The 60,948-nt window shown below is 44.6% G+C and overlaps 2 long non-coding RNA genes across 3 annotated transcripts; both read right to left on the bottom strand.

Moving 5' to 3' along the window:
- Positions 1-1,809: 1,809 nt before the first annotated feature.
- LOC135907045 (uncharacterized) lies at positions 1,810-6,606 on the bottom strand. 2 transcript variants are annotated; one of them, XR_010565874.2, is made up of 3 exons: positions 6,365-6,606; positions 4,257-4,384; positions 1,810-2,208 (listed from the first exon to the last, which is right to left on the bottom strand). It is a non-coding gene; the product is annotated as an uncharacterized lncRNA (long non-coding RNA). The 2 variants fall into 2 exon arrangements; XR_010565873.2 differs by lacking the exon at positions 6,365-6,606 and adding an exon at positions 5,355-5,756.
- A 7,964-nt stretch (positions 6,607-14,570) lies between these two features.
- Positions 14,571-28,069, bottom strand: LOC135907046 (uncharacterized). Its single transcript, XR_010565875.2, has 4 exons — positions 27,867-28,069; positions 26,291-26,332; positions 23,784-23,988; positions 14,571-20,252 (listed from the first exon to the last, which is right to left on the bottom strand). It is a non-coding gene; the product is annotated as an uncharacterized lncRNA (long non-coding RNA).
- Positions 28,070-60,948: the final 32,879 nt, after the last annotated feature.

Raw genomic sequence — 60,948 nt, 5'->3', positions numbered from 1 at the left:
TATGCCAGGAGCCTTATTGCTAATTTTCTATTTCCAACAAGATTACTTGAGCACAAAAAATACGTAGAATTTTTTAGCGCCTACATAGTTTGTCCTCTTTTGTGAAATGAGAGTTCTCTGGGCTAAAGGTGCTGTGTAGCGGTTTTTCTAACTACAATACCAGTTTCTATAAATTTTTGTTTTGTAACTCTAAGGCACTGGTACATATACAATATGTAGTTTGAAAATAGGTTCTTTGCTTACTATAAATCAAAAGAGTGCATATTCCACATCTACTAGTGCCTGGGTGCAAAGTGCAGCAGGAGGCCTGATAAAAACAAACCACTGTTGATTAAACGATTTTGCTGAGCACAAAATGTGGACAGTGTTTTAAAATACATAGTAAATTTCTAAATTATTTGCACTTAGATGCAGTAATTCAAGATTAAGGCATGCTATAGCATGTGAGCATGCAAATTAGCAAATATGGTTTAATAAATTAGCCATACTCTGGTTACTAAAAGAACACAGGCATAGGCAGTCATGCAAAAGTTCAAGTTAAATATCACACTGTTAACATTTGCCAGCAAATGGTCATATCAAACATTATAATTATACTGAACAAGGGTAGTTCCTTGGGATAGTTTGCAATTAATGAGATAAAATTACGTACAGCTTGAATGACAAGAACTGCGAGAGATGACAGACTGCGCTGACTTCAAACAATATTTAATTACGTTGCCACATCGAGTATATTTGCACAAAAGCGGGCATGCGCAGAATATGAGTCACAAGGGGTGTCTAACAGCAAGTGACTGTACTAAGAACATCGTCCTTTGAAAAAAATAAACATTAGAATTTCTATCTGTTGAGATACAAGACTTCACTAGGGGTCAGCACGATAGAGGGGTCACTAACGCACACACTAACCAGTTTTCTAGTGAAATCTGCTTCTATAGTTTCCTGGATGACCTGTCTCACTAAAGCTTCCGTACCTTCAAAGAGGGGCATGCAGCCGCAGTCCCAGCAATGGATGCCGAAGTGGCCTTGAACAGTGTTATGGACGTTGTTATCGTGCTCTCCTAAATGATTGTTTAGGCGCCTGCCTGTCTGTCCAACAAAGTCAAATGAGATATTGTGAAGCTTTGCCTCCTTAACAGCCTCAATAAATCTTGCTCACAAGAGATGCAACATAGTGTTGCTGCACAGGCTGATTGCCTTTCTTGGGTTGGCTACCCTTTGGCCTTAATTTCAGCCATAGCGGAACAGCTTCTGAAGCGCACAAAACATGATGAGCACGCCCGGTCAAGGAACCAGCCGGTTGAAAGACACAGGTTTGCAGTGCTACCGTATGTTCATGATGTCTCCCATAGGCTAAAAAAGATTAGGGGACCTGCAGAAATCACAGTCCTTTTCTCAGCCCCGGAAAAGCTGGCAAGGCTCTGTAAGTGTGTAAACGCGCCTAAATCACGTCAGAGTTGTTGCTCTGCCGAGCACAGAAAACGTTTTGCGATGTGTGCAATGAATGTGGTTTCCCAAATTCCCATTTTGAGGCAGTAAATATATTGGACAGATAGGCATGCGCCTAAATGATCGTTTAAGAGAGCACTATAACAACGTCCATAACACTGTTCAAGGCCACTTGGGCATTCATTGCCGGGACTGCGGCTGCATGCCCCTCTTTAAGATACCGAAGTTTTAGCGAGACACAGCTCACCCGGTAAATTATTGAAGCTGATTTCACCAGAAAACTGGGTAGTGTGTGCGTTAGTGCCCCCTCTATCACGCTGACCCCTAGTGCAGTCTTGTATCTAAACAGATAGAAATTGTGATGTTTTTTTTTTCAAGTGACCATGTTCTTTTTACAATGACTTGCTGTTAGAACACCCCTTGTGTCTGGCTTTCATTTTCTGCGCATGACCCCTCTGTGTATACACATACGATGTGGCAACGCAATAAAATATTGTTGAAAGTCAGTGGAGTGTGTCTCTCGCAGTCCTTGTCCTTCACGCTGTACGTCATTTTTTATACTGAATAGCCAATATTGATTCAAAATTAGAAAAATATAGTACACATCTGAGCTGCAAAAATGCAAGTGATGCAGCAAATGGCCTTTAGCTTTCCAAAAGAAAAAGAAATGTTCACGGTTAACCACGAGGTGCAGGGACTCCATTCTCTGAGCATCTTGACCAATAAATGCAGCGCATGGCATTGCTGGAATCTTGCAGCCTGCATTAGCAAAATAAGAAGAGAATCATGAGAATTCAGTCCGTGCAATTACACATGTACTTTGCGGAAAATTTGATAAAGCCACAAGCTCCTCAAAGTAACAAACTTAATGTGACTGGGCAGAATGCACCGCTCAGGCAACTGGGCAAGACAAGTGAAAGGTAGGAGAAGTTTCTATTTTGCAAATTAAGGAATTGCATGTTACTGTGAATGCTAAACCACTGTGTCATTGTGCACACAAGGCACATACAGCAGCAAAAACATAAATTTACAGTAGCCTTTTCACCATAGAAAATAAGAGTGAATAAAGTTTAAAGACTACCAATGACATCTCCCAACAACAGACATTTGTCCAAGAGTGTGTATGTTACCTTAATACAAAATTGACATTATGAAATCTGCAATATATCTGCATTACACTTTATAAGTACTGCAGGTGAGAAGCTTACGGGATATTGCACATTAAGAGTGAAATGCACAAGGCATTAAAAAATGACTGTTTTTACACAACATTATTACACTAGGAGACAAAGAGAACTGTTTTACAGAGAGTGCACACAAAATGAAAATGAGGGAATCCCCACTGGCATTCTCATTTGCCCTGCAATACATGCATCCAGCCCAACAATATCCAACTCTCCAATGCGGTTTATTAGACACTTTCTGAATCCTAAAATTTATCGTGTATTTCTTATTTACTAATTTAGTAAGAATGGGCATTTTGGCATATTTTCCTCGAAAACTTAGCATGTGTTGTCAACTATTTTTCTTAGAGCACGCCCCCTTCTTTCAATGGGTTAGCTTGGCAATGCACTGACAAGTAGTATTCCCTTATTTAAGCTTATGATCCTTCCTCATGCTCCCACTTCATGCTCTAAACTGTGATGCCACTCCGATGCAGCTTATGTTAATCTGTGACTATTTACATGGTCCTTCTTTCTGTAGCCTCTCAACTAGAGCCTGAAATTTCTTGTCTCCTAGAACAATCTTCTTTCTTGCCCAAAACATATTGCACGGTTACCCCTCATAGGGGGGAGGGTACTGTATATGAGTTTTCACATATTCAATGAACCTCAGAGACAACCATTTCTCATCCTGTGTTGCTACTATCCGCATGAGTCACAATGGTTGTAAATTGGCTACCTGCCCTCTCTCGCTTAAAAGTACATTTTGCATGTGAAAAATAACCACAAGCATCACATTTCATTGAATGAGTGCTCCTGTGCATGTTTTTTTTCCGTCTGTAATGGCTAAGTTCAACATGGTCAAGTTGTTTGAAAACTGTCTAGCCTCAACCAATACTTTGTGTAGTTTCAAAATTATGATACATTCATTTTTCAAAACTTGTCCCAAATTAAGCATGAGACATTTTCATGATGCAAATGAGGTAAGGTTGTGCTCAGAGACTATGATAGGCCTGCTATATCCTGCAAAACTATGTGAAATGAAATATGCTTGCAATTTTCGTGAGCAGCTATCTCAGTATAATTAGGCACATTACCTGCGGAAACGTTTTTTTAACGCTCCCGAGAGGTCCTGGTTTCTTGTAATTTCTTCAAATCCCGTGCAATCTAGATTGCAACCCGGTGCATTTTGATTTTGATATTGTATTCAAAATAAAAACAGCTGAAATTTTAAGGTTTTGATAATTGTATGGGAATAAATTAAAGGTAGAAGAGTGTAATGCAATGAGCAAATAACAAGCTCATTGCAGAGAGTAAACAAATATTCCTTTCCTGCAAATAAATTGGTAGCAGGAAGGTCATACGAAATTAGCAGTTAATGCACAATAAAGAATATGATGCTACAATGCCCCGGCATTCTGTGAATATTCTTGCACAAAGAAAATCCTCATTATGAAAGACCATCAAGAAAATGCAAATGTATACTTTGGATCAGCAGTCATACCTGCAGTATGCACTGTACCATCAGCAATATTTACAACCACCGACAACTGCACATCATATCAAGCTTAGGCGGCCAAGGAGCCCGAGTTTTAAATTATAACTTGACTTATTATATTACACTACACAACTATATCTACTTACAATGTTGTCTTCTCAACCGCTTTCAAGAAGACGTTAACCATCTGTCTGAAGGCGAAAGCAAGTGGCTTGCTCTTGATGGGGGGCGCCAAGGCTGGGCATTGTGAAATCGCTGCTACCATCTGCATGACCTGCGAGAAACAACGCTCTAAGTACAAGATAAACAAATGCTATTAGAGCAAAAGACAAGATCATTGGCAATGAGCCTCGTTTTGGTTTGCACGAGAAAAGCCAAGAATATGGACTTTGTGCTGCTTACTGAAGAAGCAAGCCTCCTTCCAGATGTTGCAGTCATGCATTAAGATTGTCACACAGCTGCATGCTTGTATGCTGCTGTCGCCAGTACGCCAGTATGCTTTGAAGTTTATTATTTCAAGTTAAATTGATTATTGTGTTTTCTTCCAATTCTTGGCAAACAGACCAGCAATGAAATAGCTCACACACATACTCCCTTTTGAGGAGAGAATTCACACACACGCACGCATGCATGGGCGCACACACACACGCGCACACACACACACACGCACACATGCTTCTACCACATGAGCAGCTTCCTGTGCTTGACACACATACATTTTTTTATCCTGTGTCACTCCTACTGCTAAGGCATAAAAAATCCTTTGTGTTACCAACCACAAACTCCTCAACCTACACCTCCAGCTTAAACACTTTCTCGAGAGCCAGGGCAAGCCTTCTAGCTTCCCCAGTGCTCCAAACTGTAGTTACGAATTTCAATAGGGCTATAGGCGACAGCTCTTGAAGGGCATGCAAATTACCCGGAGACCTAAAGCTTATATATGATACCTCTAAAGCACAACACTTCAAATTTTCAATATTCATTAAAGCTCCTGAAGACAATTGCTATATACGTAGAACGTCTCGAATAACCTGCCGCTAACAATTTCAGCGGTTGTCTGCATCAAAAGAAATGTGGGCTAATGGGAAATCCACGTCTTTAAGATCGGAATTATTGTAATGGCGAAACACACTACCAGATTTCCTAATCATTTATTTATGCTCTGGATGTAACGTTCCTTTCACAATAAAAAACAAGGATATCGATTCATTAGGGCATGGGAGGAAAAAGGACGAAGCGTATACTTGGCGCCTTCCCACTGGTCCTCCCGAGAAACGGCGCCTCATACAGCAGTTGTCCAGGGTGGCTTGAAACCAAACTCGGCTTTCAGGCGGGAACACTCGCTGCACCAAATCGGAAGAGTTTTATTGCGAGTAAAACTCTACCGGCCTCATGCAATACATACGCACGCACACAAAACGCATCCACACGCACACACAAGTATACGCACTCTCAAAGCGCAGACACAAAAGCGCGCACGCGCACATTGATGAACACAAACAAGCACACATACATGCATGCAGGCAGACACGCTAACACGTGCACGCACACACATCGACCCACAGACAACACACTCACAAAACACGTACGCACTAGACACGCGCAAACACGCCGGCCCATACAAACCGGCATGTACTGAACGCACGCACGCGCGCGCGCGCGCGCACGCACACACACACACACACACACACACACACACACACACAACGCGAGCTGAGCTGAGCGCACACACGCACGCACGCACGCACACACAAAGCGAGCTGAGCTGAGCGCACACACAAATCAAGCCGAGCGCGAGCACGCGCACACGCAGACAAAGCGAGCCGATAAAATGCTGAAGGCGTCCGGCAAGCAGCAACAGCAGCACGCGACCGCATCAGGGAGAACCAATACCGCGCCGGTTCCTTCGAAAGGTGGCTAAGCCAGTCCTTTTCTACGCGACGCAAAAGTGGTCGACCACATTTAACTGAAGCGCGAACGACCGCATTACAAGCAGCCGCGCTGAACGCACAAGAGAATCACATCAATGAACATTCAAGCGCTGAGAAACAAAGCGTAACTATGCAGGCGCACCACGCCCGATGTAAATTTGACAAACATTAGTCACACGGAACGGGATCGAGGTAGTTAACTTGCCCTAGTAGGAGTGCAGCTGCTCTTGCTCTTACATTAGCGAATTATGAATTATGCTACGAGATCACAGTGAGATAATTCTAAAGCGAACAAAACAAATACCAAATAAACGGGCACTTGCCTGAAAGTTTCCATCATGCCAGTACTATCGACCGGCACGTTGCAACTTCTCGTTTCAGCCTTCGTGGATCCATCTTCCAGTGCGTACGAACGCTTTGCTTTGAAGTGCGGCACGAGTAATACACAAAGCATGGGCCACATCTTTTTCTACCCCGCGCGCAAAACTAATCACACGTTTAAAATTACTTCGCACAGCGCGCGACGCGAACGCACGCGAAAACGAGCATGATGGCGCAGCTTCCGCCTTCCCGTCCTGCTGCGCGCCGAAGTGATGGTACAGCGTCGGCCGTCACTTCCGGTCGCTTTTCATTGGGCATGGGGCGGCCGCGCAAATTGAACGTTTATTCTGACAGGTTTGCTTGCTCGCATGGCCGCCTGTTTGCTGCTGCTTCGTTGTGGTCTCTAACTAGAGCGGTGAGGCGGGTAGTTGCTACTACGTTTTGTGCCGGGCATTTTATTTTGGGGTGGGGGGCGCAGTCTGTGCTGCATCACTGAGGGTACAGTACACAAATCGGGACCGTGAGCGAGACGATCGGCGCTCTTCTGCTGGTGCAATTAGATTATTCGCTGCGTCCGAACGAAGCAACTTTGCGAGGTCACAGCGTAGTTTCAGCGATATCATGGCTCGATAAAGACGCTCACATCTTGGTCGTGTGACAGCGACGCGTAAACATTCATGAGGAGACTGAAGACTGCGTTTGCAAGTGCGTATGCTCTGGATAAGAAATTACAGCGTTGACGACACCAGCCCTTAATATATAGGCTCAGCCTTACAAGCTGTATTTGAGGGTGCACTTAGAAAGCAGATCAGTAGCTTAGTAAACCTCTGAATGAATTAGGCAAGGTACGTGGAAATTCGGGTTTGAGAACTTCCAACGTGATCTCGCCTCTATAAGTCTTCTTTATGGATTCACCATGCAAATTGTACGTTGATGCCATTGTACAGCAGAGGCTCGTCCAACAGCACGTCCCTGTTTGTTCAGCAATGTATCCAAACAGCTTCTTCCATTTCACCACTTTTTGTTGGGCTATTAAGGGCACCGAAATATTAGTGCAGAATTGCGCAAGTTGCTCTCGTGTTTTCGCTCTGCTACTGCAGTTTTTCTAGAAGTGTTTAATTGCATGTTAATATTCCTGTGAGCACGAAAAATAATGATAATGGAATTGTAAGTGAAAGGGCGTTGTTTTTCTGGATGATACATTTTTGGAGTGGCCGTCATGCCAGTAACATCACAATCCTTGAAGAAATATCGACAGTCACTTAGGAATGGGAAAACTTAATCGCTTCACGCATCTACACTTGCAATTGTCACGTGACCATGATACGTTAGTTCATACATTGTCACGTGTTCTTCACAATTCTACCTTAATCTCCCGTAATCCACCGTGCTATAGTTTGTACGAACCTTAATGCAATTTATTCCACCCTTATTCACATTATTTCACATTATTTACCCATAATTGCTCATACTTAACGTTGTTGTATTTACTACCTTCTGTATCACTACTGACGTCATAAAAGACGGTGATGACTTCACATTTTATTTATTTATTATATACATTCAAGGCCTAGTAGGCACAACAGAAAGAAGTGGTGAAAATATGCAATAATTGCAATGCAGCGCAAAAATAGAAAATCAAACCATACGATAATTTGAACGGCGACCTTGAATTAGTGGTGTCACAAATTGAGACTGTGGAGGCGGGAAGGCGGTTGCGTTCAGTGGCTGTTCTTGGCAAAAAGGAAGAATGGCACATCAATTTTGTGTTGATGGTCGATGCGAGACGAGAACTTGGTGTGGTGAAAAGATTTTCTTTACGAGAAGGGTTAAATTAGCATATTCTATGAAAAAGACAGAGACGAAAGTATTTGCGACGTAACCAAAGATCAGGTTCATCTAGTGTTCTTTTCATGGACGTGACGCTTGAATGAAGTGAATAATTTGAGAGAATAAAGCGGGCGGCGCGGTTCTGAATGCTTTCAAGGGAAATGACAAGATTGGCATGAGCAGGGTCCCGTATGGATTGTTGTTGCGGAGAACGCCACCTTTCCTACCTGAAAGGCCATGAAACGCTTTCGCATTAAAAATGCAATACATACACACATTGCTTAATGCGTGGACGTGTACACGTTACTCAGATTTATGCATCAATACGTTCAACACCCTTCATGCGTCGATTTAACACCCTTCTTTGAGCAAAGTCACACCTTATGTGTGGTATCCACCCTTGTGATAGGGTGCTTTGGCCGAAAAGGGTGCTAGAAGGGTGTGGGCATGGGTGTAAATGACGAAAGCACCCCTATTCACACCCATAAGGGCGTAAAAATGTTTAGTGTGCATAGACGGAAACGCGCGCAGTAATAAATTTTGGTAACCGGACTTCGTGCGTAGCTTCCACAGCGTTGCACCTGAGGTATGAAATGGAGTATAGGCTTGCCTAGTGACATTCGACGTATGGTTGCAGTTATCATGTTTACCACACGGGGGTGCTAAAACTGCCTAATATCTTTATGTCAACACTATATAGCATGGAGCGCGCATACCGATTCTTGATCGAGCCACAATCGCAAAGTCGTCGAACCATATTCTGAATATTGCACATTTAATCCCCCTGACCATCTAGATCTGGATGTATATGACAAGCAACTTCCATGACTGTACCTCGAGGCACTGCATGTGCGCGCTTTGAAACGCGGCACTTATGTTCGCGATCGTGTATCAACGCTCAGAAAACCACGGGACTTTAGACAAGCAGCGGCAAGGTGCTTGACATCGCGGAATTGTACCCGTGTTTACAATCTAATGAGAAGTTAGTGCTTCGGCATTCTTCCAGCAGCAAGTTCCCAGTGACACTTTAGCGCATTTTTTCTCCCGTCATTGGAACGTGCAGCTACATGAAAAAAAAGCATACGTAACAGCTAAGATTTCCAACGCGCGAGAAGGTGCACACGTACCTCTCGCTTTTGGCACACTCAACATCGTCGTTGCCGCCGTTGCCGCCATCGTTTTCCGTATCGGCTGTCGGTTCGAACATGTACGGCGAAAATACAAGCTGTCCGAGACAGCGATAACGTTCCATAATGCTTACAACTCAGCGACTCAGCTATGAAGCCAGAACAGAACAGCGTGCTACGCTCTGAAACGGCGGCATGCGGCGGCGCCGACCGGCGACTGCCGCCATTGACGTCACAGCGGCTCCGACCAATCACGGGCAACAGCGGCGTTCGCGCGATACCCTGAGGCGCTGGTGCGCGTTTTCATGAAAAAACAGCCGCTTGCGCTTGTTTCCGCCCTTTTTGAACGAGATGTTCGAGTTCAGGGGACTCAAAACTGTAGAATGCCGCAGAGAACTCATTTTTTTCGAAAAGTGTTTCAGCTTCCCTTTAAGGGGTCATTCAGTTTCGCCGCTTCCTTATTGTGATGCTTTGGGTATTTCAATTCTTGCACAAAATTTATTTTCTTTTCTATCACATTTCTTTGATTTCGCGCACGAATAAAAGTGGATGGAACCTGCTCGAACAGCTGTTTTTTTTCGAATTCGTGCGAGAATTAAATATTTTCTCCCAATCACAACAAACCGCATAAAAAAGAAGGAGAAAGAAAAAAAACCATTGGAAGAAAGAAAAAAATCATTCCGCTCTGATAAAGCATTGCGAAAAGGTTTTAGAGCTACAAGACGCGGTCTCGTCCTCTAGCGCTAAAACCCTTTGGCAAAGCATTACCTACTTGTCCGAATCAGCACTTTGACATGATTAAGTATATTGTACAGCAGACTACACAAGACGTAAATGATGTTCTATTTCTCTTCTATTTTTTTATTTCTACATGCCTTGCGTTTTCTTTCACATTCCTTAGTCACTGCAGCGTACTGTTGATGTTTGAGAAACCCGGCCCTTCAGTAAGCTGTTTTCCGGCATCTCATCATTTAATAAACCCCAACAGCAGCTCCGCTTTCTCAAACTCAAAGCCAGCTCTGCCATTGGCACGATCAATAGTGAATGAAAGGGCTTCGAACAAAAAAGAAGGGGTACCGGGAAACTCGACGATAATGTTTATTAGGTCACGGTATAGAAAAGAAAAAGAAAAGAGCTGCCGACAAAGAATCCCAAATAACAAAAAAGTACGACGTTATTATTTCTCCCCTTAATTTGTTTAGAGAGAGACTACCGTGCAAAGACTGCCGACCCTCAACTTTGGGAAGCCTGCTTTCTGCCACAACCTGCGCCGCCTATATGCATTAATGCGCCTATATGTAGAAAATGCACATTTCTGCCGGCACAGGACGTAGCTATAAAAAAACATTATGGGGTTTTACGTGCCAAAACCACTTTATGATTATGAAGTATGACTTAGTGGAAGAATCCGGAAATTCCGACCTCTTGGGGTTCTTTAACGTGTGCCTAAATCTTAGTACAGGAGTGTGTTCGCCCCCATGGAAATGCGGCGATCGTGGGCGGGATTAAACCCCACGACCTCGTGCTCAGCAGCCCAACATTATAGCCACAGAGCAACCACGGCGGGTGCATAGCTATAAACGCGCTCGTCGACTATAGGACTACGACTACGGCGTGAAAAAAAAAAGGTAACAATGAATGCAAAACGGCACGATAGTTTGGAATCCTCTTATTCGACAGCTTCACAAAACTTCCGAAAAAGGCGCAACGTAATCTACGCCCTTCCAAGGACGGATATTGGCGCAGCCATCGCGCTCACGATGCCCACGTGTCAGTAAGCTTACCCTGTCCTCGGCCTCGATCCCATTTCCATCGCCTTTTTGGTGCGTAAACGACCTAGCAGGGACTGTGGCCATCGCCACGAACCCGAACGTTGTTTAGGGATCGACTGTAGTTTGGACTCACTTATTCGCGCGCACGAAACCAACACAAAGGCACCCAACAAAACCGGGGCCGAGACTGCGGTCTGCTTTCGTTTGATGGGCGTAGCAACAGTACCGAGAGACACTGCCGGACGAAGCGGGCGTGGAGAGATCTCGCGCCGCCCGTTGCAATCCACTCCTGCGGGTCATCGCTGGCGCACGTCTTACGGAAGCGCGAGCGCCTGGTGGCTAAGCACACTCGCAAGTGCTGCTTTTGCGGAGGACGTAATTATGTAGATTGGTAAGCGAGCAGGCGCGCGCAGAATCTCGCCTTACACCTGTGTAATAGCAATGTCCGTGTTGCTTGAAATAGGCCACAAGCCACTGCGCCTGTTGCCCGCGGCAGCGAAGCAGCAGTGCGACCCCGTTTTCCGGAGCGCTGGCTAACGTCGAGTGAGAGTGGAAGCGGGCGTCCCTTCACGACAGGAGAGTTGCGAGCGCGGAACATTGAACCGAAAAAAGAACTAGCTATCAGTGTGTGGTTGCAACGAGCCTTAACTGCATCGTCTGAGACAGATAGGTGTCTCATGTCTTTAATGCATATGTAGTTCTTGTAGTGCTTCCATATTTCACAAATTCTCGTTCGGTGAGCGCAATGTCACTCGGCGAAATTCGATCAATTGTTAGCCAGGAATGAGTAAATACGTTATTTATTTAGGAACATAAAAAAGGGAGGGGAGGGGGAACTATAGAATGCTTGAAGTGTTTAGATTGTTGAGTTGAGTTTTAGGCGCATCAAATTCCGGTATATCGCTCGAATTTGCATCCAGACATCGAGCCCGAGCTACCAGCGGTGAAAAAAAGGAGGGTACATATATATCAAAGCTAGTAGCTGCTGCGTAGACCTTGTGCACATGACGAAGTGTTAAATGCAAGCATATCCTTTCCCCTGTTCGCAGCAGTCAAGTTGATCATCTTCACTACTCGCACTATTTGGCCATCCATGCCGCCTAAACTCTGGCTGCCTTCAATGACGCGACATTGGACACAAGGACCACCACTGCAAACCGGTGCTGCAGTCGCTCGTGCGTCGAACTTGGATGACGTGACAGAAAAAAATTGAAAACGTTGCTCAGGGCTTTCTAAGTGTTTTCTAATAAGCTCTTCGCCGAGTATACCAAGTCAAGGCCGGATTTATTCTTGTTCTGGCCAGACTGTTGGTTTAAAATGCAGCGACGAGACAACGTGCACGGAAATGTGAACTGCTCAGGTATTTCTCACGCAGCCTGAACGGTTTCAACGCTTCTCAATTTCATTATCGGTAAGTTAACTTGTCAAAGACTGTCAAAGATTGGCAACGTTCAAGACGCGACTGGGTCATGGTTGGTGATGGTGTTTGCCATAGTGAAAAAAAAAAGCTAATACTTTTACGGGTATTTTTATTAGCAACCTAAATAAAGAGGGCATTTTTACTACATGATAAGAAAGAAGATAATAGCGCGTAAATTTTATCACAGAAGACAGAACCTTGACCAGAATTTTCGAGCTTTTTTTGTTTCTTTTGTTCTCTTTGGGGTCTGCTACGGTAAAAAATGGAAAGCTGCGGCAAGTTTCTTTAAGGTGCACTCGTGCACATTTATTTTTAGTGTACTGGGGTACATGCGAATGAGACACAACTACGCGGCACGATACACTTCTTATGCAATAAATTGCTAGAGGGGCCCACTGATCCCAAAGTCACCCGCCATGGTGGTCTTGTGGGTATGGCGTTGCCCTCAAAACTCGGTTGTGGCGGAAGAGCATTTGTGCGGCATTTTGGGTGCATGTAGGAGAAGGAACATTGTGTGTCCAATTCGCTTATGAGAGCCAAAGCAGTCTTGTCAACTGACGTGATGAGCCGTAAGTGCGCGGCTGCGAAGAAAGTGTACTAAAGAGGTGCAAATGTCCTAATCATCATCATCAGCCTGGTTACGCCCGCCGCAGGGCAAAGCCTCTCCCATACTTCTCCAACTACCCCGGTCATGTAATGATTGTGGCCATGTTGTCCCTGCAAACTTCTTAATCTCATCCGCCCACCTCACTTTCTGCCGCCCCCTGCTACGCTTCCCTTCCCTTGGAATCCAGTCTGTAACCCTTAATGACCATTGGTTATCTTCCCTCTTCATTACATGCCCTGCCCATGCCCATTTCTTTGTCTTAATTTCAACTAAGATGTCATTAACTCGCGTTTGTTCCCTCACCCAATATGCTCTTTTCTTATCCCTTAACGTTATACCTATCATTCTTCTTTCCATGGCTCGTTGCGTCGTCCTCAATTTGAGTAGAACCCTTTTCGTAAGCCTCCAGGTTTCTGCCCCGTAAGTGAGTACTGGTAAAACACAGCTGTTCTACACTTTTCTCGTGAGGGATAATGGCAACCCGCTGTTCATGATCTGAGAATGCCTGCCAAACGCACCTCAGCCCTTTCTTATTCTTCTGATTGTTTCAGTCTCATTATCCGGATCCGCGGTCACTACCTGCCCTAAGTAGATGTATTCCCTTACCACTTCCAGTGCCTCGCTACCTATCGTAAACTGTTGTTCTCTTCCGAGAGTGTTAGGCATTACTTTAGTTTTCTGCAGATTAATTTTTAGGCCCACCCCTTACAAAAAAAATTGTTGAAAGGTTATTGAAATATCATTGGTCAACGTCAACAAATGACCTTGAAAGATCATTGGGGAATTGTTGAAACATCATTGAGGAAATTGTTGACAAGTGTTGATAATTGGCCCGCGACATTTTGTCGAAACATCATTGTGGCCTCTCAATTTGAAAGATCATTGGCATATCGTTGAAACTATGGTCTATTTCACTCTTGAAAGCCCATTGAAGCAGTGTTGAAGATGTCTTGTTTGTCAATGTTGAAAGCCCATTGGGGTACTGTTGAAATGTGTTCTTTGTCAATGTTGAAAGCCCATTGAAGCATTGTTGAAGCTCAAAACTGAAAGCCCATTGAGGTATTGTTGAAATTTGTTGTTTGTCAATGTTGAAAGCTCATTGAAGCATTGTTGAAGCTCAGTATTGAAAGCCCATTGGGGTATTGTTGAAATGTGTTGTTTGTCAATGTTGAAAGCCCATTGAAGCATTGTTGAAGCTCAAAATTGAAAGCCCATGGAGGTATTGTTGAAATGTGTAGTTCGTCAATATTGAAACCCCATGGAAGAATTGTTGCAGATCTGTTGAACATCAACACAAATTACGTTGAAAGCCCTTTATGCCCCACTGGGTATTTAGCAGTTTAAACCTGCACTTACCTTAAAATACTGCTGAGCTATGTTGCACATAATTACCTTTGATGTCACGGTGGTATGTCTGCTGTGAGAGGATAGGGATAAAATTTAAATACAGGCATTTTGTACCGCAGGCCTCTGTCACCCTGGGCTCAAAAGCATGCTCCTAGATTGCCTGTAATAAACCATATTGTAAAACTGCTAGCAGTACTGTTATGTCACTTTTTTGAATTGTCAGAGTGAATGGTCCTCCGAAAAATCAAGAGTGCTGAACTGATGCAGACAAAAACCATTTTTCTAGGTGAACTGTTTATTTGTAACCACACATCTGTGTAAATGTACAACCATTTGTAGTTTGAGATCAGAAACTTCTTAAAAACTATCGCACAGTACAAACTTCCTGCAGCTTGACACCATAACAAAATTGAATACTGAAGATGTAGTCAGTGTGGCTCTCAAGTAAAACACATTTACCAAAAGAAATAAATTTTAAAAAATAAATGCCTAAATAAATAAATGTACAAGCAGACTGACATGACTGTAAATAAGAACACTAAAAAAAGGTACTTGCTTTCTCTATTAGGTAGCCAGTGGTACTATAACCATGGCACAATTTGCTTGTGCCCACAGCACTCAACTGAGACCTGATATGCAGGGTGGTTATCTTTAAGTTTCACGGAACTTATTGAAGACTGTTGCAGCTAACATAATTCTAGATACAGAGTGCCAAACATTACTTGCATGAGAAACAAGACACCATAGTCAGCTGATTAACAAAAACTCAGTTCCTAATAAAGTTTTTACGAATTGTAGCCGGTAATTTTACAAGGTGTATGCACTTAGAATGAATTTCCAGAATGACACTAGTAACGAGACACATGCCATCAAACTGGCTGTATAAATGCACTGCTGTAGCACTTACTTTTTTTAACAAAACGCACTGTTATGCATCGAAGCACAAAAGTAACCGGAATGCCCATGTATTTCTCTCACATTTATGGGAAAATTTCGAAACTGGTGTCACCTTAGAAATTAATTTCAAGTGAATGTCTTGAAAACTCACTGGCTACAATTTGCAAACTGAAATATGTGCTGTGATGTTATAAGTGAATTAATAAATTTATGACAATCAGTTTAATGTTTTCATTTCTTGTGCTAGTAATGTCCACCTCTGAATAATCCAGCTCAAGAACAAGAAATATGCTACCTGGCAGACAACTTAAATATCTGTAAAACTGAAAAAGGATCACTGTACAATCCTTATATGTTGCTTGAATGGTGTGCGCCAATTTCAGTAAACCTTACATACTTTTGAAACATGGCAATCACAATAAGTGATGCTTATGGGAGCAGTTTATTATGCTGCATTGCTGTTGCATGATCCAGTTGTGTTTTCTGCATGATACCGTTCCTGCACAGGTAATTCCATATCAAGCGACTTATTCATATTAACTGCTTCAGATTTTCATATGAAATAAAGACAGCTATTAGAGATGTGCTGGAATACAGCAAAGTTGCTCCTTGTGAGAGTTCCATTTCAATTTTATTCGCTGCCACAAAAAATAACGAAAGAATTCAGAAGATATGGTTTTATGTAAACATGAAAGGCACATCATCGCCATTACTGGAGATGTTTCGTTGCATATTAAATTTAAGCCGACTTATACCTATTAATTTTACTCATGTATTTTAGATAGCAATAAGCCATTTTTACAAAGTTATGTAAAATGCCGTTTTTACTGAACTCTAAAAATGGCACAGATGCACTTGCAGGCACGCGATTTCATGCCGAATTGACAAGCATTTTTTTTGATACCGCACATATATCTGAAACATTGCCATATGTTTACTAGAGTTCGAAGCTCGTTACCCACTTTTATTTATTTTTGCCAGATATTTTGTAGCATTTTAGGTGACGGTTTAGTTTTCCTGTTCAGCTGAGCTAGAGGACATCAAATGTCCTCTAGCTTTTCATTTTTTTTTCAAATGCTTCAAATACTTTTTTTTCAAATGCACATTGTATTGATCGAGGCCTTCAAATGGTGTGCGTGGAAATACGGTGAAGTGATGAAACTGCCAAAATAGCCAATTTTTCAAATATTTGAATACTTCAATTGCTTTTGGCATTGGCAAAAATGAGTCAAATTGCAATCCGTTAGTTTTTTTTTTTCGTTAGAAAATATTCACAGGACAGAAATTAAATACAGAATGGTAGCCCAGCTGACATAGTATAGCAGAAAAATATATGAAGCTCTGAAGGTTCAGCTGATTGCCTGTAAAAAAAATTCTAATCTTTTGCAAGAAGCTTCATGTTAAAGGAAAAAACAGCCTTCGTAGTTGGCGAAAAAATGTTATACATTATTGGATAGCTCTACATGTCTGCTATGCATGTGTGTTTTTAAATGCAAGAAATTCTTTTTTGAAATTTTGTCAGCACCGACTTTTCTCTAAGGTGCGCACAGCTTGCTGGCCGGGAATGCAGACGACAAAGCCGGCTTCGTATGCAACACAGATGACAAAGAAGCGGTGTTAGGGTCTGCATATTATTGCCAAGGGACACATGCTCCAACGCAACGAGGCTTGTGTTTGGTGTGGGCCAGGCAAACCATACAGCCATTGCACATAAAATATCATTACGAGGTCTGTTAGAAGAGTATCCGACCTTTGGCTGAAGAAAAAAAACTGGCATAACTGAAGCGTTGGAAACTTAATCACCCTCAAAGTAGTCTCCTTGGGAATCCCGCCACTTCTCCCAGCGGTGCTGCCATTGTTAGAAGCATTCCGAGAAGGCCTCTTTCCAAATGGACTTTAGCTCAGCTGTTGTTGCAGCCATAATGTCTTCTATTGTCTGAAATCACGCTTGCTTCAATGGCCCCTTGATTTTGGGAAACAGCCAGAAGTTGCAGGCCGCCATATCAGGAGAGCAAGGGGCCTATCGAACTACAGGAGTCTGGTTTTTCGTCAAAAAAGTCTGAATCAAGTGCGACAAAAACATTGTCGTGATGGATGTGCCAATTTCCTGTTGACAACCTCGGTATCTTGCTCCATACAGCATCACATAGGCCATGGAGGACATCCCTGTAGTAGTCTTTAGTGATTGTTTGACCCTGTGGTGTGTATTCGTGGTGTACCACACTGCGGGAGTCAAAGAAAGCAGTCAGCAACACTTTGACGTTGCTGCACACTTAGCAGTCTTTGGTTGGCGACGTGGAATGCTTCCACTGTAACGACTGGGATTTGGTTTCTGGGTCGTAAACATACACCCAAGACTTGTCACAAGTGATTATGGTGTGGAATGCTTCCACTGTAACGACTGGGATTTGGTTTCCGGGTCGTAAACATACACCCAAGACTTGTCACAAGTGATTATGGTGTGGAACGCTTGCACTGTAACAACTGGGATTTGGTTTCCAGGTCGTAAACATACACCCAAGACTTGTCACTAGTGATTATGGTGTTCATGAAGTTGGGGTCACTGTTTGTGGAATCCAGCATGTCTGTGAGACTTCAACACGAAGTTGCTTTTGCTCCACCATGAGCAGCTTGGGAACGAATTTCGGCGCAACTCTCTTGGCCAAATCTTCGGTGATAATGGAATGTGGATAAAATGTGCTGATGCCCACCTCTTCCGCAATTTCTTGGATAGTTACACTACGGTCCCGCATCACCACGGGGTTCACTTCGGCAATGACCTGGTCATTTCGGCATGTTGATGGCCGACTGGAGCGTGGCTCGCTCTCCACCGATGTGTGGCCGTCTTTATACTGGTTGTACCACTCCTTAATCTGTGTGCTGCTCATAGCATAGTCACCGAAAGCAGTCTGAATCTTCCGGATGGTTTCCACTTGGCTGTCGCCCAGTTTCTGGCAAAATTTGATGCAGTAGCACTGCTCCAGTCGCTCTGCCATTTTCCTTGCAATAAAAAACCGACGAGAGCACTGTACTACCTCATTCAAATGCTGCGTCTCAGCAATTCACGATATTGGCAGGTGGGAAAAAATTCGTGCATGCGCACAAAGGTTCAAGGGCGGCTGATGAAAACGTGCTTGTTTCATATTCATCAGGTGTTCGCAAAAAAAAAGGTCGAATACTTTTCTAACAGACCTCGTACGTAATAAATATGTGAGGGAATCCTGCAGTGCTAAAAGATATGTTCCATGCAGTTTAGAAAAAGAAATATCAGCTATTATTTAGACAGTAAATCCAGAAAGAGCACTGATATTGTTCATACAAAGCATCTTAAAGGGCCTGTCGCATTGCAATGCAACAAAGAGGGAGCAGGACACTTTGTACCCTGCTCCCTGAAGCCCAATGATGATGAAAGTAGAAAACACCTTCATAATTCAGACTGAAAACCTACATGAGTATGAACAAATTCTTGTGGTGTTGTTTGCTACCACTGTTTCAGAGCTGGAACATGCTCATCTATAAAAGTCATATGTGCCATGTTCAGTCTGATGTGGTCAGACACCATTGGCGACCACTTTTTGCGTTCATGTTAAAAAAATACGAGTTGAGACTGCAGCTGCAGCGCTTGATGTCACCTGCTTTCGTAATGATAAAAAAGGCAGTCAGTTTGTTGAGTAGTTCTTGTGGCTAATATATTAACAACCTTTCCTTCCTAGATGACATGGCTTCATATATTTATGCTGTATGTGTGATCCACAAATGAACATTATAAAAAATAATTTATCACACTTAAAGAATAATAACTTTTTGTTACTTGTCACATGCATAGCAGACATGTACGGCTGTGTAGTGATGGGTGACACATTTTTGTGCCAACCACCAAAGCTAATTTTTTACCTTCAACACGAAGCTTGCAAAAAATTTCAACTTTAGTTTTTTTAGCTGATCAACTGAACCTCCAAGGCTTGAAATATTTTGCAGCTATACCAAGTCAACCAGTCTGATTTTATATTCATTTTGTGCCTTCTGTATTTCCCTACGTTAGAAGAAAATTCAAACTTTGCAAATTTTGGCAGTCACCACTTCAGTCTCTTGACATGAACACCATCTGAATATCTGGATCATACAATTTCCCTTTCAGAAGAAACGTGTATCAGTGGCTTCTAGCTTAGCTGGGCACGAACAATAAATTTTTGCCAAAATTCAAAAAAATTTTTGTGAAGGAAAATAAATGGGGAGCAAGAGTTCGGAGCTTCAATTATATCTGTGATGGCAAAAAAAAAACGCTGGTTGGTTGCCCTGGAATGACTTAAGAGTATGTATGAAAGCAAATTTTCTCGAACATTTTCTCGCTGTACCTACTCAAAATCAAGCAAACTTGAAATGGTTTGCCATAATGGAACAGTTCTTGAGAAAATTGTTGGGTGGTTTGGCATGAAATGACTTGAGATACTTAAAAAATATATTAATAAGGAAACACTATCCTTACTGGAACCATATCAAAAACTAACATAAAAATGTAGTGAACTATAACAAAGCACAGCACTTGTATTCTGGATTGAGCAATCCAATGTGGGCTTCTCAGGAGACTAGCATAATTAACATAAATACCTAATATTAACATGAAAATGTCAAGCCATAGAAAGGCACAACATTTGTATGCTCATTTGAGAAATCCAAATTGGGTCCTTCAGGAGACTAACATAAAACATAAGAATGTCGAGAGTTACAAGAGCACAACACTTGTGTTTTGGTTTGAGCTGTCCAACTTGGGCTCTTCAGAGGTGAAGGGGCAGGGGCAGTTGCTTCAGGGGCAGGGTCCCATGCGAGAAGCGAGGCCAGAGTTCTTTACATAGGGCATGTTGGTACCAGGAAATTTGCGACACGTGAAACCTGCAAAAACAAGCCAGAACAAGTTTTAAAAAGCAACTTCCACATGCAAAAGAATGGCATGCAATATGCCCTCGTTATAATGAAATTGATTTATGTATTTGTGTTGCTTTATTCCAATTTTCCACGGGTACAGCTTTACAGCATGACCATTTAAATTTATTTAGTGTGGCACAGGACTCCACTAAGTGTCAAATGCAGGAAAGGGCAAAGAGGAACAAAACACTGTAGCAATATAACTTTATGAATATCTTCAATGTCAAAGATGTGAACTTCGCTTGCTGAGAAACAAAATGGTGAAAAAAATTCATGTCGTTCATAAATAAACCTGAACTGACAACTAAAATTATTTCTTGTAACTTCATAATTAAAATGTGCAGCACTTCACTGCTTTTCCATGCTCCAAATACAATAGTGTCATGTCACTAGAATTGAGTGTAGCTTCATTTGATGTTAGGTTTCCTGAGTTCACATGCAATCGGAACGTACTTCTCGCCTTACAATGACTTAGGACTTTCTACATTAAAGAAGACACTGCTTACAGCGAAGTATGTTTTCTGCCTCAACGACTGAATTACTGTTATAATGAGGATTCCGTGTAGTTGTGCACCAAGCTGCTTAGCATGACACATGCAGAATGTGACAGATACGAAGAAATGCTGTCTTTTAAGAGCCATATGCCATAGGACTGACTTCTTTAACCCTTTTAGAGTTCACTGCCATACATCTGTGGCTGTGACGGAACATTCTGAAAAAAATTGCCTTTTCAGAACAAAGTGTTGCCTAGCATCCCACTGGAGGTGCTGCAACCTTCTGAGACTTCTAGAAAATATTCTTATAGTGCTGTCGCTCCTTGGGTTTCTCCCAAACTGATTTTTCACTTAGCTCCTTGGTGTCTGTCATTGCACTAATTTGGGAGTGTTGCCACAAGTTTTTGTAAGTTTCATTACACAAAAAACTACGCTGCTTTATCCTGCATAAAAAATAAAACATGTAAAACTGCAAATACTGAAATGGTATTGCCACTTTATTGTTATTTAAAAACATTATTTACCAGTTTATTTTCTCGGAAAGTCGACCTGAAGAACTTAAATCTGCAATAAAAATATTAAGGATGCGCGAAAAGTTATTTCTGAGACTGAACCGAATAATGCCAGAAGCAAATCAATTATTGGATAGCTTCTGAATAATGAACAGCTGATATCACAATTAATGTAAGATGAGGTTCACATACTAGTATTCTTAAAGTTAGCAAGTTTTTGTCATTGTTATGTTATGAAGAGCTGTTTATTAAAAGCACAAATGGAGCAGCAAAAAGTTTCTTCACATGCACAGGACTCTTCAGTAAGCATAAATGATTGCTGTACAGCCTCTAAAGTACAGCTACTTTAGTAACCTAGCCTGGTCTGCTATTCTTACAAGTTCTTACGTTTTATGTCTATACTATGTTATTGGAGGTGAAAATTTACCGTACTTTGGCTCAAATTTCATGTTTTATTGGTGTTTCAAAATATTAGAATAATACCCCTGTCACACTGGGAGTTTTAATGTCATTCGAATCGAATGGCATTCGATGCAACGAATGTCATTCGCCCCCCGGAGCTGCTACACTCGAAAAATTAATGTCATTCGGTGGCGATATCAATGGCGATGATTCCGAAAAAAACGTCGCAACTAAAGTAGAACGAGGCAGGTTTAAAGTGCTTGCATAAGCATTCCATAACTTTAAATATATTTTTGGAACGTCACTTCACTGAAAAAAAAAATATTTTAGTAATGCGTATAAAAAAAAGTTGTTCTATTTCAGACTATGTGGCCACTATAAGCCAAAACAAGGCTTAGCCACCTGAGTAGCCGATAAATTGAAAACAAGCAAAATGGCTGACATGTCGACGCTGGACGACGACGCTAAGTTGCAGGAGGTGAAGCGATAAGTTGCTGCGTACTTTGCATTACGAGCAAGGCGTAATAATCAGAGGAAGCGATTAGACGTTCTATGACCGATGAGCAGAGTGGCGGCGGCATGGACGGCGGCCAGACGCTACTGAGCTGGAGAGTAACAACATTTTGCGACAGCCTGCCGCACAAATTTTGTCTCTTTAGAGTAACAAGTCCATTAAAACACGCAAACGTTATTGTTTCTATACGAGTACGGTTTTCAATTTGCAAATACTGTGTCCTGTTTTGCTTTGTTTCTGGGGTTGAGAGTACACATTCGCTCCGAGTGCGAAGCCGAATGAGTTTCTCGAACTCATTCGATTGCCGAAGTCATTCGGTGCTAATGACATTAAATATCGCTGTGTAGCAACCGGAAAATGTCATTCGATGCTAATGCCATTCGGTTCGAATGACATTAAAACTCCCAGTGTGACAGGGGTATAATACTCACATTTACAAATAGTGACCATTCAAAGACTAAATTGAATAGGACACTATTCAATTCGAAAGTTTTGAGTATGTGCACACCACAAAAGATATATAACTCCTAAATTAGAGGCATATTTCTCCCCAAAATGTGATCCTCAACGGGCTAAACAAGAGCGACAGAAAAGCCCATTCATCTTTTTGATAAATTTAAGCCCATAATCTACTTGGCAATGGTTCATAACCCTGTTATAACCCTGTTAACAGGTAGGTGAAGTAAGGAAGCAGGAAACAATTCTAATAATTTCAGAATGGGAGTAGTGGACATGTCCGATGGTCTGTAAGAAGCTTTATACATTAGGCCCCAAGAGCCTATTCTCCATTTATTGAAGTATATGGGGAAAAGCCACATATTTTTTTCATATCTTAGAATGCAAAGTGATAAAGTGCATGTTAATAAATACGAGTCATAGGTTAGGTGCTTAGAATAAGTAAGCATCCACTAAACGTAGTACTGTTGACAGTGAAGCTGGCAACTCTGTCCCTGTTGTTTCTTTGATTGAAACTACCAAAAGAAAATTGCCACACCACTCAGGTTCCCTCTGCTGAAAGGTTTCTGTGTCGGATCACAGGGACCTCCTTCAAGATAGGAGCAACTTTGATTTGATGTGGTCTGTTAAAATTGGTGAAACTACTGTTTCACATCTCAGAACATGGAGAGCTGTTTTGATTTCTATTTGGTGAACGTGCTCCTGCTCGAGCTGAGCAGTAACCACACTTGAGCATAGTTTCTCCACAATTCGTGTATTAGAATAACACTTTCAGGCTACTTAACCATGTCCTCCATGCCAAAAGATTTGGAGCGTGCTTCACAGACAACTATTCCTTGCAATGACAGCCAAGTAGCACTGCTAATGCACAAATGCAGCTCATTTTATTTGGTGGAGATGTTAAAACTTTCAGCAGTGAAGGCAGCTTTTAAATTTTAGAAGCATTTGAGTATGGCGGCATTAGGCATATGAACAGTCATTCCAAATGGTAGGCTATTGTAGCACACAACTGCACACACGGGCTACATGAAAGTCGTTTGTTATGCCAATGGCAAGTTCATAATTTTAGAAAAAAAATGTGAATGTAAAAATGCAACCGGAAAGGATATATGGTACTTGCCTATAACAGCACTGACCCTGATGGGGTCAAGAGCCTCTGTTGCCTCTTGGTGTTATTTCCAAAGCCCAAATGGCCCATGAGCTCCTCCTCTGTGAACACATGGTGAAGCAAGGCCCTTGCAAACTTTCCTGGTCCACCATGGCAGGCCATAGTAAGCTGGGCCAGGATAACCTTCTGAATGTGCACTCTTACAGCCTATGTGAACCTGCATGTTTAAGTAAATGTTAGCAAAACAGTTTTAAGCCTTTCAAGTACATTCACACAACAGCCCAACTGCAAATAAATTACAAAAGTACCTGTTGCAAATCTAGAACGCTAAACTTGACTTCTTACAAGCTTCTGATGCTGTCTGGATGCCACGTTTCAAAAAAACAATCCAGCACAAAGAAGAATAATAAACCAAAGTATCCAAACATCTATTACTTGAAAAAGGGGAGTACCAGCGAAACACAAATGACACGCACACAAGGAAACGGCATTAGACATGGACGGACATTGGGACGGACCAGCGTTCGTCCCTGTCTAACGCCTTTTCCATGTGTGCGCGTCCTTTGTTTTGCTGATACCCCCCCTTATCAAGTTCATCATGCACCAACTGGCCCAAGAGCTTGCGTTAATGCACATCTAGTACTATTTATTGTGATTACCATTCTTGGTATACTTCATATTTTCAGGTGTTTGTCTCGATTGTCCCATCCATTTGTGCGAATATGTAGCCCATGGTCTAATGGGGAGATTGGGCTGCTATGTTTAGGGAAGAGTTCAATATCAACCGTTGGAACAGCTTAGGTGACTGGGTATGCGACCCTGGGCATATGCCACTTTTCAATGAATTTCTTTCACGCTATCTTGAGCATATGCTACTGCTTGTGTTGGCAAGCAGCATTAGGAGCTCGAAGTGGGACATGATTGTCGATCATTACTAAGATTACCACTACACATCACGTTCACTTGCTGTGCTCCAGAAGTAATGCGAGATTCCACTCCACTGTATGAAATGTACATAAGCCGCAAGGACAGTAAATTAAATTAAATCTCAATTAAATTAATCTACTCGCAACGCACAGGCTGCACAAGATCACGGAGTGAACTCAGAAGTTTGTGGACAGTCAGTTGATGTCCATGTCAGGGACCTCTAGGGCGAATCGGTCATTTCCTCGATGTGCATCATCATGCCGTCACACATTGTATTACAATTCTGTCTCGTTGTACCACTAATAGTCATCACGTATCACAGAATTCAAAATATAAATAGACACTTATATCTACTGTTTATTTAATCTTTACGGAAAATACTTTGAGCATGAGTTTTTGCAGAGATCATGAATTCTACCGCTTAAAGGAGCACTAAAGTAAAATTAAATTAATTAAATTTCGGCGTTTTAAGTGCCAAAACGACAATCTGATGTTTAAGCTTGTTTCACATGCAAGCGATTCAGCGAATGGAGCGACCAGCGGCGCGGCACTGCGAAGCTTTTCGCGAAGTTTCGTTCACATGCATTGCCGCCGCGCATTTTCCGCTGCTGCGAATAGCAATGTTGCTGGCAACCCAAGTTGTAAAATACTTGAAATCCACGATGTGACAATGAGATGTTAGCACAAAGATTTTGCAGCGATACTCAGAAAATTGAACGTTGAGCTTTATTTTCTCTAATAATCAAGCAATTACCAAGAAATTTACAGAAATAGATATTTAAAATGATGCTTTATTTTAAATTAATTTAGGGTGTCATTAGTGTCCCCTTAATACAAAACAAGGAATGCACTTAGCTGCGTAATAGGTTAACATGCATCACTGGTTCTCATTAAGGTAGGATTATCAGTATAGCAATGGGCATGCACTGGCTGCTCCAGAGGGGAGCCCTGCCACTTCCCCTCAACCTCCCAATTTCCAATTTTTTTTATGAGCAGTGATGCAATTTCTGTATCCTAACGAGGCATAATGCCAAGGAGATTCATGCTATGCTGGCTAAAGTATGTGGTGACCGGCACTTCACACCGTCCAGCTCAGCATCAATCGTTTTGGAATTTGGCCCTTGAAATGCAGAAAGCCCTGATCACTGCTCGTTCTTCACCCAACTTTCTCAAAGGGTGCTGCTGTTCTGGTTTGATACCTCTAGCAGTGCACTGCTGCATGACATAGGTCGTACCTTCGTTCTGGTAAAACTAGAAAGATGTGCACTCACGTAGACCACTAATGTCCACACTAAGTTTCTGAACGCCCCTCTCATATCAGGCATATACCCTGAAGAAGGCACATTCTATCTTTAATATGTTCACAAGTGACATTGAAATTCACTCCCAGTCCCGGTGCAGTTGCAGTCTTTCAGCTGAGTGCTTAAAGGCACTGTCTCCTAATGAAGGCACTCTGCACCAATTGATCACTGGAGCAAATGCCTTGCAGTTGCATCAGCAATGTTGTTTTTTCTGCTTCCTGCAATACATTTTCACTGCATCACTGTATTTGATCATGGTGACGCTACAGAATGGATGGCCAAAGAATTCACCTTTAGCATTCCAGCTTGGGTGTCTCTTAGCTCATTTTGAATCTGAAAAAGGTGTCAGTATTAAAATGTGAAGCCATGATGCAGCAAAAGCAACAATCAAAAGAGCTACATGGACCATTAGGCTGACATAAATGGACGGATACAAATGACTAGTCATTGAATACACTAAAGTGTGGCCGCTCTTGCCAATGGAAGTGTGAGCTTGTCAAATAATTTATTTCACATCCCTCTATTATTTTAAAAATTATTTCCATGCATCTACTGAACTGTTATGGCCACATATTAAAGGCAGCTCCTTCATATAAAACCAGAGTGTTGCATTCTTTTACTCCCCGTCTACCTGATGCTACTGAAGTTTTGCTTACTCTCAAAGAAAGAATTTCACAGAACTGCTCTTTCGACAATGCATTATTCCAAGCTTGCAAAGCGTTGTCATTTAGTTCACAACTATGCGCTCCCCTTTCAATCTGTTCACTCTTTTGTGCTCGGATTCAAAGCAAAAATAGCTTTTCGACATAACTAGCTACTTCTATGGTCACAAGAAACAATGCTAATTATTGATGTTTATGTTGCCGATAACGTATACATGCCGCCTCGAAACACAGTGGGACGACAAGGCAGATATGCCAGGCATCTCGTTCCTTTACTGATTTTAAAATTTTGTTAAATCAATCACTTACTGAAGTGCGAAAAGCTGCAATTTCTCGAAATTACATTATTTTGAATGTTCTAGGACCTGGAGTGCCATGAAATCTGCCTTTCCGTGAATGCTAAGAGCGCCTACGCGAAGCCGTTTGGGCGAAGCACTCGATGGCGTCGAACGAAGATGAAAACAGAAAGCTGAATGCGCGCGAACTGGTGGAAAACAAAACACACGCGGTTGGCAAGGCGTATAACTCGATGATTTCGCAGCAATCTGTGGCATCCCCCTCTATTGTATCTCACGTATCGCATAGAATCACATGTACACCCTTCAAATTCTTTATTATTATTGCGCGACAGCCTCCTGTGTTTTCCGATAGCGCGAACATCGGCCGCACGGCGTGTCTGATAGTGACGTTGAAGCACCGCGGAGTCACTCGATCCTGAAGGAAACAGCGCAACAGAATACATTTTCGCTGATCCCACCGCCCCCCCCCCCCCCCCCTCCGTTGCTACAGCTCACTCATACGCCTTGTACTAGCGTGGCGCAAACGAAATACCTTCCGATTACAGTACAGATCGGATGGTTTCACGTCGCATTGTTTCGCGCTCATTAATAAGGCTAACTCAATCGGTGCTCGAACACCGTATCAGAAATCATGGCGTACAACATGCCCTGTTTTAGCTGGCACCACATAGCTGCCTTACGTCACCACAAGCAGAGTGCAAAGTTAAACCAGGACAAAGCTCCATGTTATATACCACGAATCTAGTGCTGTACAACCAATTCTGGCAGCGGAAGGATAGTACTAGGAATGAAAACTAGAAAAGAGGCGCGCGGAAGACACGCACAAGCGCTGAAATAATTCCCGCGCTTCCGTTCACCGCGTCGATCGCAATGCACAAACAAGGGAAATTCGAAACACTCACTCACCGTTAATGTCGCCGAGTCGGAGGCGATCATGGCGATCTTCGAGGCAACAAGCCCATAAAAAGCGAGCAACACGCAGGAATATTCCAAAGATGTCACAGCGAAGCACACAAAGAACGCAGAACAGCAGGAAGCTTTCAAGCGAACAGCGTACACGAACTCGCCGGAATGCTCCAAGCATCAACACCGCAAACGCGCAATCATACATGTACACTCATACAAATACACGCTTATATTATCATAAATTGTACTATTTGATAACAAATTCTGTGATGTCATGTTATTACAGAACAATTGTTGCGCTTTGCATGTGTATGAAAGTTTTTTGCTTCACTTCTTTGATGAACTACTTTCTTTAGCGCAGTAACGCGGTGCACCGGCCGGAGCTAATGGAGTGCGCGGGAAAAGGCGCCAAATTCAAACGTCGCAAACGCCGTGCTAATTCTTGCGCGCACAGTTTTCGTCGTTTGGATTTTTTAGAAGAAGTAATGCGTGCCGCAACCATGCGAATTGAACTATTCACCACAAAAGTACAGAAACGTTGCTATTTGTGCTTCTTATTTCGACGTCATGGCAAACTGCAGGCGGTCTGTCGTCCCATTCTTTAAACATTTGTGCGTGTGCCTCTGCGCTGTGCGAGTTGTCACCGAGAACGTATAGCAGCGCAGATTGTGCTTGTTGGCCGAGCACATTCCCAACACATTCGCCAGCACTCCGTCTAGGTCACAGAAAAGAATTTGGCCTCCATGTGAAATATGAGCACCATGTTGTACATATCCGCCAAGCTTTTCGTTTCGTTCTGTAGCGCGCTAACAGGTAACATCTAAGCGAAACGCACTCTGTAAAAACGATGTTCACTGCTTTCTCCGCCGCACCCGCCATGGTGGCATAGTGGCTGAGGTGTTGCGCTACTAACCCGAGTGCTTGGGATCTAATGCCGACCGCGGCGGCTGCATTTCGATGGGGCTGAAATGCAAAAACGCCCGTGTGCTGTGCGTTTGGTGCAGGTTAAAGGACCCCAGATGGTCAAAATAAATATGGAGTTTCTTACTACAGTGCGGCTCATAATCAAAGCGTGGTTTTGGCCCGTCAAACCCCAGACTTGAATTTTCTTAACGTTCCCCGCCACCTTGACCATATTTAACATGGAGGCATGCAATGCCGTTTCTTAACACTCAGCCAGGGCACTGGCCCCTTATAATGACGCTGATAGAAATGCAGGATGCGTGCAATCATCGGTTGTTCATCACTGCTTGTAGCGACGTTTGTCTTCTCAAACTGTGTGTATATATATATATATATATATATATATATATATGCAGGGTGTTTCTGCTAACTTTAGGCCGAGTGTAAACTCTATGCCCTCTATGACGACGCGACTAAATGCATGTTGCTCCCTTTGGTATGTAGCGTGTCGCGCTATTTCTATATATTGCTTAATTAGCTAATTAGTCAAGAATAATTAACCAACTTCTGTAGCAAGAAAGTTAGGAAAGAAATTCCAATTAGAAAGTTGCAGAGCAGTCGGCAACACGTCCGAATAAGCAGTTTCTGTCTTTCTATCTGTTAAGTATTAGTGTTTTTCAGCTTACTGCGGATGCTCGCGAAATACAAAAAGCACCACGTGACATGCCCGCCTGCGAGTCATGATTGCACTGCTCCTAAGCCTTCTGCGCACAAACGAAAACATACCATTTAACCGGTGTGAACACCCGTCTGCCGCCATCATGAACCGCAGCGAGGGAAGCACGTCGCTGGCGATCAATACCACAGCCAAAGCCTTCGTCACTGCCCTGTCGCCTTTTAAGCGGCAACACACCCTGCTCGATGCTATGCTCGTTTGGGAGCGCTGCACGCACGGCGCGCAAGCGGGTATGTCAGGTGATATTTTTTTGTATTTCTCGGGCATCCGCAGTAAGCTGAAAAACACTAACACTTAAAGGGCCCCTGAAACGGTTCGGACAAATTTTGTAGGTGCGTAGGGTACAGCTTAAGTAGAACATTCGCACCACATTTTAAGTGAAGCGTTACGTATTAATGGAGCTGCAAGCGATTAGAAGTTACCCTCCTCCCTAGCTATGCTTTTCCTCCTCAACTCGCTCGCCGAGCGAGCGGCGCTAAGCTCCGCCTTCACTGGTTCAGCGTCACGATGGCGACGTCCCATCGTTCACTTCCGGTTGTTTAGGAGCACGCCCCCTCCCGCGCGAGACCTCTCCGCTAGCCGCTTGGCCGTCGACCGAGAGCTATCGAAGCAGCGTGCGTTGCGAGCATTCTGTCGTAGCGCCGAACGTGTCCGGTACTCCGCTAAAAACAGGCAAGCTGGTCATTTCGGCAAATGACTGGAGGCATAAACTCAAGCTGATGAAGGAACTTTAGCGCAGACGTACGTGAGCAGCCTGATCGGTCTGCACGGTCCAGACACTTGCTGGCGCAGCGCTTAACCAGTCAAACAAAGCGCTAATATTGCTCTAACCAAGTGTAAAGCATTTTAAATATTTATAAATCAACGTGTTGATGATTACACTCCTGCGAAAAATACACACCAGCAGCAAAGAATACACTTCGTTGCTGCTACTGTGTATGGTTGAGCTCTGTGCCACCAGGTGGCTGCACCGTGCAGACCGTTCACATTTGCCCTTCTGCTCATCTCGTGGCTCATCCCGGCACAGTCAAGCGGCCAGACCCTGTCCCTTTGCGCTTGCGTTTGCCCTAATACTGGACTCGCGGTTTGCAGGTGCTAGGTTTGCAGTCCACAAGGCAACAAAGTCAAATCATAGTGCTCGCGAAAAGACTGAGACCGACTCTGACCGCGGAGCTCTCGTCAAAATAGAGTACGTTGTAACACAAGCAGACGACACTTGCTGTGTGCCGGAAGTGCTGAAGTGTACTAAAAAACTATTATTGTGTATTCTCTTTAAGTTATTTTCTTTTTACAAAAACAAAGTAACTAACATTCCAACTATTACGAGCATCATTTGTTCACCATAAAGTTGGAAAAATTATCGACCACGCGCCTGGTCAGCCAATCAGATAGCTCGCCCATGTGACGTAATATGGGTTATTTGCATCATATGGGTAGGGGCGGCTTAAAATTCCGCCGAGCAGTGCGCTGCGATCGGCAGCGATGGGTATTTTTAAAACCTTATAATAAATTACAGGCTTTACGCAGAGCACTTAGATGCATCAATTAATGATCAGAAGAACCTACTCTAACGACTCAGTACGTTTGTAGAAAATCGCCAAAATCGTTTCAGGGTCCCTTTAATAGATAGAAAGTTAGAAATTTCCTAATCGGACGTTTTGCAAAGTGCTCTAGAACTTTCTAATTGGAATTTTTCGCCTTTGTTCATTCAGAATGGCTAATTTTCTTGACTAATTAGCTACTTAGGAAAAATACAAGAATAGCGTGACACGTACAAGAGTGAGCAACATGCATTTGGTCGCATCGTCTTATGGTGCATCGGCATATTTTTAAACTCTGAGTAAAGTTAGCTGAAACACGTGTATATACGTCTATGGTTCAAGTAACGTGAAACAACACCCTGTATATATGCAATGGTGATCAAGTGATCAGTAAAGCAACATATATGTACAAAAGACGCACACATACATATGTGCGTGTGTTTTTAACATGTACTTCGAAACTCAATATTGCTCGTGACTCAGTGTTATTCAACAATAAGTTAACAGCATTTAGTCAACGACTTTATTGTTGGAAACTACTCAACAATGGTTCAATACTCAATACTTTTCAACAATATGTCAAGAGAATTTAGTCAACGACTTTATTGTTGAAAACTACTCAACATTAGCTCAATAATACTCAATACTATTCAACAATATATCAACAGAATGTAGTCAACGACTTTATTGTTGGAAACTACTCAACAATGGCTCAATAAAACTCAATACTATTCAACAATATATCAAGAGAATTTAGTCAACGACTTTATTGTTGAAAACTACTCAACAATGGCTCAATAATACTCAATACTATTCAACACTATACCAACAGAATTTAGTCAACGACTTTTTTGTTGTGAACTGCCCAACAACTTTACTGTTGAATTAGTGCTCTGTGGTTTCAATAATAATTGAGGTATTGTTGAAAGGCTATTGAGTCAATAGTTCGTCAACAATATGCCAACAACATTTCAACAGTCATTTTCATAAGGGACCCTTCTGCTTTGCCTCTCCAGGTCAGTGAGCATGCATTGCATTTGGTCCTCTGAGTTACTAAGCAAGGCCATATCATCAGCGAATCTCAAGTTGCCAAGGTATTCTACATTAGCTCTTATCCCCAATTCTTCCCAATCCGCAAGATACAGTTTTTGAGAAGTCCGCACTTATTTTCGGGTGATTAATGGTGACACAATGAAATAAACAACAGAATGCGGAAGGAAATCGGAAAATCGGTGCAGTGCATAATTTTCGACGTTTAAATCACGCGGCCGCCGATCTAGCCTTTAAAATATATTGTTACACTGAGGTGCGTTTATTTGAAGATGAATTGATGAAAAGGGGCCACGCTGACACCGAGCCCCTGCAAAGACACACGTGCTTCGTTCTCCTCTTCCTCCATTCTCCCTGTAGCTTTAGCGTAACACTCCTCCCTTCACAGACAAAGCCCACTGGGCAAGTAAATGTTACGTCCATTCGGAATTACGGGGATGACAGCGTTTCAGGCGGGCGATGTGAGCAAGCGGCGTCTTCTTAGACCGGTAGCCATTAGCAACGAGACGAGCAATCGAATAGGTCACATCGCTTAGGCGATTGGTAATGAGGAAAGGCCCGGTGTAACGAGCCAGAAACTTATGGCACAGGCCGCGCTTGCGAAGTGGCTTTGAAATCGTAACCCCATCGTAATAGTTTTGGTGGCCGGTGCGGGGTTAAACAGTGCGGCTCCCGAGGAACGACGAGGAACCGCCCGCAGAAGCGCAATCCGTGGAGTTTCGCCGAAGTCGCCGAATTGCCGGTCTGCCACCACAGGTGGCTTCTGACGGTAACAACCCGCCACCTTCTTTCAGCTACCCATGGCAGCCCTACATCGAACCCTGAACCTTCGCCGTAAAAGCCGGGGAAGACGCGGACGGTTGGCTCCGCTTTTACCAAAGCGCAAGTCGGTTCAATGGGTGGAATGCCACCGCCCAGCTTAACAACGTTGCCTTCTTCCTCAAGGGAACCACGTCTCTGTGGCTTGAATACCACGAAGAAAGCTTGACGACGTGGGAAAAGTTCGTAGACGAAATGAGGAAGTGCTTCGGAGATCCGGCAGCTAAAAAGAAGCGTGCAGAGCAAACCTAATGCTGCGAGTCCAAGTTCCCGGCGAAACTTCCACGACGTACATCGAGGAAGTGTTGAAGTGTTGCAAGTCCCCGGACACTCAAATGACAGACAATCAAAAAGTTGGTCATCTTTTAAAAGGAATCGCTGAGGACGTGTACCAGTTCCTCATCGGAAAAGACAGTCTGGATTCCGTAAGTGACGTCATTCGGCACTGCCGTACATTTGAAGCCTTGAAAGCTCGGCGTATAACACCGAAGTTTGGCCGCCTGCCAAACGTGACTAAAGTCGCCAGTGTTGACCTGGTCCCAGCTCCATCCAACCTTGCGTCAGTTATTAGGCATGTGGTGCGCTAAGAGCATGACCGACGTGAGGCGGCGTCCCTCTCGACTCTGCCGGCTAGACAGCCCTTTTCTCACTGCGACTTCCGTGAGACGTCCATCAATGCCGCCTCCGTAGACGCCTACAACTTCGCTCCTCGTTCAAGAGCGCCAAACCCTACTATGAACGCGCATTTCAATTATTAGTTCCACGGCTGTTGCTTACATATATCACTTGCAGTTTCTCAAGAGTGGGACGGCCGTGCCAGTTATCCTGCCACGGACAATTTCGGTGCGTCCCGTGAGCGCCCCATCTGCTTCCAATGCGGTATTCGTGATCATGTCGCCAGATTTTATCCTCATCACCGTCGCACGTCACCACCGTCCCATGAGTGACCGCGTACTTTTTATCGGCGTAGCAATAGGCACGGACTAGGGCATGTTGGTCTAGTGACTCCGATAGCAGGAAAACCACCAGGTGAATCACCGTTGCGACTCACCAGCTTCTGTGCGAAGCTTGACGCCACCGCCTTCAGGCCAGCACAGGTCTGAATCTCCACGACGACGTCTCACGTCACCGCTGTCGGAAAACTAGGCGGCGCCACCAATGGAGGTGAGCTATTGAGCTATCGACCTATTGGAGCGTGCACCGCGAACGTTTATTTCTCCGATAGCGTGTATCAAGCCGAATTTGCAGTACTGCCTTACTGGCAAGCTTTTCCTGTCTCCTCTTTGTTGTGTTCTCCAGGGTAGCGTACCCTACCACTGCCGACTGTTGTTGTGACGCCGTTTCTCGCAGCTCGACCGGCGTTACTATTGGGTAGCGTGGCATTGTCGGTAGGCTGTAGGCGTCCGGTAGTCCATGGTGATCAGGCTGGGACGAGACGACTTCTAGTGCAGAACTTGCACGGTTTATTCAATGGTTGGTGAAAGATGGGGAGAATGAATTGAAAAGTACATTGCGGGGCCCTTTAAATAGGCCCACTAAAAGTAGGCGGGATCTTGCTCACGTCAACTTCACGTGACATGCACTGAATCCCACGGTGCTGGGTGGCGGCACCCACTTTCCAAGCACGATATTTTCCCCAGCTTGCCTCCGCTGGTGGCAACCCGCGGGTCCTGGGGATCGCAGGCAGCTGATCCTTTCTCTTTTGCACTTCGTTGGTTCACGGAAAGGGCCTCTGGTTGTGGATGGGTGGCTGATCTATTCTCGCAGTTGACGTCTTCACGAGCGTGCCTGCGCCGACAGCAGCCCGCGGGTCCTGCCGATCGTAGGCAATTGATCCCTTACCTTTATCTATTCTCCCAGTTGACAGTTTGCGGAAAGGGTTTTCATGCACACACACAAAGGGGCCTGTAAATACTGCGGGGCGTCCGCCAGACCGGCATCCACTCGAGACAACCATAGAACATTAGGAATCCATTCTTCGTTTCCCTTAGACATGGACACACACGAAGGGGCCTGTAAGTACTTCGGTGCACCTGCCAGACAGGTAACCACTCGAGACAACTACAGCAAATTAGGAATCCACACATCGTTTCCATGAGACCTGGTGGTTGAGCATCCTTTTTGCCCGGAGTGCTACACCCCAACCGTAACATCTTGCCGACCAACCGGCTACCTGCTCACGCGCTCTCGCCGTTATTGAAGATGCTGTCTTACCGGCACGTTCCTTATCCAGAGTTCGAGTTGCTGCTTGCGTTGTAGACACCGATACATTTGATGCAATTGTTTAGCCTGTGCCTTAGATGACTATGAAGAAAAGTGTGCTCGTACCTCCATGCATCCTCTCTGTGTCCTGTGGAACAACTACAATGTGGATGTCAAATTTAGCCTCCCAGCCTGTTGTGCTACCCAGCGGTATGCGAATTGCCTCATTTGAAGTGGATAACAGTCTCAGCATAGGCGCTTTAACTGATGACACGTCACACGAATCCCGAGAGTGTGGGGCTGACTATGGTGTCCTTGAAGACTCGTCGCCTTTTTTTAATATGACCAACCAGTACTGTTTTCAGAGAAGCGTTCAGCCCTGCTCAGCGTCCTTAGTAAGCATGCGTGATTATTTCATTTCGCGCAGAACGCTAACGAATTTCGCGTTCTAACTACGCGGGCTCGCCACAGGATCGACACAGGGTCCGCGAATCCCATCAGGCAGAAGCCTTACCGCGTGTCCGCGTCAGAGCGCAAGATCATCGCTCAACAGGTCGACGACATGCTAGCCAAGTGCGTCATCCAAGATTCCTCTAGCCCTTGGGCTGCGCCAGTTCCTCGTGAAAGAGAAAGATGGGTCCTGGAGGTTTTGTATCGACTGCCGGCGTCTCAATTCTGGGACGAAAAAGGATGTGTATCGACTTCCCCGGATCAATGACGTTATCGACTGCCTTCATTCCACTTCCTACTTTTTGTCTGTACACCTCTGATCGGGCTATTGGCAGATACTCATGCACTCAGCTGACAAAAATAAAACCGCTTTTGGGACCTCAGACGGCTTGTTTGAATTCAACGTCATGCCGTTTGGTTTGCTCAACGCACCTGCAACATTTGAAAAGTTTTTGGACACGGTGCTGCGTGGCCGGAAATGGGAGGTTTGTTTGTGTTATCTAGACGACGTCGTCATTTTTGGCAGCACTTTTGCAGAGCACAACCATCGAATGGACGTTGTTCTGACGTGCCTTGAACAAGCTGCCCTTACCCTCAACTCCAAGAAATGTCACTTTGGCCAACGAAAGGCGCTAGCACTTGGACATCTAGTGGACAAGAAGGGGGTGCGATCAGACCAACAGAAGGTCGCTGCAGTTGGCGGCTTCAAACAACCGCAGTCACAATGCGAGCTGAGGAGCTTCTTGGGTCTTTGCTCGTACTTCAGACGTTTTGTGCCCAACTTTGCCGAGACTGCCTACCCTCTGACTTCATTGCTGGGCAAGGATAACCCTATCAAAATTGCGACTCCTAGTTTCGTCAACTGAAGTTCCTGCTCTCTCCCGGACCCATACTTTGCCATTTTGACCCCTCTGCCACAACAGAATTGCACACTGATGCGAGTGGAATCGGCCTTGGCACCGTACTCGTCCAGCGTTTTGGTGACGCCGAGCATGCCATTGCCTATGCCAGCCGTTTGTTAAGCAAGGCCGAACAGAATTACACCGTCACTGAGCAAGAGTGTCTCGCTGTCGTCTTTGCAGTCCAGAAGTTGAGCCCGTATCTCTGCGGGCGCCGCTTCACGATCGTTACTGATCACCATTCACTATGTTGGTTGGTTGGTCTCCGCGACTCGTCTGGCCGCCTTGTTAGATCGGCGCTACGTTTGCAGGAATTTGACTTTGCAGTCAGTTACAAGAGTGACCGACATCATGCGGACGCCGACTGTCTTTGGAGGCTCCCTCTACCAACAAGTGCATGTGACGCCAACAATTTCGATTAGTTTCTGGCCGCCATCGGCCACATTCTTTTTCCCGACCTGGCCACTTTCCGTGAAGAGCAGCGTGACGACCGCAGCCTGGATGCCCTTGGCCTCACCTGCTCAACCAACAGGTAAAAATGGCTTTGTCATCCAAGATGGCCTGCTGTACAAGAAGAATTATGCGGCTGATGGCGCCCACCTCCTCTTAGTGGTCCCGAAGAATTTGAGAACCCATGTGCTCCGTGCTGTGCACGACGACTCGACCGCTGGGCACCTAGGTTTCACCAGAACCTACCACCGCATTCCGGGCCGATTCTACTGGACTAGTATGCGACGGTATATAGGAAAGTAGGTGTACAGTTTTAACAAGTGGCAGTAATTCAAGCGGCCTAATACTGCTCCGGTCGGGCTCCTTCACCCTGTGGCGCCGCCATAATCACCCTTCGAAATGGTTGAAGTGGACCTTCTCGGCCCATTCCTGCGCTCAACAAACGACAACCGTTGCATTATAGTCTGCGTCGACCATCTGACGCGTTATGCTGAAACCGCAGCGATGCCAACGGCCACGGCTCTTGATGTTTCGAGCTTCCTCCTGTCCTCCGTTATACTGCGTCATGGACCCTCTCGTGTTATTGGGAGCGATCGTGGTCGCCAGTCCGTGGCCGATGTAGTCTAAGAGCCGTTGCGCCTCTGCTTGTCAGTTTCCCCACGCGACCCCGTATCACCCGCAGACAAAGGGTCTTGTCTAGCGCAGTAACAGAACTTTGACCAACATGCTTTCGATGTACGTCGATTCCAGGCACAAAAATTGGGATGATATCTTGCCTTTTATGACATACGCCTACAACACTGCAAAGCATGAAACTATCGGCTACAGTCCTTTCTATCTCTTTTATGTCAGACCACCCCGCACCTCCACCAAAACTGTTACGATGGGGGGCGTTTATTTAAAAATGAATTGATGAAAAGGGACCGCGCCGACACCGAGCCGCTGCAATGACAAGCGCACTTCGTTCTCCTCTTTCACCGCTCTGCCTCTAGGTTTAGCGCAACAATATATATCAGTGCGGCTTTAGCCTCGAGGTTTCTTCTTTGTTTCTCGCTCTTTCTAGTGTTCTATAAAGTACGAAGAACTAGCTGCTTTTAGTGTTGAAACGTTCCCCTTGCTGGCACAAACGCCTGAGCAAAGTATTATAATGTTCTTCTCGTCTCTCCAAGTTTTAAAGCGCGCACGCGATAAAACATTTCAGATCCCACACGTTGGCCAGAAAGCGACAAAAGCTTCTTTTTTTTTTTGTAATGACTCGAAGCCCTATTCAAAATGTCGACGCGCTTTCTACCTCTCGTCGTGTTGCGACGAGAGGTAGAAAACAAGACAAACAACTAACGATTGCAGCAGTCCCGAACACCACGCAAAGAAACAAACGAAAAAGTTTGTCACCAAGCTTCGTCTAGACGGGCCTCAAAGCGGAAGTCGTCAATTCGTTGCCGCGCTTCCCCCAGAATGCGCAAGACAGCTACTGCGCAGGCACACGGCGACATAAAACTTCTTCCGCAGGAAGAGTCTAACTTGTTTGAAACTATATGTAAAGAGAGTGCATGTATGATGTACCCTAATGCGGACAAAATTGCGTGCTGTATACGGTCAATGGTGACTAGGTAGAGCGCATTGCAAACACGAAACGCGTGCTGTCGGTCATTTAAGTACACCATCAAACTCGGGAATGGCGTGATGACCAAGAGAATGCGGGACCCGCTGGTGTCTGCCTTGCCCGTGCGACGCAGACAGAAAAAAAAAGTCTGTTTCCTGGTAACTTGATAATGCCCTTGGTTTATGAGGCGCGAGCACAACGCAATTTTTTAATGCGTTGGTTTGAAGGCGTATATACCTATTGTTGCCAAACTCAGCGCGATGGATTTGCACGTCATTATAGACAACACGCGAAGCGGTGCTTAAGAATTTGAAAGCGCCACGCATAGTTTTTGCAAAGCACAATGCGCCGGTTATATGATAAACTGAGCATTTTTGTTTTCTGTGTCTAGGCAATCTTTCGACGAGGTTTAGTGAGGTTCATCAACATGCGGACACTAATCAAAAATGTGCGTCCTCAACGCACGTCAACTGCATGAAATTTGCACTGGGTGCACCACACATTCGTATTATTTTTGTCCAGATCCAGATGAGCGAACGAAGTACGATTACAATTACCTCTTTCTTGACTACGGGGAAAATGTCCGGGCGTTTTTTAAAGGACATGGGCTAAAATAACTTTTTTCGTCTCTACCGTTAAGGCTTTAGCATGTATTTCAGCATAGAGATAATGTAGTCTGGGCAGCTAAACGCGGTTTCCAATGATGCCAGTTAAAAAAAAAGCAGACACTTATTAAATAAGTATACCCGCAAATTTGGCAAAAGCCACATTTTTCGTTGGCAGTTGCAAAAAAAAAACGAAGTATAAAAAGGTTGTCTGTTTCGCCCGAAGGGTGAAGCATTCACAGCGACTGCAATGTTTAGCTTTGCGCTCGACCTCTTTGGACTGTTTTCCAACTAAATGCGGCGGCGACGTGTTGCGACGCAGCACGCGCGAGGCAGCAAGTGCGGCGAGGCAGCGCAGCAGCGACAATGTCCCTGCAACTACCAGGCGTCTACAACGCTGGCGTAACGAGTAGCGCCGCCAGTGGTATTGCAGGCGTTGAGCTTCAAGGATGGACGTCGATCAGACCGGGAGATATCCGTCGGTGTTTGTCAGCGCCAAGGAGGCTAAAGGAAAACGGCTGGAGTGGAGGGAGCGCCCGTCAATGGATGGATGGATGTTATGAGCGTCCCCTTTGGAACGGGGCGGTGGGTTGCGCCACCAAGCTCTTTCTATTATACTGCCTGATGTCCTGTACCTAGGTTTAAAATGAAAAAGATAAAAAAGAACACTATGAACTCCCACAACCAAGTTTTCTGACCCCCTATTGCGAACTTTGCTTCAGCCCATATCACCCTGTACAGCTTCATTTGTAGTATTCCCGTGAGCGCCCAATGCGAGGCGACCCAGTGACCTTTGGTTCCCATCGAGTCCTGATTGTACCCCTTATTTCAAGCTAACAACCGCATTTCCAAAAGTAAGTCCTGGAAACATTACACCTTTCCACATACCCCTGAGCACGTTAAGTGAAGCCGTAGTGTCGCCATCTTGTGGGGACAAAAACAGGCCAGTCACCGCAGCTTATGTGTTTCTGATCGTCGTATCTTGCCGTGGGCTGTGCTTTGCGGATCCCAAAATGTTCGAGCGCGCGGGTGTTTTTAGGAAAGTTGACGTACAAGCAGTTGACATGTTAGCGTTATGCTTCTCATTTCAATAAGATTGCGGCAGCATACACATGCCTTATCTATTTCCCAATATTTGCTCCGGTATTTCTTTCCGTTCGGCAACCAGCTCGCGAGCCCCAAATAGCAAGGCACTGCCCTTTGTGTTATCGTACAGATTTACCCTTCTAATTTCTTTGTTCTCATTCATGTAAATCTCCATGGTACTTTTAGTTTCCGTTCTTTGCATCCAATTAACTGTCTCTGTTTCTCTAACTACCTTTCTGATGACTCCTGGTTATCTGTTTACAGTTTTATTTGCCTTGTACTTGGTTCCCAACTTTCTTGACCTTTTCGTCCATTCTGTGTCCACTTTTTTCAACTACAGATACTTGTGCACTTTAGCTTCACATTTATTTTAATCCATGTTCCCGAGTCTTTCTTCAAAATTAATTTTGCTTTCTGCTTCTCTGATTTCAAAGAGGCCCAACCCTTGTTACACTGCCCTGTCTTATTTGTGGTTTTACCGTGGGCTCGCAAAGCCAACCTGCCTACCGATCTTTGGTTAACTTCCAACCCAGACAAGATATCCGATTTTAAGAATAGAATGGCATTTTCGAAAGTTAGCGCTGGCGCCATTACTCCTTTGCAGATTCCACGCACCACCTCATACTTATTGTAGGCCACAAAACTCGCTGTTTCATTATTGCAGCATTCCGCGTCCCCTTTGTTTTCAGATTCTCGTGGTGGGTGCTTCCATAAGTATTTCCTTCGTTTATGCATGCGCCGAGGTACTTATATTCCTTGACTATGGGTGTGGCTTGCTGTTGAATCGACACCACGTAATTACTCCTACCTTCATTAAAGATCATCATTCCCGTTTCTCTGTGCCAAACTTTAGGCCTAGATTTGTCGCTGCATTGCCACAGATATTCGCAAGTGTCTGTAAATCTGATTTATTGTCCGCGGGTAGCACTATGGCAACCATATACATCAGTCCAGGGAGCTTCTGTTGCACCAGTTGTCTATTAACACATGTAGGATAAATTAAACCCTAATTCGCTGTTTCCCAGTCGTCCTTCTATGCCCTTAACATAAAGCGTGAATAACAATGGAGACAGCGGACATCCTTGCTTTAGTCCTTGGTGAATTCCCACCACTTCATTACTTTTCGACCTTCCCATACAACTTGTACTCGGTTGTCTCTATATATCTCCCTCAGCAGCTCCACGACATTGTCCTCTATGCCTTCATGATTGACAATATCCCACAGTAATTCCCTGCCTACGTTGTCATAGGCTCCTTTATTATCTAGAAATGATATCGATAAAGGTCTTTCCTGATTTTAGCCAAAAGGCCTGAAAAGTTACTGAAATGTCTATGCGCTGAGTTGAATTCACTAGGCTGAATGGGCCTGAACCCTATTCTGAAGTTCCCCTAGTACATAATTTTTTTCCACCCACTAAGACCTTTCCACTTTTATGGCTTGCATTGCCATTCTATATATTACCGACGTTACTATAACTGGCCTGTTCGAGTTTCTTTTATACTTATACATTTTGCTTTTGTAGGTGAGGTTCATCTTGCTTTCACGCCATCCAACCGGAATTTTCTTCGTTCTAGTTACTTGCTCTAAACCATTAGTCTGATTGCCTTGCTCTTTGGACCGATGTTTTGATTAGCTGTATTGGGATTTCATCGGGTCCTGCTAGCGTATTATCAGGAACATTTTCTTCTGCTTTTTTTAAATGAAAGCTTTCTATGTGAAATTTTGCTCTCTCAGGCTTCTCTGTGGTCGCTGGATCTGTTTGAGTCTTAACTGCGCTTTCTATCGTGCCGAAGTTATCCCTAATAACGTCTGTGATGTACCGTAGTACATCGTCTCCTTCGTAGATGCCAGCGTCTTCGTCCCTTATAGCCATCTGCAAATTTTAGTTGGAGGTCCGAGTCCTCTTATATGGCTCCAGAATCTTCTTGGGACGTCTTTGTCTCTTTTGCGAATGTTATTCCCCCAACGTTCACTTGCGCTTTTAATATTCACTTGCACTCGCTCACTCGCTACCTTTTTCTTTTCCAGCTATTTGTTCCATCTAAGGAGCACCTCTTCTTCATGTAATCCCAACTTTTTGGCTTTCGCATAATCACTAGACGCCTGCTTACGCTCCTATATAGCTCCTATATAGCTTGCTTTATTTCCTTGTTTCACCATTTGCGTGGTTTCCTCTTTCCAATCCAACAATTTGTTTGCCGTGTGTCTTATTTTCTGCTGCATAACGTCTATCAGTTCCCTATATTCCCAGACAGCTTTCGGAAAAGCCTCCATTTCCTTCTCTATGTTTTTTGCGATTTCTGCTATTTGCTATTCATTCATATTTAGACAGTCTGATGCTACTGGTTAGTATTTTACGTTAGTATTTCTATCAAACTTTATCGTTAAACGTTTTTGATCGCTACCCAGCCTATTTTTTCCATCTTCGTCTATTTATCATTTGGTCTAGTTGTTCACAGACCATTTCTGAGACTAAGGCGCAGTTTATACATGACTGCCTGTTTCCGCATTGCTACGTTACCTGTCGATGACACTTATTCGCCCTGTTAACTGCTATAGGGTTCTGTTCATTGCTTAGATCCAGCACTAGAGAGCCGTTGTAATCTGTATATCCGTCTAAGTCATCCATGCGTGTGTTCCTATCTCCCCCTAATATCACCTGGCCAGCTTTCTTGAACTCATTGATATCGCTTCTAATGCAATCAAACAATTCATTTTTATCTCTGCTATCACTACCTGTCCATAGGTGAGCTACACCCAGCCACGTCTTTTTGCCTTGCCATGTGCCGCTAATCCATAAATGCTCCCTACATGTCTCTTTTACTTTTTTGCCACGTCAGACCTCGCCTAATGAGCATGCCTACGCCTCCGCCTTTCCTTGACCCAGTCAGTCTGTTTCACCCTTCCCGTACAAAACTGTCAATAACAGGCGGCTCTCCAAATCTCGTATTATGTATTTCTGTCAGCGCGTACACGCTAATCACTTCGTCATTCAGCTGCGTTTGAATTTGCAGCCATTTTTCTTGCTTACGACCACCCTGCATGTTTGATAATGTGTGGTTTTTAGTGGCACAAGGGCCAAGTATGGCCAAAGAGCGCCCGGCAGGTAGTGATGTCGTGGCAATGGTTTGGGAGTGAGATTGATTGGCGAGTTTCGATAGGTAGATGTTACTTGGCTGTAAAAGGACCTAAAGCTTAGTCGCTGTAAAGTGCGTAAAATGTACAGGTATTAAAATTACGGCAATGAGCAATGGTGTATGCTACGATCATAATAGCTCTACTACTAAGGAATGATCTACTAAGCATGTCGGTAGCAGTAGCACTCGTACCTCACCAGTGAGCCTTTGAACGCAGGAACTGGGAGGTTCTGGCTTTACAAAAACGTTATCGTAGCAGCATGCTAATTGGAGAATGTGCTACGTATACCTTGGGCTGATAATATGCAATGTTCAAACATCGCGTAAAATTGCTAAAACTGACTTATTGCCAAATGGATCAATTCCTACAAACACTGCCGGATGGAGGGGAATATATAGGGCAAAGTACTGTTTTCTTTGAGTTTCTACTTCCCGACACTCTTACAAGACCGGACAGACTGTTAGCCTCTTGCCACATTTATCGAAAATAGGAGGATCATTACCCGTTAATAAGTACGAGTGAGTGCCACACGTATGGCCTATCCTAAGATGGCAAAAAAAAAAAAACTTTTTTGTTGTATTTTTGATAGTGGTCGCCAATTACCCAAGTGAGGCCTAATTAAATGGCGCTTATTTGACATTTAAGTGTCCCAAATTCGCTGTCAGCATGTCCTAATCTTTCTGCGGAGAAAAGGCTTCGAGAGTTTGTCACAGGGACAGGTATGAAAGCGTTGCTCGCTTTCGCTGTAACAGATGTAGCCATCTGGTCTGTCAGCAGGTTCCCCTTGATGCTATTGGGGCGGGGAACCCAGCAGATCACAACAAGCTGGTTTGACATGTACGAAGTGCACAAAAGTGAATAACGCTCGTTGAGTACAGGATGTTCGTTATCGCGGAATAACATTAAGAAGCTTACAACACTGAAAGAGTCAGTGAACATGATGACACTGGGTAGGTTGGTTTTCCCGATACATTTAACAGCCGACATTACTGCGTATGCCTCAGTGGAAAAGAAACTTGTCTCCGGGTGCAAAAAACAGATTCTGAGAATGATGGACCAAACGCTCCAAAAGACATGCCAGCATGGGACTTTGATGCGTCAGTATAAAATTCCGGGCATGAGTACTTTAAGTGGAGTTCTAGAAAGTGAATTCGGATGCGTTCCTCTGGAGCATGCTTTCTAACATGAACAAAGGACGTGTCACATTTAATAAGCTGCCATTGCTACCAGGGTAAGAGCTTTGCCGGGGCCTTTAGACGAGGTTCTAGAAGTTGGACACCGATTTCATCACTGAACTTCCTCATACGCAGTGATGAGTCCTTTGCTATGAGTCGGTTGCGAAACAGTGTAGTGCATGTTATATCATTTATATTAGCGTAACATGGATGTTCAGGGTTTGCGTGTACCTTCAGAAAGTATGTAAAACTATAGTATAACCTTTGCAAGTTGAGTGACTACTCGTTCGATACCATGTAGGGGCTTTGCACTGGACTTGTCCTGAACGCACTTGTGGCCAGGCGGATACCCAAATGGTGAATTGGATCGAGCATCTTCAACGCGCATGGTATGGCAGAGTGGTACACCGCGGCACCATAGTCATCTGCAGAAAGTCATCTGCAGAAAGCAGTGTTTCAGGGAGGGCAGCCGCGTGTTGCCTGCTCCTGGAACAGACGACTGCCCTCCCTGAAACGCTGATTTCTGCAGAAGGCGACAGGTGGCGACACAAGTTTATGCTTGCGCCGCCGCTGCACACTCTTAAGCAAAATTAGACCCTTTTGACACACAACGATAATCGTGATCTGTCTTGTCCGCATTTCCTTTCTTTAACGCGGCGAGCCCGGTACTTCCAAGTCACGAACGGCATGCCCGCTAACAGCATCACAGAGCATTCTCCACAGGAAAGTAGCGAGCGCAGCGTTTTCACGGTAGGAAACGCAAGCAAGACAGATGACCATTATTGTTGTGTGGCAAATATACACCCCAAAGGGTGTACGTTTGCTTAAGAGTGCCGTAGCTCGCATCCGCATAAGCGCAGGCAAATGTCCACTTTTTTTTTTAGAAACCAGGCAAATAACTGTGCCAACTGTTGTACTAAACGAAATAGACGCCAAAATGCGATCGTTCTGCAAAATTTGAGCAAGAATAGTGCAGCGGTGAGCGCAAAATCTTTTTTTTTTTTGATACGCGCAGCCAAACATTCAGGACCCTGTACCTTCTCGAGAACCACACTGGAAGGGATGTAGTATTTTCTTATTAGCTAAGAAACAGATTAGGTGCCAGTTTATCATTTTTTTTAATAGCTTGCACAGACAGCTTGTGAGAGCTATTGGTCTGTAACTCCTAGCTAGAGACGGGTCCTTCCCTTGAGGAAGTATGGCGAGCTTCTTTCCAACAATAGTTTCTTTCCGAGCAGATGGAATGTCTGCAGCTGCCCATACAGCACTGAAAAGAGATAGAAGTGCTTTAACAGTTTTCGAGTGTATGTGTTGGATCATTTCATAAGTGACACAATCACTACCTGGCGCTGAGTGTTTGCAACTATTGAGAGATACCTGAAGTTCAGCTAAGCTGAATAGGCGATTGCACGCTTCATTTCTCCCACCTTTGCTTTCAAGGTGCTGTCGCTCTGCCTTGTCTTTGAACCGCCAGAAAGTGTGCGTGTAGTGCGAGGCACTCTAGATTTGTTCAAAGTGCTCACCTAGAAAATCTGCCTGATTTTCCTGGCCGTCTCCTTCGGTACTTACTAGAGATGGAGGATGAGACTGTCGGTCTTTTATTTACCCGGTTTCAGACCTTTCTCTTCAGTGTATGAATTAATGCTGGATACATACTTTTTCCCAACTATCTCTCTTAGCTCGTCGACGTGTTCTGCCCTGCGACTTTGCTTGTTTAAAATTAATGAGGTTTTCTGCTCTTGCGCAGTCACGTAGCTGACCCCAAGCATTGCTTTGTTTTGTTTTTTCGTACGTTCTGAGATTAATCATTCCACCATGGTATGCGGCGTTTATTAGAAAGTCCATTCGTTTGTTGGATGCATTTTGTGGCAGCGTCTATTATAAAACTTGTCACGTAAGCCATAGCATTGTATATATTAAGGCCAGCAATGTCCTCGCTGTCTAAACGCGTACGTTCTCGGAATAATTCCCAGTTTTCCGAGTTAACCTTCAATCGAGGAGGATGTGGGGATAATTCATCCTATGTTGCGAGACAGAATTATCGGGAAGTGGTCACTTCCGTAAGGATTCGTAATAAAATTCCACTCCAGGTACGGCAGGAGAGTGCTGGATACTATGGGTAAGTCACGTGGGGAGTACGTGTTGTGCTCAACGCTATAGTACGTCGGCTCCTTCTTATTGAGCGAGTATTCACCATGCGAATGGAGAAAGTGTTCAATTAACCGTGGGTATAACAACTGAGTAACGACTGGGTAACCGTGGGTATAACGACTGAGATTTATCTACAAACAAGAATACCGGACCTTCACATGCCGATCTTACGGCTTTCCACGAAGTTCAGGGCACATATATATGCATGGTGTCGAGGGTCAAAAGCGGCGTCCTAGTCTTGCATACGCAGTCGAGCAACAGTCCATTCCCGCGACAGCGTGTAGGTTCGCCTATGTAGCGGCTCATTATGGCCAACGCAATTTACTCTCACTGCGGTGCAGCGTAGACTGGTGCCGCTAAGCGCGACTTCCGGGATGGCACCGTTGCAATTTGGGAGGCCACGCTTACCTGCGCTAGCCCGCGCGTCGAGCCACTTTAGTGCGACGGCGAGCGCTTGCGCTGGACGGTTTCAAAGGCCAGTGCGCATCTGAGGCGCGCCAGGCAGGCTGGTGCGGCTAGGTTTGGCCTTCGAGATCGCATCGGTGGTGGTGCAATCTGTGGGCATCGTGTGGATAAGCCAAGCTGACGCGGCGAGGTTTGTGTGCCTCCACATTCACATAGCAGATCCACGTGAGAGCGCTTGATAAGCCTGGCCGAGCTGCGTAGTCCCCACGCCAAGTTCTGTTCCACACGCTCCTCGACCACGACTGGGTCGCTGTTACCTCGGTTTCACCCCCCTAAGGACGCGTCGAGTGAAATGCGGAAACGAAAGACCTTCACATCAAAACAAAGCAGATATCGTAAAGGCACTCCTGTCAGGCGTCAAGAAGTGTGCTGCGCAAGCCGAATGTCTTCCTATATTATTAAACTTTCATCGCATAACTGATGATGTATGGACTCGCGGGCCGCAATGCAATTTTGTGACATGCATGCTTAATGTTCTGCTAATGTTGGTTATATCTTGCAGAAAATGGGAATAATGGATACAACGAAGTAATTTCGTCTTTCCCCCTCAACCTTCTTATAGATTTTACTAATCGCAATATCACCTACTCCTCTCTGTTTAAGCCAAGATTGACAAACAACATGCGACACTTCCTTTCTCTACGTACACGGAAATGCTACCGTCAGAGTCAAACTCCAGTACTTACGAAAAATGCGATTTTTTTCACTTGAATAATATACCAATCGGTAGTAATCGACTTGAAAAGTGATAATGCCCCTGAGGTGTCTTCGGGTGTGAGGGGACGCTAAGCGTGACTTATGGTGGCACACACGCACTTCTGACAGTGGCTATGCAGAAATACCACGCAACACGTTAAGGAAGAAATAGCAGCATTTATTACGCGCTCTAGTCAAAACGAGATACTCTTTGTACTAGGCTAAAATTATCGCACGGTATTTTAGGTAAAAACATGTAAGGAATAAAACTCTAGTGTCCTGCCTTAGTCCCATAAATCATTTAAGAAGGTTGCTAAAACTCAATGACAAATGAAAACCGCTATAGCGAAATAATATTTGGGTTTCTTTGCTCATGTTCGAACAAATTGTAGCGTGTGAGAAGTATTATCTCAGGTAGCGCCTCAGGAGTAAAATACCTTCGTTCAATGCCTATGTTAGCTGAGCCGAAATATGCCAGCAGTGTGTTCTCCGGCTACATTCTTACGTCATCGAGCATCACGTATCGGCGTACCTGTCTCCAGCAGTCCCCGTTCAAGTCGGAAAGCTGTTTGCATCCGTCCTCCCTCGGGTGACACACAACTCGTTCCTTCACGATGCCCACCATGCGCATGAAGACGTGCAAATCTTCGAAGCGTCTTAGCACTGCTCCAACTCTGTTGGCGACTTCTGTTTGCGGAGCATCCAGTACCTCAGCCAGTTCCTCCATAGGTGCCGGATGGCAGCGAACTCGTTCCAGAGCATACAGGTGAAACCTGTAAAGTGGGGAACCCCATTTAAGTTCGAGTGTGTGTGCGTGCGTGAGTGCGGGTGTGTGCGTGTGGGAAAAACATTTACGTAGCACGTATAGAGAAACAGACAGTTGTATTGAGGTGTTTTTCTTGTCACTGTACAATATTCTCATTGACGCTTTTCCCCTAAGTATAATAATTGAGAAGTTGATTAATTAATTAGGACTAATTATCCAATTAGGTGGAATGAAAAAAATTAGTATCTCCAAGCAACGGCAAACAACATTACCGTTGTTCTGTTCCGCTACGTGGCATTTGCATATTTTAAACTCTAGCTAAGATTAGCGGGGACACCCTGTACAATGCGCTATGGACACTGCATGCACACATCGGCGCTCCATGCATATCGCGATGCACCCATGGTCTCTTAATTCACTTGCACAAGCTTTGGCATGCGAACCCTTGCACACTGACCACAAGGCATTCAATTAGGTCATGCTGTTAGCATTAACATGTCGATTTTAACATACTGAAAAGCGCAGACGAGCTCTCGAAACAAAGAAACGCGGCCTTAGGCACTATCCTTCCACAGCGCTACAAAGGATAGGCTCTAATAGCGTAAATAATACGTACGACGTGCGCGTAAATGTGAAGGTCTCTAGGAGATAAAAATTCACAGGCTGGAAATATCCATTTCTCGCGAACAAGAAGTGCAGCACCATATAGAAACCCTGCGAAGCTGCGTCGGTCAAGCAGCCACTGAACACTTCTTCCCGCAATAAGCTCCCCCAAACAGCCACCATCTACGCGCCCGCCTCTTGCCCGTTCCTTCCCAGCGAATGCTGCCTGACCGGAGTGCCACAGACGGTTGAGGCGATAGTATTCACTCCCCGATTGTCTCCCTCCCCCCCCCCCCCCCCCCCCCCCCCTCAGCGCGCTGCAGGCGCACAAGCACCCGCCGCGGTTGCTCATTGGCTAAGGTGTTAGGCTGTTGAGCACGAGGTCGCGGGATCGAATCCCGGCCACGGCGGCCGCATTTCGATGGGGGCGAAATGCGAAAACACCCGTGTACTTAGATTTAGGTGCACGTTAAAGAACCCCAGGTGGTCGAAATTTCCGGAGTCCTCCACTACGGCGTGCCTCATAATCAGAAAGTGGTTTTGGCACGTGAAACCCCATAATCTAATCTATCTAATCAGGCGCACAAGAAGTCAGCGCCGGCAGGCGTTATCTTTTCAGGCGCCGCATATGCGGCGGTGGCATCCTAAATGCTTGGACAGCAGCGTCGCGCCAGCTAGAAGCCGACGTATCTGGCCAGCCAAAACTTTCGTGCCAGCATCCGTGGCCGAGCCAGCGCCGACGGACTCGGCAACACAGGTCGGCCTTTTTCGGTCCAAGCTGTTCATGCCGACATGATCGGCTCCCAGTGATCCGCCGAGCACCGCCAGATCACCGCCAGTTTTGCTTGGGTAGGACAGTTAGCTCCTATGCCTTTCCTAATTACTCTGCGTGTCCTAGATAATACTAGACAGCTACTTCAATAAAGGTACAATGTTTCCACTCGAAGCGGCCAATGTTTTTCTAGGCTCTCTTTGCAAGCCTAAATATGGGACATGGAGATAACGATATTCTGAGAAAATTCTAAATTCAAGCAAGCAAATTGCATTAAAAATTTATTTACACCTCAACAATTACGAATGGCGTTACTATACAACTGTATAGACATTCAATTGAACTTTACTTGCGCATGAACTGAAAGACCCCAAGACATCCAATTTCCTCCAGCTACGGTTTTGTTCTCCAGCAAACAGCATTCGCGCTTCTTGTTCTGCTTTTCCGTACGAGATGTTTTCGTAGGACACTTTGGCCTCTAGTCTCAGTTTTATTGTTCAGTCTTATATATGTATACCAGGAACTGCCTTTCGTTTTAAGGACCAATCGGTAACTAATCTTTTCATTTAACAAGGTCTTTTGGCTGCTTGTATATACACTTTTCGTATTGATTAGCAAATTTCTACTCACTGTAGAATTCCATGAACGAGCGCGTTGAATTAAAGGGAAGCTGAAAGGTTTTCCAGAAAAAATGAGTGAACATCTGTCCATAATAGTTTTCAACCCCCCGAATTCGAATATGGTATCGAAATTGAGCGAAAGACAGCGCAAATATATTTTATTTCGACGAAAAGTGCAGCAGCGGACACGCCCAGCTCGCGCGTCTCGTTTCCGCCTGTGATTGGTCGGTGCGCCTCGTGACGTCAAGTCTAGCAACCGACCGCTGCCGCTACACATGAAGCGCGGTGCCAGGTAGTTTGGTGCTGTTTTTCTGAGACGGTAATGGAAAATTTAGAGAGACTGCGTTTTTCTGAGGAGTTCGGCGTTACTCCCTACATGTACGAGCCGATTGCGAAGAGCCGGCCTCTCGAAGAAGCAAACGATGCTGGTGCGAGCAGTGCTTTCGACACGAACGAAAGCAAAGTCATGGGATCTCCTCGTGTTGGAAATGCTCTTTGGTGAGTATGTTTTCTGCAAAGCGATCTAGTGATCTCGCCGATCTTTCGCCGATCTAGTGAGCTCGTTTCCGGTCAAACAACTGTAGTGTTGTGTTCCTGCATGCATCCTCGTGGAACGTAAGCGGGAATGCGATCGTCGGCAATTGTGCGCTGTCCAAAGCTGTCGGAAATCTACAAAGACGGTTTAAACGCGTGAAAAGCTTCCCGGTTCATGCAGTACGTGTAGTGACCTTCATCTGTTGACTACCACTCACGTTGACTACCACTCACGTTGATTACCACTCACGTTGATTACCACTCACGTTGACTACCACGCACGTTGACTACCACTCTACATACACGCAGACGCACCAACAAAGGAATGCAGGGTCGATCGAAGCAGATTACGATGGCACGCACGCAGAAACAAGCGCGGTCAGGCACGGTCGCGGACAGAGTTGACGTCACAAAAGCAGAGTTGACATCACAACACCACGGTTTCCGGTCTCCGCTCCGCTCGCTCACTCAACGGGGGGCGGAGCTACAGCGCAATTTCAACCGATGATTACGTCGCTCCTAATTGAAAATAAAACCCCAAATTTTACCTACATGGTTTATAAGGTTCCCGCATCCGTATATGAGCGTCTTATTGAATTCGACAGACTCTTCAGCTTCCCTTTAACACTCTTGAGCAGCAACTAACTTACGTTCTTACACAAAATTATTCACATACGTCTCTGCGTTAGACACGCACTTATCGCCAGAGTTGTTCAATCATTCAAAACTTTCGTGTAAAGAATTCACTCTGGTTCCATTCGACTTCGTTCGTGAGTCGAATAGTCACTGCTCTATTTGGTCATAGGATAAAAAAAACTAAATTGGGGGTTTTACGTGCCAATATCACGATATGATCATGAGGCAAGTTGTAATTGGGGACTCCAGGTTAATTTCGACCGCCTCGGGTTCTTTAACGTGCACCCTATGCACGGTAAATGGGTGCTTTTGCATTTCGCCCCCATAGAAATGCGACTGAATCGATTGAATATCCACCACTCTAAAATCCGAATGCTCTTCGAGTACTTTTTACGTCGGTGACCATATGCGGTTAAGCATGAAGTCGAAACAGAAATGTAACTTTCAGCCGATTCAGAATGTACTACAGCACGCTACAATCACACAGTCAGCCAGGGATTTCAAGTTGAACACGATCAGTAGCAAGAAAAAGTTATTCAGACAAAGCGATCGCCCAATATTATTACTTGCTACGATTTATAAATGCAGAAAATGTGTCTTCGTTTCATATTATTCCAGAATTTATTCCACTGCAACATCTGTTTTTTGTTATATAGGGGTTGCTGTGGAGAAACTGAGGAAAAGAGTAGCTCGGATTGCAACATCCTCCGTACAACAGAAGCCCATCTGCCACCGACCATTCGAACAAGAAAACGCGTTTATCTTCTCCAATCTGCCATCACCGCAGGCGTCACGCATGTAGTGTTTGATCGCACACAGGTATTAACAGGCCAATAAGGTTAACTAAAATGAAAAATTAAGCTCTTGGGTCCTACGTGCCAGCTCCACGATCGGATTGATGAACTATAGTGTTTAATGGCGCAAGGGTCAGCTATAGTAAAATAGAGCCATGACACATGGGGAAGGGTTGTCAATGTATTAGGAATGGAGCGAAGAATGAGTTACGAATGGTAGATAGAACGTGGCTGTAAAGACGCGTAAAAGGAGTGGCTGTAAAGTGCCCCAAAATATGTGTATAAAATTTACCTATTATTTCGATGATTGTTTGCGCAGAGAAATGCCCGTGCGACCAGGTCGCAGTTTCTCCGTGTCCTGTCGCGCACAATGAACCAACTGCAGGGGTCGTCCAAGTAAGCTGCCTTGCTTAAGACCACTTGGAGTAGAGTATAGTTTTCGGCAACCAATGCCTCCGATAGTCGTCGAATGAAGACGCAGGTGTTGGCCGAAATATAAACTCTTTTGATATTTGGACTCAAACTGATGATGTCAGCTATGCGCTCGACGAGTTCGTCCTCCTCGTCACTCACAAATGCAACTTTCAACTCCTTCAAGCTTGTGTTCCTGGACAGCGATTCAAGCACAAGTGTCCGCCCAGTGTTTATGTCAGCTGAACCTTGCTCTTCTGTACAGACACGCAGTTACAGTGACCGGAGTGCCGTGGTGGCCTTGAGGCATGTTGCCAAAGCCGGAGCAATTTCCTTTTTAAATGGATAGGAGTAAATCATAACAGAAGTGATGTGGCCAAGAGAAGGCAGACGCTACAACAGGTTACCACATTCTAATGGGTAACGATAACAGTCCAAGGTAATATGTGAAAACGCTTTACACTCAAGAGCATCCAACATGATCGGGAAGTGCCAACCGCCAAGGCTGACCTTTTCTGCAGCACCGCTATCATTCACAGCGCTGCAGATGTGCAACAATTTGTGTTTTTCGTGATCGTAAGAGAACAACTGGTAGTAGACAGCTTTGTGGAGGCTACAGTATACCTTTGTCAAGTGTTTCTATTTTGAAATTAAATCAAACATTTTTTGCCACTTCTCTACCTTCCAGATGGACAAGGGAAGACCAAGCTCTTCAAGGGCTTCGTTTTCGGCGATGGAGACGAGCCAGTCATCAAAAATGTCAATTTCAACTGGAGGATGTCTCGCGTGGAGACTCACCCTAAAGACTCGGAGGCGTCGTTTTGCGGAAAGAATCTGAGCCGCAAGCTCTGCGCTTTCTTCATCAAAAAAAGCAAGACGCTGGATTGTGAGGCTCGTGACCATTCTGTTTTTCAGGATAGCATCAAGCACGTACTTCAGAGAACCAGCAAGGTATCGCCCCCAAGACGCAATGCTCAACGTCGTCAGCGTCTTGCTGCTTCTAAAAATTGTTTTAACTCGTGCAGGCAAATCGATGTTACTATTGATCCGCTTAGCGAGAGGTTCTTTAGCGTTTGTTGGCACAATTAACCGCTGTACACATGCTTATAGTTTTTCTCTTCTGTATCTCCCGATCAAATTTCAAGCTGAGGACAGTAAGTGATGTTGTCGTACCAAGCAGCGTAGCTAGGGCTAGGGTCAAATATTCGGTACACTCCAAAACGTCCAGTTCATGTTCTTCCTACTTTTCCAGTGCAGAAATGGCAAAACACAGCTTATTCGGCAGCTTAGAGTCCCACTTGTGAAGCTGAAGTTTTCTGAGCGATTGGCTCGCTATGATTCCTTTGCTTAGGAGCTCCTCGTCGATTCTCTGCAGGAATGGTGATGTTATGTTGATGGCAGAGACGCATCGGTGAGCCTTCAACAACCAGTAAAGCAATGTGGACATATTGCGTACTTCCTGGGCATCCTGGTGGATACGGATGTCACCCGGTGGGAATGCAAATTCAACGAGGAAGCCCAGAAGGCAGAACTGCCCTCTAGTTCGAGATTCAAATCGGATATCAAAGGCACCGTAGCTGAAGGCCTCGTTCCACGCCGACAAATGCATCGCAATTTGGCATGTATCGTTGTCGCTCGCCGTGCAGGACAAGCGGTAGTCTATGGTTTGTCCCGTAAAGCGTCCTCTGGTAGACTCGAGGTCACCAAAATAAGCGTCCGCTGCTTCGTTTGTATCCTTATCTATAGACATCGTCGAGGCCCGGAGGGCTTTTCTGGCGTCGTCCAGCTGTCGCAAAAGGAAATAATACGTTAATCAGCGACGCATACATGCTGAATAGCAAAGGTATGTTCAAGAATACTGAAACATTTTTTTTAGCTTAGTAAAAGTATTGCCGATTCGTTAACAAGGCTCCTGTGAACATGTGAGCCAAATAATATCGCACTAGAGGCTACAGGCAATTTACAGTCCCGTGTCAAAAGCAGTGAGCCGACGCTTGCTCACGTATCCGCAATGACGTTGTCGAAAGCTTATCGAAAGCAGTTCGCCTACGAACTCCATTGGCTGATTTCCTCGTTGCGATAGCATTCTCACTTATGCGTATTTACTAATTTTGAGTTCATTATATGATAAATATAAATGTCGGCAATCTTTGAACGACAGAAACATTACTATCTTTGCCATGCGCATAGGGATGTCTGCTGCGCGTGGCCTCCATTATAGCAGTGCTTGCCGAGTAGTGCAGTATACTATGGCATTGTCGACATTGTTGGGATCAGAATCGAAGCAACGTAGCGACATCATATTGCCACCGCCAAAATACGTCATGCCCGAAGATTTTCGAGTACAGCCGGCCTCGTCTTTCACATTTCCCTCTGGACACGCTACACCATCTAGCGCCGCCACCGCGAAGACCGTGCCTGGCGCGTGTCCGAATATATATTCGGACGAAATTATGCCAATATCTATGATGCGGATCTCATTGCGCCCAGCACCAGGGAAATTTTCAAGGTTTCTTAAAGCGAAGGTAGCTTACCTTTCGAAGCATCCGGGACTTTCCCGACTGTGGCTGGTGCAGCTGCCTTGCCGAATAGCTGACACTAAAGGAAGAAAAACAAAATGATTCCCGTGCCCGACGGTGAGATCGAACCTCGGTACTCGAGCGCAGCAGCTCAAGCGTAGCATCGAGCTGCTACGAGTAGGCCATACTTGCACATGTCTTCTTCTATCGTGTCAATGTCAGCTACCTCTGAGAAGATCGCCGCGTGAGTCTCATAGCGTTTTACTGGTGTTAGAGGGAACACACGCGCATGCCAATTTCCTATATGCGAAATAAGAAAGAATGAAATGGGCTAAATTTATAGCAATATTGATGAACACCTCAAAGGAAGCTTCGCTGGCCATAGATTGCAAGATGTATGCTAGAGAAGCATTTTCTTTTGTCCTCGAACTGGTGGCACATATCTAGTGGCACGCATCCAGTTACACAAGCTGGCATGAAAGAGGTTAACTGAAGAGTGGCACAATTTTCGCATACCGAAGTGACCCAAGTTGGCCCAGCGGTTGGTTTCAACCTCTTTTTCCTCAGCACAGCAGCACGATGCTCTCTGCCCAACGGACCACGAACTACCCAATAACCCAACTTAGCGCGAAAGCCTGCTAGACACAGACAGATAAAGATACTGCGAACCGGGTGAAGCTCCCAAAGGAAGCCAATCGCATTAAACGTGCCCGCATACGACGAGCGCAAGATATTCGAAAGATCTGGAATTAAAAGTTTACGTAGCGTCAGAATACGACGGCAGGTTAGAATGAGAAACCCGGCAGTACAGCCAAATAGTGTGCGAACTGGTTCACTGATAAAGGAGCGGAGGTCGTTAAGCTAGTGCACCTACCCAAATCGTATAGGAAGCGAAGAGCAAGAACACACCACTGAGTCGAGGGAAAAGACACTGTATCGTGACTCTTGCCGCCTCAAAGAGAGGAAGAAAAACTGTCAGATCGCACGCGACCTTCGGCCTAATCGGAAATGGATGAGCTGAAGCTTCGTCTTTGGTCGCGGCCATCGCCTGGCGCTGCCGGTCTGCTTGCTATCTCTGCGTCGCTCTTTGTATTACGCTTGCTCGGGTCTCCAGCAAGCGGCCGTGCGGATCACGTGCTGCACACCCTGTCTCGACTGCTGTTGCTTCTTTTGTGGCTTCGGACGCACTCTGTCTTCCTTCCACTGCTCGAGTTTTGTCTTCTGCTGGTGAGGCGGAGCCAAGGCTGGCGTGCTGAGCGGAGGAGTGCCCATGTATCATGGTGCCCTTTTCCGTCTCGCCATGCATTCTCGGGAAATAAAGCAAAGTAAACGTCAAGAACAAAAAGCAAGACAAAACAAAGCTAAAACAAAAGCTAAAAGAAAAAGAAAGCTTCCTTGCTTTCTTTTTTCGCTGTTTCTATTACTGTTCTTCGTCTTCTTAGGTTTCTTCTGCTTTTTCTAGGCCTGACTTCCATGACCTTCTCCGGTTTCTCCCCTAACACGGCTGACTGCAGCTGCGAAAACGTGAGACGCCCTCCCGTCGGTTGGGCGATAAGGAAGGTCGGGAGGCTGTGGCGTACAGCGTCGCGTTGAGAGACGGGAATAGGGTATTACGATAGCGGGGGCGTTGAGCTAGGGCTGGGAGAAAGTTATCGGTCCGTCGACTAAGGTCTTGTGCGGGCTCTTTCCTATACGGCATTCTGTCATATCTTCTCACTCGTTCTGCATCTCTCTTTTTCCGCTCATTGTCGACCACTCTCACTCTTGCCTGTCTTGCTCTCAGTGACGTTTTTGAGGTTGCGCCAGGTTGGATGTGTACCATCTTGCTCGGTACCTCCAGTAAACACTTTTGTTGTTGCTTCTGTTGTACTGTTCTTTAAAAATCCGTTTCAAGACACCTTGAGGGCTGGTCGTCCCGAATTCTTTTTATACGTGTTAACTGCTGCGATCTGATTCTTTAAAACGGTAAAAAAGGAGCCATGGTGTCATAAAGATGACAACAAAATTCCAATAGCCTATGGAAGTCTCCTTCTTCATTTTTTCGTTTTCCGTTCGCCAATGTATATTGGGGCGACTTCGTTGACAGAAAGACAAACAACAACCTTTATAGTGTAAAGCGTTTCTTGGGGACTCCTGATCTCTTTTATCACCCTCATCATCACCCTCGTGCTATCTTTGATGCCTACGGCAGGACGAAGGCCTCTCCCAGCGATCTCCAATTAGCCCTTTCTTGTGGTAGCTGATTCCAACTTGCGTCTGCAGATTTCCTAATTAGATTACCCAGCTAATTTCCTGCAGTCTTCTGCTGCGCTTCACATCCCTTGGCCCCACTGTGTAGGTCTAATGGCTCACTGGTTATCTGTCTTACGCACTACATGGCCTGCCCAGCTCCATTTTTTTTCTATTAATGTCAACTAGAATATCGGCTATGCACGTTTGCACTATGATCCACACGATTTTTCGGTTCCTTAACGTTACCACTAACATTATTCGTTCCATCACTTTTTGAGCGGTCTCTGTTCTCGAGCTTGTTTGTTAACCTCGAAGTTTCTAGCCCATATGTTAACATCATTAGAATGCAAAGATTGCAAATTTTTCTTTTCAATGACAGCGGTAAATTCCCAGCGAGCATTTGGTAGTACCAACCGTATGCACTCCAACCCATATGTATTCTTCCATGAATTTCCTTCTCACGATCAAAGTCCCCTGTGAGTAATTGTCCTAGATCGATGTACTCCTACGTATACTCCAGAGGCTGACTGCTGATTATGACTCCTTGTTCTTTTGCGGGCTATTGAACATTACCTTTCTCTTCTGCATAATTTTCTTCAGCCCAACTTTTATACTTTCTTGGTTAGGGTCTTTCAAAATTTCGTGAAATTCCTCCCCAGTGTTGCTGAACAGGACATTGTCATCTGCCAACCGAAGGTGGTTGACACATTCTGCATTGATCCTCACTCCTAGGCCTTTCCAATCAAACAGCTTGAATATTTACTCTAAGCATGCATTGAATAGCATTGCAGAGATCTTTGTCCTTGTCTGCCCTCTTTCTTGATAGGTTATTTTCCACTTTCCGTGAGGAGAGGAAAGGTAGCTGTGGAATCTTCGTAGCTATTTCCCAAAGTATTCACGTATTTCCTCTTGTACTTCTTCACTGCGCAATGCCTCCGTGACTGCTGGTATCTCTACTGAATCAAATGCACTTCGCTAATTTATGAAAGCCATATAGAGAAGTTGATATACTCCGAAAATTTCTCAATTACTTGATTGATGACATTGACGTGGTCAATTCTAGAATACCCTTTCCTGAACGCAGCCTGTTCTGTTGGCTTGCTGAAGCCAACTGTTGCCGTGATTTTATTGTAAATTGTCTTGGTTGATGTTATACAATACTGAAAGCAAGATTATGGGCCTATTATTCTCCAGTTATTTAACGTCTCCCTTCTCATTGATTAGTATACTGTTGCCATTCTGTGGCTCTCCGCTACACTTGAAATCTGGAGGTAGTGGTTATAAAGGGCCGTAAGTATTTCGAGCGTGCTATTTGTTCCATCTTTGATTGAATCGACTGGTATTCAATCTCCGTCTGCAGCTTTCCCCGGGACATGTCTCGCAAAGCCCCGCTAATATAGAATGAGCCTTTCTTTCCATGCAACATGTATAGAGTGAAAAATAAGCAGTTTAATGTCATCAGCAATGTCAATGATATCGTGAAAGCAGCCGAAATATTTTACAGTGACCTGTACAGCACTCACAGCAAGCACGCAACCTTTATTGGAAGCCGGGATAACCAGGATAACGAGGCGGCCTGATCTCTTTCTTGGACAGCAAACATGTGGGCTTCGCGCCTGTTTCACCCAACAATTTCGCTTCTTTACATCTACGATGGATATCATACATCACCAATCTTTCTTGCCAACTCCCAAGGTCATGATTTTCGCTTTAGAAGCCCATATAATGAACAATACGATGGTGAAAGTACCTCAAACAACACTTTGCATTCGCAAAAAATCTCAGTAAGACGCGCCTTCTCTGCATGCAAAGCACTCTACGTTCCAATCCTGCTTCTCGCACTCATTCAGCACGTCAAATAGCTCACAGGTCAGTTTTTGTGAAATATATACTGTATGCACGCAAGGCTTTCGTAAGTGTGAGCAATTTTATACGGCTCACTCAGTGTTAATGACACTGATCAGGGAGATCGTATTTTGAACATTGAGAATTAGACTCTGAATTCCTCGTTACAGCGTTTAGCTCCACCTCCAGTCATACTCGCTCGTTCCTAGACAACTCTCTTGTATGGAATGCGGCTTGGAGTTACGCATACGAAACACGAAAGCGAACTTCGCCCTCATCAGAATGACGGGCAAGGCTGTGCGTGCGCTCTGTGGTTGCGTCGTGACCATCGATCACTTTTTGTGAAAGTGTCCTTAGTTCGGTGCAGAAAGACAATCGATCTCTATTGCATTACCACAATTGTATGAACGGCAGCTCTCTCCAGATAATATGCTGGAACACGGACCTCGCAGTACACTGGCACACTAGGCGTTGCAGGTGTTATTTCGTCTATTAGGATCAACTGACCTCTGTGGTCTCTACCTTTGGCACGTGGTATTTTCCTCGTGAGCATGTGTTTTCAGGGACCCTTCCATTTCCCTTCTACTTTCCTTTCCCTACCCCCATGTTCGGTAAGCCGACCGGGCACTCTCCTGGTTGGCCTTCCTACATTCCATTTGATTATCTATCTATCTATCTATCTATCTATCTATCTATCTATCTATCTATCTATCTATCTATCTATCTATCTATCTATCTATCTATCTATCTATCTATCTATCTATCTATCTATCTATCTATCTATCTATCTATCTATCTATCTATCTATCTATCTATCTATCTATCTATCTATCTATCTATCTATCTATCTATCTATCTATCTATCTATCTATCTATCTATCTATCTATCTATCTATCTATCTATCTATCTATCTATCTATCTATCTATCTATCTATCTATCTATCTATCTATCTATCTATCTATCTATCTATCTATGTATCTATCTATCTATCTATCTATCTATCTATCTATCTATCTATCTATCCATCTATCTATCTATCTATCTATGTAAACATAGTAAAATAAAGATATGAAATAAGGCAAAACGGCCTACTGTAAACAGAATGGTTCATATTTTTTTCTCTCTCAGCGATTCTTTAAGCTTACTTGAAGTTAACTCGGCTGCTCTTTTGTTTGCGGTTTTCGTACGCATCCCATTAAACCCACAACGGGGAAGGTGGTTTCTAGGAAGTTTCTTTTTTATAAATTAGAAGCTTGCTCTTCCTCTGGATTTGTGCGTTTTGATTTTCCCTTTCTTTCAGGGGATGTATTCCCATTTGCAAGGTTTAGTTTTTGCACTGTGTGAGGTGAAGCACAAAATGTATGAAGTCCTGTAGGAT

This window comes from Dermacentor albipictus, unplaced genomic scaffold (assembly GCF_038994185.2).
Source record: "Dermacentor albipictus isolate Rhodes 1998 colony unplaced genomic scaffold, USDA_Dalb.pri_finalv2 scaffold_14, whole genome shotgun sequence".
Lineage (NCBI taxonomy): Eukaryota > Metazoa > Arthropoda > Arachnida > Ixodida > Ixodidae > Dermacentor > Dermacentor albipictus.
This window is presented reverse-complemented; position numbering and strand designations above follow the sequence as displayed.